This window comes from Dromiciops gliroides, chromosome 2 (assembly GCF_019393635.1).
Source record: "Dromiciops gliroides isolate mDroGli1 chromosome 2, mDroGli1.pri, whole genome shotgun sequence".
NCBI lineage: Eukaryota > Metazoa > Chordata > Mammalia > Microbiotheria > Microbiotheriidae > Dromiciops > Dromiciops gliroides.
This window is the reverse complement of record NC_057862.1, coordinates 433,548,176-433,611,366: the sequence shown is the minus strand read 5'-3', so window position 1 is coordinate 433,611,366 and position 63,191 is coordinate 433,548,176. Positions and strand designations below refer to the sequence as shown.

Sequence of the window (63,191 nt, the reverse complement as noted above, 5' to 3'; positions counted from 1 at the left end):
ATAAAAAGTAAATTTTATTCATTTATTTGGCAGTTATGTCACTGTTTTGTCTTATATCACATTATATTTTATTTCATATGCTAATTTACTCATTTATATTGCCACCTAATCAGATATGTCTTCTACTTGTATAATTGATTATTTAAATCTCAATATGGGACTTCACATTTGTAACTGTTGTTCACATTATTTAGTTTGAGTTTAGCATTATACCCTCTTGGGATCTTTTGAATTTTGATTTTTTTTATCAGCTGGTGCCTAGGAAAGGGATTTGGGAATAATAATAGACTGGTCCCTGAAGCCAATGGCCCAGGACAAGATGGCAACCAAAAAAGAGCAGCAGCATTGGTGGGGTTTGATAAGGTCAAAAAAATGTCATGCCAAGACCACAGTTTATATTCAAATTTGAGCTTCTAATGGCCATACATGGCATATACACAAGAATTCCAATTCAACAAATATACATATTAAATACCTATAGTGTGCAGAACCTAATTCCAATATTCTTGCCTTCACTACTAGGAGCTACTAAAAGTACTACCCTACTAGGATCTTACACTTTAATATCAGAATAAGATATATACATAGACAATTTGTTTACTTGATTCACTTCTGGGTCCCCCAAGGCCAGATAAGAATAGACCAAATAAACAAAAACACACTCAGGTTGAAGGTCACTCTGTTGACCCACAGCTATTCAAAAACCAAATGATTCACGAGACCCAGGCAATTTTTCCTCCTTTCCCTTCAAGCTGGTTACTTTTTTTTTTTAAGAATGTAAGGCTATATTTGTTCAACCTAAAGTCTGACCATGGTCAGTCAGGATGCACACATGGAAGTGTATACATAAAAGGAATACATGGAACTTGGGTACATTTCTGAAGAATAAATTGTTCCTCTGCCCTGACAAAGTCCTTTTGTCCTCTGGAAATGTCAATGCCCTGCTTCCTGTTTTAGTGTTCTTTTTATTTTTCTGAATGAATCAGGGTTATCCATGTAAGTAATGGAAGATAAGGAATGGTCAAATTCTCCCATTCCCTTTACTTTCTCCATTTAACAATGATAGCTCTCTTGAAAAACTAACTGCCACTTGCAGAGGAGGAAGAAACACATAGTGAAAGGAATGGAAAGGAACAAGCATTTATTAAATATCTATGGTGTGATTTACAGATATTATCTCATTTGATCCTCACAATAACCCAGGGAGGGAAGTGCTATTATGATCTCTATTTATAGTCGAGGAAACTGAGACAAAAGTTCAGTGACTTGCTGAAGCACAGAGACAGTAGGTGTCTGAGACCCAATTTCAATTCAGAGTTTTCTGATTCTAGGCCCAGCACTGCTCTTACTTACCTGTCTTTGCCCCACTTTAAAGCTATGAATCTAAGAGGCTTATTGAAGAAATATTCTTTGTAGCCACCATAGGTCTCAAGACGAGTGGAGATTAGATGAGATTTTTTCTCAGAATCCAAACTATATGAGGTTTCCCTATTTTTGAGATCTTAGATCTACCAGTGAAGAGAGGATGGGGGGAAGGAAAGAGCAATAATTAGCTCCCCAAGTTGAGGAGGCATAGATAGTAGCTCCCAGGATCTCAGGGAGGATTGCAGTCCCCAAAGATGGCTTTCTCCTGGCTACAGTTTCAGTTGAGTAGTTGGGATGAGGATGGGTGGGTAAGGGAATATTTTTTAAAAGGTCACTATCACTGACCTTGACTTTTAAAATATTTCATTTGTTTTCTTGTTCCCAAGGAGTCTAGGGATGAGGAATAGCTGAATGGGCTAGAAAGAGGGGCTTGGAACCTGGTGTTTCTTATTTCTGTTAGAATGAAAAGCTTGTCATCTATAAGAACTAGGGTCCTATAAAATCTACTTCCTTTGGACTGAGCTGACCATCGTCTCAATTTTGGAAATAGGAAAAGCTCTTCTCAACACTTTAGAAATGTAAGGTAAAATGGTCAATCCATAGGAAAAAGAAAACTTAAGTACCCTTAGGATATTTTCTTTTTATCTCTAACTCTAACTAGTTTGATTAAGGCCAAGGGGAACTGCCTGGGGCTTGCTTCTTATTGGAGAACAAAGTAATCTTTGTTTTAAGAAGGTGCTGTTTTTCTCCTTGGATACTACACATAAATGTTGATCTAGATAGGAAGGGGTGAGGGGGAAGGTTGAGGGAGAACACTTTTAGTGGCTTCCTCCATTTAAAGTAGAAAAGGCCTTATTGTAGTACATATGCATGCAGATGTTCTCTATAAAGTAATATCAGTTCACTTACTACCTCTTGGAGGAAAGTCAGCACATGAAGTTAGAGAATACTTAAATCACAAACATATCCCAATTGTATAAATTATTAATATAATTATAGGACAATGGAGGCCATGGCCAGGTGCATCTCTAATTGAGAGGACTGAAAGAATGTAGAATTGGAAAGCATTGTAACGATTGGAATAACGCCACCTGCTGGAGATTTACTGTAGAAGAGTTCCGCCCATGAAGCGAAGGTCTTTGAGGGCCAGACCAGGAGTCTTTTCTTTGGCGTCAGGAAGTGACGCGGGCTAGTGGGAGGAGGAAGGAAGAGACTGGTGCTCGGTCTCAGGCTCTTTCCTTTGGACTCTAGTGGAGAGAAGAGCTAGAAACTGTGCTCTCCCTTTAATAGATAGGAATCCTAGGCCTTTCTCTCTCTTTACCAAATTCTTATTCTCCTTAATAAATGCTTAAAAGTCTAACTCTTGCTAAAGCTTATAATTTATTGGCGACCACTCATTAGATATTTAGACAGTTTAGCCTAGAATTTTATCCCTGAACAGCATTATATATTGTACAAAACACTGTAGAAGTTAAAGTTCTATTGGCTTTTCCACAACTTCACACCCTACAATTTTCTGTTGATTTTTTTTCAGACATATCTGACTATTTCAGAACCCATTTGGGGTTTTCTTGGCAAAGATATTGGAAGTGGGTTTGCCATAAGCTTCTTCAGCTGATTTTACACTATGAATAAACTGAGGCAAACAGTATTAAGTTACTTGCCCAAAGTCACAAAGCTAGTAAGTTTCTGAGACCAAATTTGAACTAAGGAAGGAAGATAAAGTCTTCTTGACTCCAGGCTTGGCACTCCATCCACTGTGCCATCTAGCTGACTTTAGACGACATCAAATTTGGTTGTCATTGGACATGTGGGGAAGAGTCTGAGCTGAGGCTACTAGTACATGTTATAATAAAGTAACAAAATTAGTTGGAAGGGCTTTTTATATTCCTCCAAGTCAATTAATTCAGTGACCAAAGCTTGATGCAGTCTTCTTTATTTTCTATCAACAAATGTTAACACAAAGAATTACTTAAATATTTGGATGTACAAAAATTTAGGGAAATGGCTAAGTTTTAAAGAAATAGTTTTTTCCACCCATTGATTGCCATCACTGTAGATTTAAAAGTAATCAGTACCACTTAGACTCATCACAAGACTTTAGGTTGTTTTTCCTACAATAATTAGATGATTTTACTACAAGGAGTTAGGGGAAGTAGGAAATTATGATTATAACACAAAATGCATTCCATCTGGTCTGAATGTGAAAATTACACATTGTCTTATAAGCATGCTGGAACATAAATTCCTTTGGTTTTATCTGATCCAAAATAAAGGTCAAATGGATTGCCAGATTGCACCCATTTAGCATCATTTTAGATTTGGTCCTTCCAACAAAGTGTCAAGGACTATCTGGGCCTGAGGCTGCCTGGCATTTTCAACCCCAAGAATCTTTTTGGTCTCTTACAAATATGAGTGAGGTGTGGTAGAAATCAGAGGAACAAAAGATAAGCCCAGGTAATGTTTTTCCTTTTGCCTTATACGGTTTCTGATTTGTTTTTGCACATATGACCACTAGCATATATATTATACTTTTCAGATGAGCTGAACCTTTACCCTGAACCCAATAATATATAGTCAATGCATCAGAGAGAGATTTGATTTACAAATCATTATCCTTACAACTGTATAAGGTAGATCATACATTATTCTTATTTTAGAGAAAAGAAAATTGAAATTTAAGACAGAGATTGCTCAATCTCCTTTATTCTATATTAGTCTGCCAACTTTCCCAAGGTCAGGATCTTAATTTTCCACTTTCTACTATGACTAAAGATAGAAAAATGTCTTAAGATCCAGGGTTATGTTGATAATTCCCATTTATCTTTATTTCTTTAATGTTTACATAACATTTTATCATAGCAAGACCATAATGAAAATATTGTCTGACCCTGTAAAAAGCAGTGTTGTGTTCTAGAGAGAAAGTTGGCTTTTAAATTTCAAAGCTTGGGTTCAAATCTTCTCTGATACATACTAGCTAAGTGACAATTGGCAAGTTACTTAATCTCTCCTTTAATCTGTTATATTAAACCACAAAAGAGTTGCTGATCTGCTTCAGTAAGTTATATTGCTAAAAAAATACACTTGCTAAAATTCATTGATTTGCCAAAAAATAATTTCCAACAATTTTGCAATTATAGCCTATAGCTATAGTTATAGAAATTCTACAAATTGGTAATTACAGGATATAATGGAGAGATTGTATATGGAAAATCTATATCCATAAAATAAGAATAATACAGTTTATACTACCTACCTCAACAAGGCTGTGTGAGAAAAGTGTTTTGTAAATATAAACCCTAATGGTTAGTTAATCTTATTGAATACTCTTTTCTCCATGCATTGCAGGTCTCTCATTAACAAACTCAGCTGATCAGCCATCACTTTGAAGTCCATAAGAGTGGGAGACCATGCTTCTTCAGGTACAGAATCACTTTAAAGGTGAAGTCTAGGCTCTAGGAATATGGATCTGCTTCATGCGAAAAAGCGACCAACACACACAATAGCTAAGTAAACTAATCAGGAACATTTTTTATTGTAAAAGTATTTTATAGTCTACATTTAGAGATAGTTTTCATCATTGTTTTTATAAGATTTCTAGTTCCAAAATTTTCTTCCTCCCTCCCCTCCCTTAACCCTCCCCAAGACAGCAAGCAATCTGATATAGGTTTATATATGTACAATTCACATTAAAATTTCTTCATTAGTCATGTTGTGAAAGAAGAATTAGAACAAATGGGTAAAACCCTCAAAAAGTAGAAATAGTATGGTTTCAATCTGCATTCAGATTCTACAGTTCTTTTTTTCTGGATGTACGAGAACATTCTCCATCATGAGTCCTTTGGAATTATCTTGGATCATTGTATTGCTGAGAAGAGTTAAATCTATCATGTTGATCATCACACAATGTTGTGATACCTGTGCACAGTGTTCTCCTAGTTCTTTCTCATTTCATTCAGCATTAATTCATGTAAATCTTTCCAGATTTTTTTGTGCAAATCCACCTGCTTATCATTTCATATACCACAATAGTATTTCATTACATTCATATACACAACTTGTTTAGCCATTTTCCAATTGATGGGCATCCCCTCAATTTCCAATCTTTGCCACCACTAAAAGAGCAGTTATAAACATAGTAACTAATCATGAAATTTAAAAGAGGTAGGGTGTAGGTAGAAGGGAGAAAGAGTTCCTAAATAAGACCTGTTTTCTTCCCACTTTTTTGATTCATTTGACCTACTAGACATAAGTATTATGGTGTCATAAGTAAAAGCTTTAAAGGCTTAAAAAGGCTAAAAAACACAAGATTTTGGGACTTACTATAATTGATCAGTGGTCAGTACCTTTGAAACCTCTCTAGCATTGCTTCTCTTCATCAATGCAGATTATCCAATACTGATGAAAGTAAAGATAAACAAATATTAAAGGGAGTCTTCACTTTGGAACACCTTTGTCCATATGGAGGCTCAAGGATACTAGGAGGTAATTTTTGCTAGAGTAGAACTTGGAAAGGGAGTAGGAGTTCCCAAGACCCCCCTCTAAATAACTTTAAAATAATACCTTAAATTAAATTTTGGAATGGCAGAGGCAACAGAAAGTCCAAAGTGAAATATTTTCCTCACTTAAGAAAATTTAAGAGGTAGGTAGAAGTCTATAACACTGGGATGAAACTCTAGTGGAGGTCTGTCTGGAACTACTCCCCTACCCTCCAGTGTGGATGTAGCAACATTAGCCACAGAAGCAGCAGCAGCCTTAGGAACTCTCAGTCAGGGATGGTAAGGGAGTCAGACTTCTCAGAAAAGATTATAGAGGACCCATTCACAAGCATTGGGTACAACTGGTGACCTGATTGGGAACTCCATTGCCTATATGCAATACTGGGTTGAGGTTCCAGGTCAAAGAGAAAGCTCAGGGTTTCTCAAAAGGGAATCAGGGGCCCTGGTCACAGTATCAAAACAGAGAAGATTGATAACACATGTAGGTGCAGGGAAGCAGGGGCCTTTCTGGTAAAGACCAGAAAGCAGACTCTGAAGGCAATGACCTCTCCAGGAAAATAACACTTTTGGAAGCACCAAAACCTTTCAGACGCTAGAACTTGCTTTGAAAATAGCAGCATGAAAAGGCCCTGAAGCTTGGGACAGTGCCTCCCTACCTCTGGGTGAGAACAGACCACTTTAACATAAAGTTCAAAGTAAAGAAATAGGCAGGAAAAATTAGTGATCAACAACAACAAAAAAATAATTTGACAGTAAAAAGCTACTACAGTTGTAGAGAATGCCACAATATAAACCAAGAAGATAAAAAATGTGGGAAAGCAGCTATAGGGCAGCTAGGAGGCGCAGTGGATAGAGCACTAGCCCCTGGATTCAGGAGGACCTGAGTTCAAATCCAGCCTCAGACACTTAATACTTACTAGCTGTGTGACCCTGGGCAAGTCACTTAACCCAATTGCCTCAACACAACACAAAAAAAGCAGCTATAAACACAGCTTCAAGAAAAATATTGATTGAACCCAAGCCCAACAATAATTTCCTAGAAGAGTTAAATAAAGCAGTAAGAGTGTAGAGGAAAAAAAATCAAGAAAAGAACATGAGTGATACAAGAAAATTAAGCAAAGAGAATTAAGAGCTTGGTAAAAAAGGTACAAAAACACTGAAGAAAATAACTTAAAATAGAATAGGTCAAATGGAAAAGAGGTACAAAAATTCACTGAACAAAGGAACTCCTTAAAAAGCAGACCTGGTCAAATGAAAAAGTATAAGAGCTCACTGAAGAAAATAATTCCTTAAAAATTATAATTCTGCAAGTGGAAGCGAATGACTCTACCAGTTACTCAGGAAATAAAACAACGTAAAAAGAATGAAAAAAATAGAAGGAAAATATGAAATAGCTCAATGAAAAAATGATCTGGAAATTAAATTTCAAAGAGATAATTGAAGAATTATTGGACTACTTCAAAATCATGATAAAAAAGAGAGCCTTGATATCATCTTTCAGAAATTATCAAGTAAACCTGCCTATTATATTATATTCATAGGGTAAAATAGAAATGTAAAAAAACCAGTGATTACCCTGAAAGAGATCCTAAAATGAAAACTCCCCAAGAATATCATAGTGATCATTTATGGTGTACAGTCTTTGCTGTGTGTGTGTGTGTGTGTTGTGTGTGTGATGTGTGTGTGCAGATGAGGGATGTACTCTCTAAAACTCTAGGAAATAGGTCCATATTGACCTGAGTGTCCACAGCTGTACAGTACTCTTTGGGTCCTGGGTTGTGCTTGTTGCTCTCAGCTTGGTTCTGATAGGCATAAAATAGTGAAGCCTCATTCAGATTTCTAGCTTCTGTCTTCATCAGATTTCCCCATCCAGGAAGATACCACCTTTTCAAGTAGCAGTAATCCCACCAAGGAGTCAAAGATATTTTTGCACCCAGAGCAGTCATCCATCTAAGTATAACATCCAAACAGAAGTCTTTTTTGTTTAATTTCTACTCACCTATGTCCCCTTCTCACTTTCTGATTTAGGATCAAAAATTCCTTGAACTTTCTATTTACTATCTGATTGCAAATTGCACCCCTTAAAAAATCATTTTAGGAACTTCACCTGTTGACAAACTGCTAAGGTTTATAAGGGATGTGGTTTTTCAACACTAGAATTATTTTTTGTTCTTTCATACAAATAAGTAGGAGGAGAAAAGGAAAAAGAACAGAAAGCCTTAGGAGTGATCATCTTGATATATTGAAATCTAACTAATTATCTATTTCAAATTCCTGTATTTATTATGTTGTGACTAGCGACCATATTTTTGGCTGTCAGGAAACATCTATTAAGGGCTTATTATGCTCAGGCATTGTGTCAGAAGCGAGGATAAAAAAATGAACAAATTAATCATTCTCTGCCTTCAAAGTTATATATGCTCTGATTACATTCTGCTGACAGATAAACGATTCTACATATAAATCAAAGCAGGATAATTCAAAATGCAGAGTTTGTACAAAACAACTTAAGGGTCAGAGAAATTTTGTAATTAGCAACTGAATTAAATCTTGAAAAAGATTCATCCCTAACTGAGAAATGGTCTAAAGTATATGAACAGGCAGTTTTCAGATGAAGAAAGTAAAGCTATCTATTGCCAATATGAAAAATGATATAAATCACTATTGATTAGAGAAATTCAATTTAAACAAACTCTGAGACTACCACCTCACACCTATAAGACTTGACTAATATGACAAAAAAGTAAAATAATAAATGTTGGAGAATCTGTGGGAAAATTGGAACACTAATGCATTGTTGGTGGAGTTGTGAACTGATCCAACCATTCTGGGGAGCAATTTGGAACTATGTCCAAAGGGCTAAAAAACTGTACATACCCTTTGACCCAGTAATACCACTACTAGGTATGTATCCCAAAGTGTTCATAAAAAAGAGAAAGGATCTACATGTACAAAAATATAGCAGCTCTCTTTGTGGTGTCAAAGAATTGGAAATTGAGGGGATGCCCATCAATTAAGGGATGGCTGAACAAGCTGTGGTATGTGAATGTAATGGAATTCAATTGTACTATAAGAAATGATGAGCAGGCAGAAAGACTGATGCTCAGTGAAGTGAGCAGAACCAGAACATTGTACACAGTAACAGCAACATTGCATGTTGGTGTACTGTGATAGACTTAGCTATTCTCAGCAATACAATTATCCAAGACAGTTCTAAAGGATTCATGATGGAAAATGTTCTCCATATCCAGAAAAAAGAACTGTGGATTCTGAAAACAGATTGAACCACATTGTTTTTACTTTTTTTGTTTTTTTTTTCCCTTTTGTGAGGTTTTTCCCTTTTGTTCTGAGTCTTCTTATACAACATGACTAATGCAGAAATATATTCAATGTGATTGTACATAAATAAATTATATCAGATTGTTTTCTGTTTTAGGGATGGGGGAAGGAAGGAGGAAAATTTGGAACTAAAAATCTTATGAAACAAATGTTGAAAACTATCTTTACATGTAACCAGAAAATAATAAAATACTTTTATGATAAAAAAAAGGACAGTCTTTATCCACTGTGTCACCTAGCTGCCCCCTCCATTGGCTTCTATGATATTAATCTCCCTTATTTCTCCTCCTAACTGACTGCTCTTTCTCATTCTCCTTTGTCAGATTATCATCCCCTCCAACTTATTAAATTTAGATATCCTCCAAGGCTCAGTTCTGGTTCCTCTATGCTTCTTTCTCTACAATTTCTCCCTTAGTGGTTTAATTATTTCCATTAAATTCAAATATTAGTTATGTAGATGTCTCTCAAATCTATAGAAGCAGAATATGAAATATCTTGTGAAAATAGTATTGACAAAATTTGTTTTGTTTGTTTTTGCTTTTTATTTTATTTTTTAAAACTTAATAGTATTTTTTTCCAGTTACATGTAATGATGTTTTCAGCATTTGTTTTTATATGATTTTGAGTTCCAAATTTTTCTTGCTCCTTCCCCAAGATGGAAAACAATCTGATATAGGTTATATATGTACAATCACATGACATATATTTCTACATTAGACATGTTGTGAAAGAAGAATTGGAACAAAAGGGAAAAACCTCAAGAAAGTGTGAGAAAATAATTATTAATAAGGGATTTCGAGGGCAGCTAGGTGGCGCAGTGGATAGAGCACCAGCCCTGGATTCAGGAGGACCTGAATTCAAATCTGGCCTCAGACACTTGACACTTACTAGCTGTGTAGCCCTGGGCAAATCATTTAACCCTCATTGCCCCACATTAAAAAATAATAATAATAATGGATTTCTTTGGGGTACCAATGATCAGCTTCTCAGTCTTCCCCCCTCCTCATTCCAGAAAGTTCAGATCTAGTTTGGGATAAACCCAAGGGGACAAAAAAAGTTGAGATAGACAATTTTGTCTAGCTCAGAGAAGGACTGATGGGATCAAACCAAGCCTGGACTTTGCCATGAGCAACTTTGGTGGAGGTCTTTTACATTCTTCTCCCTGATGTCATCTGTAGAGTTCACTTTAATGCAGACCACCCTCAAGTCATGTCAACCAATGGACTTGAGTGATGCTAACCAATTATCTTTGATCAATATATAATGACCTGCCTATATCAAAAGGGGATTAAAAATTCTTGGAAAAGGCCAGAGCTCTCTCTCAGGTTCACAACCCAGAAAAAAAGAACTGTGAATTATGAATACAGATTGAACCATACTATTTCTACTTTTGGACTGTTTTTTCTCTTCTTTTCTGAGGTTCTTCCCTTGTGCTCTGATTCTTCTTTCACAAGATGACTAATGTAGAAATATGCTTAATGTGATTATACATAGTCAACCTATATCAGACTGCTTTCCATCTTGGGGAGGAGGGAGGGAAGGCAGGGTGGGAGAAAAAAATTGGAACTAAAAAATCCTGTGAAAACAAACGTTGAAAACTATCCTTATATGTAACTGAAAAATAATAAAATACTTAAAAAAAGAAATAGAGGAACAAGGGAAATAAAAGACCTTTCTGTCCTGAAAAAAAGCATGCACAGTCCCATAGTCCTTTGGGCATAGTTCCAAATTGCTCTCCAGAATGGTTGGATCAGTTCACAATTCCACCAATAATGCATTAGTGTTCTAATTTTAGTATGGACAAAATTTGGCAATGGATTCTTTATGAGTGGTGAACAAAAGGGAAAAAAAATCAGGGATAATTTCAGGGTTGTGAACCTGGGTGACTTGAAAAATGGTGGTGTCACCTGTAGCAAAAAAGAAGTTTGAAGGATGGATGTATTAGGGGAAAGGAGAAATAAAATATAATGAATTTTATCATTAATATGTTGAGTTCAATATGTTTTCAAGGCATCTAATGGGTGTTATCTGGCAGGACCTGCTTGGTTGAGGAGAATTCAGGAGATAGATTATAGCTGGAAATACAGATTTAGGCATCATTTGAAGTTAATAGTTGAAGTGAAGGGAACTAATGAGATGATCAAAGGAGAGTGTGTAGTGAAAAAACAGCAGAGGGATCCATTATCTCCATTAAATAGCATTTATACTAGTACAGGACCTTATCATCTCCTGTTTAAACTAATTTCATAAAACAGCATCACAAAATCTCCATTTCAGACAAATTGGTCTGTTAGCTGTTCCCTATATAAAATACTTTCCAACTACCTTGACTTTGTGTAGGATGTGTATATGTGAATCTTGCCCATGTAGGTTCTGTGTATATTCACATGGGTGCCTCGTAATGTGGCTCACAGGGAAGCAGGAGTAGTTATCTCTAGAATCTTACTCTCATTTTTCAAAGAGAGTCTTCCTGGAAGGAAGCAGAAGGTTAGGATCATGAGGCTGCTTTATTCTGCTTTCTTCAAACAGTAGACATTGGACTAGAATTATGTCTATCTACTCCCCTAATATTTCTAGTTTAGCAGATATGATTGTTCTTAGGTTGGAGCCACTTTTCTGGTGGCTGGGGGAGTGCTACAAGTTCTATCTGAAGGCTTAACTCCCTTCTCATCAAATGCTAGTTACACAAAGACCAGCACAAATATTGAATAGCAGATAAGCTCATTTATCCAAGCTTATATTAAAAAAAAAAATAGAGGGGCAGCTAGGTGGCGCAGTAGATAGAGCACTGGCCCTGGATTCAGGAGGACCTGAGTTTAAATCTGGCCTCAGACACTTAACAATTACTAGCTGTGTGACCCTGGGCAAGTCCCTTAACCCCAAGTGCCTTAAAAAAATTAGAGAAGTTATACAGATTACAATACACAAAGAAAAAGTGTTTGAAATGCGAACAAGATTTCTCATCTCAGCTGAGAAAGAGACCTTGATCTCACCCAAGGAGAAATTCACCAGATTCTCTAATGTGGGGGGCAGCTAGGTGTTGAAATGGACAAAGCACTGACCCTGAATTCAGGAGGACCTGAGTTCAAATCTGGCATCAGACAATTACTAGCTGTGTGACCCTGGGCAAGTCCCTTAACCCCAAGTGCCTTAAAAAAATTAGAGAAGTTATACAGATTACAATACACAGAAAGAAAAAGTGTTTGAAATGTGAACAAGATTTCTCATCTCAGCTGAGAAAGAGACCCTTATCTCACCCAAGGAGAAATTCACCAGATTCTCTAATGTGGGGGGCAGCTAGGTGTTGAAATGGACAAAGCACTGACCCTGAATTCAGGAGGACCTGAGTTCAAATCCAGCCTCAGACACATGATACTAGCTGTTACTTTATATAATGTTCTCTTGATTCTGCTCATTTTGCTCTTCATTATTTTGTGCAAATCTTTTCATGTTTTAAACAAATATACCAGGCTTGAATCCCTGGTTACATTTCTATAAGTGGTCCTCTATATCAGGAATGCTTTCCCTTCTAATTTCAACCTTGTAGAAAACCTAGTTTTCTTTAAAGCATACACTAATCACTACATGAGGCATTTGTTCATAGTTCTAGTTATAAGCACTCTATTCCTCTCTTTAAATTACTTTGTATAACTGTGTCTACACAAGTACATACATACAAAAATATACATATATAATACATTTGCCACAAGATAGAAAAAATGGGAGCAAGGATTTCAGGGGTAGCAGACATCATATAGTTGAACTGGCTAAGCACAGGGTCAAGACTATGATGGGAGAAAATTAAAACTAGAATAGGGTGATAAGAGAGCTAGACAACCTGGGACAGAAAGAAGAGTAAGGGAGAAAGGAGAGAAGCATATTTCAATCTAATTTATTGGTCATGTTACAAGCACATCAATAACAAGGGATTAATCTCTTTTCAATGGGACAAGAAATCCTTGACAGGTTTAATACACTTCAAAAAGGAAGATGTCAGTCAGGTCAGTGTCCTTGAATTTCTTTCCAGGTATAGAATCATAGAGAAAGCTCTGGACTCGGCTCTAGTCTTTATCTTCTCAGATATTGTCTATATGGCTATGATCAAATCACTTATCGCCTTTCTCTTAGTTATGCTTATTAATTTTGGACGGTAGTATCTGTTCTTTTCATCTTCCTTGTATGCTGTGAGGACAAAATGGATTAATAATAATAGTTCATATTTAAATAGTGCTTTCAGGTTTACAGAGCCCTTTCTTTTCAATGACTTTGTGAGGCAGCTAGTAAGTGTCCATGCCCCTTGAGCTAGAGATGAAATTACTTATAGAAGGTACTATAGGGATATAGGAATGAGAGAGAAAGAGAGAGTACTGGGCAAACAGTACTTAGCCCCAGGGCATTGACTTACCAGAAGGAGCATGGACTTACTGGGAGGTGCACTTCCTGATTGGGAGGAGGGGTGTGTGTGTGTGTGTGTGTGTGTGTGTGTGTGTGTGTGTGTGTGTGTGTGTGTGTGTATGTGAATGAGTTTCTTCCCCCAGTAAGTTAATGTTCTGACTTCCTTGTTTGAGTAATGCACCCCAGGTTACCACATTTGTTCTACTAAACCATGCTTGAAGAAGAATCAGACCACCTCCTCTGGTCGTGACTACTCACTTTTCCCTAGTCAAAATATGCCTACTTATGCCTGTGATGTATTGAGTGGTTAGGCAGGGATACACTATAGGGAGAGCTAGGTTTTCTTGCCTAGGAGAAGATGGATAGAGTGTGATAACAAAGTGGGTTGGGTTCATGAGTGTGTGTACATGTGCATGTGCATGTGCGTGTGTGTGTGTGTAGGTTGCAAAGGGCACAGTGGAATAGCAGAGAACAAGAGGATTGGGACTAAGGAGATGCTGGGATAAATTGATAGGGTTGAGAGTAGGAAGAAATTATTAGAGAATTTATGTTCATCTCTGGAGGTGGTGACTGTGGAGCATGGAAATTAGGGGAGCAGGAAAGTTTGCTAGTGACTTACAGAAGTATTATCTACCTGCTCTCTAATATCCTGTGATTATAGAAGGTTATAATCAGTGTGGGGTATTAGAAGGGGAGGTGGAAGATATGGAAGCTCTTTGGTATACACTATGAAATTTCTCTCCAAAGTCTGGTAAGAATTGGTGGGAATTAGACATGTCAAGGTCAAACATCATGTTGGATTCTTATCATTGACCCTGTTACCTACTATAGTTTTACTATATCTAGTTATCTATCTATTATATATATATATATATATATATATAAATATATATTTGTAGTTATTTATAAAATTCTTGTGTGTGTGTGTGTGTATGTGTGTGTATTCTACTATAGAGGGCAATAGGGCCCAGAGTCCAGACACATTCTCATAGGTTTCAAGGTTCAGCATTGGGCATGCTACCCTGGCACTAATTCCCTCTAATAATCTATTATTTCACCCTGTATTAAACTCTTCCTGCTCAGTCTCTTACATCTCAGTGGGGCTCCTAAGATCCTAGATTCTTTCATGATACATGCAGTAAAATTGACACTATTCTGTCTCTTGATGCCTATTCACAAAGTTTGTCCATATTTTTTAGAAGTAGCCAGTAACTCAGTCAATAGATCACTGGGACTTTTGTCAGGAAGACCTGAGTTTAAATCTGGCTTTGGATGTTTTCTAGCTGTGTGATCCTGGGCCAGTCTTTTTTTTTTTTTTAAAGTGAGGCAATTGGGGTTAAGTGACTTGCCCAGGGTCACACAGCTAGTAAGTGTTAAGTGTCTGAGGCTGGATTTGAACTCAGGGACTCCTGACTCCAGGGCCGGTGCTCTATCCACTGCGCCACCTAGCTGCCCCCTGTCCTGGGCCAGTCTTAACCTCTGTTTGCCTCAGTTTCCTCAACTATATCATCAGGATAATAATACCTACCTTCCAGGGTTTTTTTGAGGATCAAGTGAAATATTTAATTTTTAAAAATGTATTTATTTATAATCTCTGTAATAAAACAAGCATTTATAAAAGCATTTAGTATAGTGTGTGCTAAATATAGTAGGTGCTATGTTGTTCTGTTGTGTCTGACTCTTTGTGACCCTATTTGGGTTTTTTTTGCACATATATTAGAATTATTTGCTATTTCCTTCTCCAGTTTATTTTACAGATGAGGAAACTGAGGCAAACAGGGTTAAGTAATATACCCAGGGTCACACAATTAGTAAGCATCTAGGGCCATATTTGAACTCAGGTCTTCCTGATTTCAGGTATGGCACTATATCCACTTGGCTACCTAGTTGTCCAGGTGCAATATAAATGCTTATTTATTTTTCCTTCTCACCCTCTTGCTATAAAATAGTAAGTAGAGCATTGCTATTCTCTCAGTGGCCCCTGAATTATTCCACAAATACAAACAATCCTGTATTTGCTCCACCAGACTTTCTATTCCTCCTTGACACACGTCTTAATTTCCCTAGCTGTTTCTTAGCTCATCAACATCAATGAACTAGGCTGACACTGAAACCAGCCCTGGGAATTATGGACAGCTAGGAGCAGCTGGTGCTGCTGTGGTTTCAGAAGAACTCAGATCTTCCCCATTTGCCAGAATTTTCAGGGTCTAGCAATTGTTTGTGATTATAAAATGCAAAATATTTGCCTTAGTAGAGAACGTTTCATCCCTGACTGTTCTCTGCACCCTTGAAATTGTAGCTCCAGACAGAAAAAAAAAAATTGACTTAGAGTGCATGATTATACTCTAGACTGTAAACTCAATCAGGGCATGGATCAAGGGTTATCCAAACTTTGCATGTTACCAAGTACTATGTACACAGTAGGCATTTAATAATGTTTAATGAAATCATACAAATAGACTATCAACTCCCTCACAGAGGGAACTATGCCTTCTTTGAATAGTCCTCTCAACATTTACTAAGGCTTACTATTCTTGGGCACTCTGCTGACCTAGGAGGGAGAAAATCCCTGCCCTCAAGGAGCTCATATATTTATGGGGAAATTGAGGAAATGATTTATAAGTCACTGTACTTCATGAGGACAAAACAGAGAAAATGGACTTTCTGGGCTCACTTGAGGAGCTCTGGAGCCTATTCCAGGAAGTTAGCCCTATGCGACACTAGTTGTTCTTAGAAATTCACATTTCAGAAATGAAAAATTTCTGGTACGTTCTTGGGATAATTGGGTGGTGTTAATTATTGGCTAAAGACTCTGAATGAAGTATTATTTAGGGTAGTGCCACCGTGTCACAGGTACCAGGGCCTAGGAAGGGGAATAAAAGCAGGTGACCTAGGAAATCAGAACACTCACCAGAATCATTCTCACATTTGCTGCTGCCACAGGCACAGAGACATCCTCAGAAAGATGAAGCTTCTGCTGCTGAGTATGGGCTTGGCCCTGGTCTGTGGCCTCCAACCTGAGTATAGGAGATCAGAGGAAGACCTGTCAGATGAAAAGGAACAAAAATGGGAACAGGTGGGTGGGGTGGAATGGGTTGGGAGAGGAAGGGGGTTGGGAATACCAGACAAGGAGAACACAACCTCTTTTTTCCCAAAAGGACTGGTGGGAGTAGGAATTAGGACAAGATGGAAAAGATATGTGAATGTGTGTTTTTTAATAGCTCTAGAAGTTATATGACATTTTAGGACTGGCTAGGTAGCACAGTGTGGGACTTGGAGTCAGGAAGGCTTATCTTCCTGAGTTCAAATCTGGCCTCAGACACTGACTGGCTATGTGACTCTAGGCAAATCACTTAACCTTGTTTGCCTCAGTTTCTTCATCTGTAAAATGAGCTGGAGAAGGAAGTGGTAAGCCACTCCAGTATTTTTACCAAGAAAACCCCAAACAGGGTTACAAAGAGTCAGACATGACCGAAGAACAAAAATAACAAATATGGTATTTTAAGATTTACAAAAGGCTTTACAGATATCATCTCATTTGACTCTCACAACAGCCCTGCAAAGTCTTCTGACTCAAAGCTGTGCTTCCCAATAGTTGTACTGTCTGAAAATGAAAATCCGAAATGATGCATGATTGTATGTATTTTTGCCTATGACTTGTAGAGTATTCAAAAAAAAGAATAAGGAGAAATGCTTCAAATTCTCATTCCTGGCCACATAATTCCATAGGAGAACTTTCTGCACTTGTGAAATCAAGGGGATGGACCAGGCAACCTCTAAGGAACCTCTAGTTCTAAATTTCTATGATTCCATTATGCCATTTTTTTTCAAAAGGCAAAATTAATCTCAGGGACCATGATTGACATCTATCCTCTCAGCTTCTTACTGTAATAGAAAATGATGTTATAGATCCCAGAAAATCTCATAGAAGAACCTGTCACTCTAAGGCATGGACCCTGGAGGTTCTCTTTTTTGGCAGCTGCCATTTAAAATGATTTTGTTAATAGGATGCTAATGATAACTTATGTCTTTGTTTCTGCATTTGAGCTGCTTTTGATGCTACATGGTTTCTTCCATGGTTTGGGGAGTGATCTCAGACTCAGTCAGAGAAGAGGAGAAGAGCATTCCTCCAGGAGGCTCTACTGATTAGAGTCAGAGAAGGGACTCAGGATTAGCTCAAATCTTTCATAAGTGATTGTCACTGTTAAGACCCCAGTAAAGATGCTTCCTACTCCTTATGGAAATTTTACATTTCTCCTTCAAAATTTTTTTAAAGAAAACTAATCAGTTAGTTGCATCTTAAGACAAGATATACAGCAACTGGCAGTGAAAAATCAAATAACTTGCCAAAGGTCACATGCTAAGTACTATTCTAGCCAAGACTGGAAGCCAAATCTACTAACACTGATTCTCACACTTTTTCTGCTTTTCAGTGATGAAAATATACACACAAAGGCAGAATTGGGGTAGGGGGCCTCAATTTCTTCATTTGTAAAATGAAGGGTTTGGGGTATGGTCTCTTCCAGGTCTCAAATCCCATGATCTTGTGATCAGGGTGTTTTCCTTCCTTCCATTCTCACCCAGACCTTTTCCCATAGCTTTCTGGACACTGGCACACTGTTGGATTGGCCTCAAGTGACAGATCTCTGATTGAGGAGGAAGGTCCCTTTAGGAATTTTGTCCAAAATATCACTGTAGAGAATGGAAACCTAAATGGACTTTTTTTGACAAGGTAAGTACTACTCATGTTAGCTGCAAAAAGTAACAGAAATCTGAGCCACAGCTCCGGACTTTCTCCCCCAACACAAGCTGAGCCTGTCTGTCCTAGGTATCAGTCACTTATGAAGTTTCCATGGTAAAGTTGATCTTGAAAATATAAAGGGCAACTCTGAAATGGAAACAATACTAATGTAAGCTCTTTGTAAAAAGAAATTGTTTCATTTTTATTTGTATTCCTAGTATCACAGTGCTTTGTATATAATAGGAACTCAGTAAGTTTATTGAGGGATCCACTGATAAATGGCAACATAAAGACTTCAAGTGTGTGTGTGTGTGTGTGTGTGTGTGTGTGTGTGTGTGTGCAAGGGAGAGGCAATATTGATTGCAAAAGAGGCTTAGGTCATAAGCTGGGGAGACCTTTCTATCCCCTGCAACCTTCCATAAAATACTGCTCAGTCATTGGTCATTCTTCAGAGGCAGGATAGGTTCATAAAAAAACTCTGCTAAGACAACAGAGAACAGAGAAATAGGAGAGAAGCAAATGTCCCTAGGACACATTGATGTCTTAGCAGACAATATCAAAAGAATCATCTTTGATCCATAAGTTCTGAAATGTTTGGCATGATTTATCCTCTTCATAAAGGATTTTGTGATTAAATCAATCATCCCAGATAACTTAATTTTAGATTTTCTGCCAGAAAAAAAATCAAAGAAGAGAAAACCCTGGACTGAGTTCTAGACTTTATTCACTCCCTGACTGTTAGTGCTTAAATGACTATCTCTTTTCAAGTCTGTGTTTCAATTATATCCTTTAAATGGGGTCTTTGTTATATGTACTCTACTCATCTTTTCTAGATGTTGTGGAGATAATGATACCATTTCATATTTACATAGTGCTTTCAAGTTTATAGAAAATTATTTCCACAATTACACATGCAATTATTATTTCCATTTTATTAGTGAGAACACTGAATCTCAGAGGAATAAAGTGACTTGTCCAAGGTCACATTTTGGGGGGAAGGGAGAGACAGTTTTCTTTGAATCCCAAGTGCTTAGCAAATGCCTGGAATATAGAGTGTTCTTAATTAATACTTGTTGATTGACTGACAATGAGGTTCAAACACAAATCTTCTGACTTCTGGCACTATTCTTTCATAAAAAGTCAACACCCCAAAGTCTGCTTATGCAGACTTTCTGCATGAATATTCTATTTAACTGACATCACATATTCCATATACTGATCACAGATTTTCAAAAAGTAAGAATAAAAATTTTCTTGCCAATTTTTAAAAATAAAATTTTTAATTCTTTTGAGGAGTTAGAAATCACTCAGGAGACTTCATTATTTATAATATTATAGTAAGGACTGAAGGCAGGTAGGTGGTACAGTCAATAGAGTGACAGGCCTGGAGTTAGGAAAACCTGAGTTCTAATCTGGTCTCAGACACTAGCTGTGTGACACTGTACAAGTTACTTAACTTTGTTTGCCTCAGTTTCCTTATCTGTAAAATGAGGTGAAGGAAATAGTAAACTACTCCAGTATTTTTTCCAAGAACACTCCCAAATGGGTCAAAAAGAGTTGGATATGATTGAAATGACTAAATAATTATAAAAAAGGACTAATAAGAATTTTTGTAAATTTTGTAGACAAAATTGAAGTTCTGGAATAGATTTTGAAAGCAAAATTCACTATGTGAAGATGAAGTGTTATTATAATCCTAATCTTTATTTCCAGGAAAAATGGCCAATGCACTCTATTATTTCTTAATGCTCTCAAGACTAATGAAGCAGGTCATTTTAAGTTGAACTGTAAGTATAAATGAGAATACCACTGCCATACAGTCATTCACCAAAATGAGTTAATGGACTAATTGATTAACCAGAATAGACGAATATGCCTTTTTTGTCAGGGGAGAGGCAACTGCAGCCTCGCTCTGGACAGCCACAATTCTTACCTGACTATAGTATGCCAAGCCCAAAATCAGGACCTCTAACCTGTTCACTTTCTCCACCCCCCGCTCCTGGCCACCGTCCATAGCTATAGAGGTCAGATAAGCCTTGACAGGACTAAAATGGCAACTAAATCATTGGGTGACCTTGCACAAGTCCCTTCCCCTCTCCAAGGCTGTTTCCCAACCTGTAAAGTGATATAGCTGGATTACAGGACCTTCCAATGTCCCTTTCATCTCTACTATTCTGTGACACTAGAGGGCTTGGGGAGGGGAGGGGATACCCTTAAAAAGTTTTGTGAGTGGGGCGGCTAGGTGGCGCAGTGGATAAAGCACCGGCCCCGGATTCAGGAGTACCTGAGTTCAAATCTGGTCTCTGACACTTGACACTTGCTAGCTGTGTGACCCTGGGCAAGTCACTTAACCCCCATTGCCCCACAAAAAAAAGTGTTGTGAACAAAATCATAGTTTGTCTGGGATTTCAGAGAATGCTAAGAAATGCCTTTACCTAGAATACAACTATAGACAGATATCAAGTTTTTTCACTAGTTCCTGCAGCATCAGAAAATTTCATCTCTACTGTCTCTTGATTTCACAGATTATGGAACTACTGATATCTACTATGAAAGCTCTAAGCCAAATGAATATGTCATATTCATTTTGTATAACCACCACAATGGGAAAGTAAATGTTGTGGCAAACCTCTTTGGTATGTATCTTATGACCCTTCCTTAACACTTGTTTTCTTCTTCATTCCTTGAAAAAGGATGAGCAGTGAAAGAAAAGAAAAAGTGACTAAAACTGACTCCAACAATGATGTACAGTGTCTAAGATGAAGAAAGCATTTCCCAGAATAGCAAATTGATCATTCTGAGACCTCCTGGAGGCAGACAGTCCAAGAATTTAATAGAATGTAAGCTCCTTGAAAGCAGGAGGTCACTTTTGTTTTTTGTCATTATATCTCAGGCACTTAGCGCCAAAATTTGATATATAGTAAGTTAATTAAATAAATTCTTGTGAAATGAATGAATAACAAACCTTCTTTAGGAAATCCTCACACTGCTCTGGCAAAGAATATAGAGCAGAGAGACCATTTAATAGAGACTTTACTTTATAATAGAAGAAAACTGTTGATTCATTTACTCATTAATAAATGAAATGAACATAAAAAAGTGATAAGGTAAAATGAGAAATTACCAAGTGTCATGGTAGTTTATGGGAAGGAGAGATCATTTTTGGTGGGGGATAAGATAGACTTCAAAGAGATAAATCATTTAAAGTGAACCTTGAAGGGCAGAATGGAAGTGAATAGAGCTGGCTGGAAGGTTATTCCAGAGAAGAGCACCAGGTAAACAATTATGGTGATCAGATGCGGAGGAAGGTGTCAGTTACTGGGAAGAATCATGTTCATATACTCATATTCACAACTTGTTATTCACACCTTTACCACTTGAATTTCTAAGTAGCTTGAGGTTCTATCAAAGAGGATTGGCCAAATATTCCCTATCTTACTCCTCCCCACTCATTATATCATCTGAAAAAAATCACTGCTTCCTTCCTCTATAAAATCAGGTACTTAGTCTAGATGATCTCTGTCTTCCTGATGTCTTATGGTTTTCATATTGTAGTGAGATACAATGCAGTGATTATCTTCTAAGTGACAGGGAGAGTGAGGAAGGACCAGGGTAGGTACAAGTATTTCTCTGAAAGAGATTTTCATAGTCACTCAATCACAGCTATACTCATGAAAAATGGGTTGAACCCCCAGACTCTCCTGCACCAAGCATACCATATTGTTCTATATGCCCCTTTCTTTTTCATAGCCAAACTCCTGGAAAAAAATTTATCGTCTCTGTTTTCTCACTTCCCACTCCTTTCTCAACCACTTTTGCAGGATAATTTATCTGTATTCCATTCCAATAGTGCACGTATATACCCCAAGGCTACCATCACTCTAGCTCTTGCTCTTGCTCTCGCTCTCTCCTTTGCTCTCGCTCTCGCTCTCTCCTTTGCCCTCGCCCTCGCTCTCTCCTTTGCTCTCGCTCTCTCCTTTGCTCTCGCTCTTGCTCTCTCCTTTGCTCTCGCTCTCGCTCTCACTCTCTCCTTTGCTCTCACTCTCATTCTCTTGTTCTTGCTCTCACTCTCTCTCACCTACCCATGTATCCACACATCCAATCTGCAATCACAGTTTCTCTGCAGATGACTCTCAAATCAATATATTCAGTCATCATCTTTTGTCCTTGAGTTGCCAGGGATCTCTACCTAGATTTCCCATTGGTATTTATCAAACTTGATAAGTATATTCGCTATATCTCCTCTTTATAACTTCTCTTTTTCTTTCTAGGAAATCACCACTCCTCTATTCATCTAGTGTCACAAACTAGAAGTCAGTCTTGACTTCATTCACTCCAACTCATATACAATCAGCTGCCTCCAAAATTTTCTACCTCTAAATTCTCTCTTCCATTCTGTTCTGTCTACTCAAAGTATGGCTACTTTAATTTTTGTACTCTTTACCTATGGCCTAGAGTATTGCAAAAACCTACCAACCTAACTGGTCTCTGAATCCTGCATCTCCCATATCCAACCCATTTTCTTCAGAGCCACCAAATAGAATTCCCTAAAACTCAGGACTAACCAAGGCACTATCTTACTCAAAATGCCTCCAGCACAAAACAGAAACTCCTCTTTTTGACATTTAAGGTGGTTGATTAGCTAGCTCTAGTTTATTTTTTCTAGGCTGATTACATTTGGAATATTCTATGTTGTGAAGATGTAAAATCCTTTCCATGCTCTCTAGACTTTGCCCTTTCCTCTCCAATTTCACCTTCCCTTTTATCAGTGTGCCCACCTTTTCCTCTTACCCTTCTACCTCCCTATAGGATAAGCTAAATTTCTTTATCTAAATGAGTGTATATGTCATTCCCTCTTTGAACCAAATCTGATGAGAGTAAGGTTGAAACAATGCTCACCTCTCCATTCTTTCCTTCTATTGTAATAAGTTTTTTGCACCTCTTCATGTGACATAATTTACCCCATTCTACCTCTTCTCCCCATATAGTCCTTTTTTCACCACTTAATTTTTTATATCATTACAATAGTCAATTTATATCTATACCCTCTATATATATTCCTTCTATCTGTCCAAACAGGGATGCAGTTCTCAAGAGTTACAAGTATTATCTTCCCGTGTAGGGATGTAAACAGTTTAACCTTATCAAATAACTTTTTTTTACCTGTTAACCTTTTTATATTCTTGAGTGTTGTATTTAAAGATCAAAGTTTGTGTTCAGTTCTGGTATTTTAATCAGGAAAGCTTGAAAGTCCCCTATTTCATTGAATGTCCATCTTTTCCCCTGAAAAATAATGCTCAATTTTTCTGGTAGTTGATTCTTCATTGCAATCCAAACTCCTTTGCCTTCTGTAATATCATATTCCAAGCCCTCCAATCCTTTAATGTTGAAATTGCTAGGTACTATATAATCCTGACTGTGGCTCCATGATATTTAAATTGTTTTTTTCTGACAGCTTGCAATATTTTCTTATTCACCTAATAATTCTGGAATTTGGCTCCAATATACCTTGGGTTTCTCTTTGGGGGTCTCTTTCAGGAGGTAATCGGTGGATTATTTCAATGACTATTTTATCCTCTGGTTCTAGGATATCAAGACAGTTCTCCTTGATAATTTCTTGGAATATGGTGTCTAGACTCTTTTTTTTTTCTTTGATCAAAGCTTTCAAGTAGTCTAGTAATGCTTAAATTATCTCTCCTGGATCTATTTTCCAGGTCAGTTGTCTTTCTGATAAGGTATTTTACATTTTATTCTATTTTTCATTCTTTTCACTATGTTTGACTGATTCCTGGTGTCTCATGGAGTCATTAGCTTCCCTCTGCCCAATTCTAAATTTTAAGGCATTATTTTCTTCAGTAAGCTTTTGCAGTTCCTTTTCTATTTGACCAATTGTATTTTTTTTTAGTGAGGCAATTGGGGTTAAGTGACTTGCCCAGGGTCACACACGCTAATAAGTGTTAAGTGTCTGAGGCCAGGATTTGAACTCAGGATATTTCCTGACTTCAGGGCTAGTGCTCTATCCACTGCGCCACCTAGTGCCCATCAATTGTATTTTTTAAGGGTTTGTTTTCTTCAGTCAATTTTTGTGTTTCCCTTTCCTAGCTGTTAATCTTTTTTTGTAATAGTTTTCTTTCATACCTCTCATTTCTCTCATTTCTTTTTCCATTTTTCTTCTTACCTCTCTTTTTGATTTTTAAAATCCTTTTTGAGCTCTTCCAGAAGACCTTTTGGTCTTGAGGACCAATTATCTTCCCCCTTGAGCTTCATACATAGGCATTTTGACAGTGTTGTCCTCATATGAGTTTGTGTTTTGGTCTTCCTTGTGGCCATAGAAGCTCTCTATGGTAAGGGTCCTTTTCTGTGTCTTACTCTTACTCTGTTTCTTACTTGCTATTTTTTTACTTTTAAAGTTGAGGTCTGCTTCTGGGGCATAGGGGCCACTGTTGCAAGCTTCTTGTACTGGGGGATAGGGTCTTTACCTGGTCTGGCTTTCTGCTCTACGGCCTCTGGGGCTTGTAGATTCCTCACTGCTCTGGGCTTGCTCCTTACACTGGGATGGCTTGGCCTAGTTGCACTTGTCCTGGGCATAGTTATCTTTTTTGTGGGTGATTCTCTACCTGGCTAGTTTGCCCTCTCAGCTGGGGCTGGGGAAGTCTCACAACTGGTTTGCTGTGCCACCAGCCTGCTGAGCCAGAACCAAGGGGCCTCAGCTGCTGATCTGTGCTGTGGACAAAAGCCTCCTGCTGACTTCCCCAGACACCCTCTTCACTGTGCTGAGCTCTGATGTGCTCCCCTTTCATTCAAGTGAGAGGGAACTTTTCTGAAGTCTTCTAAGTTATCTCAAGTTGGAAGATTGTGTCTTTCTGTCTTTTTGTATATCTGGGAGCTCTAGAATCCATTTAGAGGCTTAATTGAATGTTTCTGAGGAAAACTGGGGAGAGCTCAGTCAACTTCCTGGCTTCTCTGCCATCTGGGCTCTACCTTGCATACTTTCTAGGCTTTAAACCCTATGGGATATCTTTTTTTAATCCATAAATTGCAGCACAATTCCTGTATGTAAAGTATAGTAGGTACTTTATAAATACTTGTTGATTGATTTACTAGGTGATTGGGGATCCTCTTCCCTCCTTTCTTCAGGGTATGAATTGTCATACCTCATACCAGGCAACATGGCAACTCCAATCCCCAAAATTGCACAAAGGGTATGAACTCCTTCCCCATGTCTCTCCATCCTTCTCTCCTGTAGCCATTTCTCCCCTTGATATTTGTAAATGATCAGTTAGAGACTCACTAACCACTCTCACTCTCACCCTGACTACAGGCCGGACTCCAAATCTGAGCAATGAAATCAAAAAGAAATTTGAGGAATATTTTACAAGCAGAGGATTTAGGAAGGAAAACATTTTAGATGTATCTGAAGTTGGTAAGTCCTGCTTATTCCTGGCTCTTTATTCTCAATTTCTCTGGATGACATTAAGGAGGATTCTACAGCATAGAAACACTCTCAGATTCGTTTCCCTATCCTTACCCAAGAAAGTCCTATTCCTTTTCCATTTGGCATGGTGACAAACAAAATCTAAGTAGGTCTTGGTGTCTTCCTTTCTCTCTGCAGATCATTGCTAGGAGTTTGACCAACAAAGAAGCTGATTTTGTCCTTCAGGTCTGTAATATTTAATTTTGGTATTATTCTTTGGGAATCATGCTTCTTTAGGAAACCAGAACAGGGTGCCTTAGGGGATAGGCACAAAAAGTGGGACAAATATAGATCAGGTTGGTGAGACTCTCCTTTTTTGGGAGTCCCTAATGTTTATTTCCTCTTGGCCATCCTGAAATATTCCTTTAAATAAAGTGCTTAAAATGGGGAAATGAGGGTGGCTAATATTACCTTTCTGATTACAGTTATTTAAATTATGCTATATTTACATACCACACTGCTCAATATTCCTTTTTTCTCCCTGTTCTTTCCTTGCCCTTTGTCTTTTTTTCTTTCTTTTTTTTTTTTTTGCTAGGGGCAATAAGGGTTAAGTGACTTGCCCAGGGTCACACAGCTAGTGTGTCAAGTGTCTGAGGCTGGATTTGAACTCAGGTCCTCCTGAATCCAGGGTTGGTGCTTTATCCACTGTGCTACCTAGCTGCCCCTGCCATTTGTCTTCTATTCTTTCCCCCTTCCCTGAAATCAATGTGTGTGAATTTAAGGAGAGAGTATGGAAGAGGATCAGTGCTGGAGATTGGAGTGAGGGTAAAAGTGGTGCTAACACCCTGTGATTGGGAAACATTCTTCACTTTAGTGTTTAGTTAGAATTCAATTCTATTTCCCCACCTCCAATTCTTCTAAAAGATATCTGTCCCCATTTCCTAGAGAGGGTTAATGGAACAGGAAACTCTATTTCCTGGGGGTTTTTTTCTGGCCTTATCTTCACAATTCATCTTCCATGGATCTTTCAGTCATATATAAATATAAACATAAATTTACATATTGTCTTCCCCCCACCCCCATTAGAATATAAACTTCTTAAGGGAAGTGATTGTCTTTTGCCTTTTTTTGTTTTTGGTATCTCTAACAGTTAGCACAGTACTACCCTGCCCATAGTAGAAACTTAATAAATATTTATTGAATTGAATTGTTCCCACTCCCAATTCAATCTGTGGCTATTTTATAATCAGATTCCTATCTTTTTCCTTTAGGGTTTCTTAGGAGACTGAATCCTTTCCTTGCTGGGCTCCCCACCTACTTTCTCCAAAGAATTATCAGCATGATGATCACATTTTCTGGAGGCCTCTTTGCCTCATCTCCAAGCTTCAAGGGGATTCTGTCCTTCAAGCTCTGCCTCTTTATAGGCAGGACTCTTGGGTGAGGCCATTCCTACAAAGTCCAATAAATGATTTACCCTGTGTACCAGGTGTCTAAGTCTGTTTGAGAAGCTTAGGGGATGGGGAGAGGGTGGATAATGCTGTCTGAGCAATGGTAGCAGGAGTCTTCACATCTAGTTCACCCAAATACCTAAATTGACTTTTTACATTTAAGCTGATTAATTCATCTAAAAAATAAAGACATATACAGAAGCCAGAATTCAGTCCCTCTGCTGGATTATTTCAATAAGTTAGGGCTTGAGAAAGGGAAAGGGAAAGGCTGATATCCTATGAAACTTCTAAGTATCTTAGAGAGTCATCTATCTGTCTTTGCTTCTTCTAGTACCGTTGACTGTAATTGTTGTGATCTCTCTAACTCTCTCTTTGTCTTTCTTCAGAGAGATTTTTCAAAGTACCATGGTAGTGGAAACTCTGACCTCCAATTCTGATGTCTCCTCTTCTCATACTTAGAAGATATACCATTGCTAGGAACCATAATGACTTAGGCCTCCTCAGAGGTAGTCCTGTCAGAAGGGTTGTTGCACACAGTAAAAGACTTAGAAATCAACAAGTAAACTCAAAATATGCACTTAAGAGGAAATGTGGAAAATGTATTTTCTTTAATTTATTTAATTTCTCATTTTTTTGCTGGTTAATAATTGTGCATTTCAGGTCCTGCTAGTTATTTATAAGTTTTTATCTTTGTTGTGACTTCTTCACATTCACTTTAAATTTTGTTTACTTGATTTTCCTCCCTTTTCTTTTTAATCCAATTGGCTAAAGATCTATCAATTTTGTTAGTTTTTTTTTCAAAAAAGAAGCTTTTAATTTTATCAGATATACTTGTTTTCCAAGTCATCTATTGCTTCTTAAATTCTAAAATAAAATCTTATAAAAAGACTCCAGCAATGCATGCTTATTAATGTATTTTATATCCTATCTCCATATCACATCTAATATAATTCTCCTCTCATACTTCAAACTTGCCCTTGTAACAAAGAAAAACAGTTAAAATTAATTAACATAAGCTACACAGCTTTAATTACCCAGATGCCTGCTTTTCAAAGAGAAGGTGGGAGAGGGTTACACTTACTCATCTCTTCTCAAGGGCCATAACTGTTCACTATGACTACAGAGTTTAGCTTAGTTTGGGCAGTCTTTGTATTTCTTTCATTATATGCATTGTGTATATTGTTATTTTGGTTTTGCTTAACTTATTTTGAATCATTCATACACATCATCTCATGTTCTCTTATATCCTTTTCTATTTCTGAATATGTTGTTACTATTTGGTACATATTCCATGAGTGTCTCATTTCATGCCAATATTGAGCCTCAGCTGCTAGGCTTCCTGAATCAGGTCTGGACTACAATACTACAGGGGGGCAATTTTGTTACTAATGTGTTAAATATTATACATAAAAACCCCAAGTTCCAAGTGTTCATAGTTTCATGAACAATCTTTTGTTTATTAAACATTGAAACATTCATGTTTATTGATTTACTAAAGAAGAAACTTTAATTTTTAAAATGAGGATAAAAAGACCCAGGAATAACAACAACTCACATGGACATTGTATAGGTTTATAAAATGCTTTCCTTATAGAAACCTTTAGTATATTTAAATAATAATTAACATTTACATAGTAATTTAAAGTTTGCAAAATGCTTTACAAATATAATTTCTTTTGATTCTCACAATGACCCTGGCAGGGAGGTGCTTTATCCCCATTTTATAGATGAGGAAAAACTGAGGCTCAGAGAAGTTAAATGACTTGTCCCAGGACATAGAGCTAATGTATGACTAGTGTGTGAGACCTGATTTGGAGTCAGGAAGACCTGACTTCAGGTTCAGTTCTTTGATCACTGCACCACCTAACTTTTCATACATAGACCTTCTTTCCTACATAGCTACCCCATGACCACCAACATTGTCATTGCCATCCCAACTACTACCACCATCATTGGTTTCTTTTTGAAGGAGCACTCTTTCACTAAAGTCCTGTTCTGTTGTTTCACCATCATATGGAAGATACTCTAGGTCCTCACAGTCTCTGCCATGTAAGCCCAAGTTCTGGCAGGTCCTACCCAGAAGCTACATCTTGGAGTAAAGGTTGAAGTTACTCAAGGCCCAAGCTTAGCTTATTTCAGAGAGACCCATCAGTAGACTGTCTACAAGGTGAAAAAAATTTCCAGTCACACCAAGTCTCAAATATCTGATTAGTTAGAGATTAATTGTTGGAATGAGGACATGAAGTAGTAGTGCCTATATAAGGCACTGTAGTAAGCTTTTAAAAAAATGAACACAGTCCTTTTTCTCTGGAGTTTTCTGTTTAATAGAGAGGGTAGTAACATGGATGCATACACTAACAGATATACACCTCTTTATAAGTTGTGACACAGTGATATATCACCCAACACTGAGAAATATACTGCAAATGGAGTCTTGAAATCTGAGAGGATACAATGGAAAGAAGTGATCAGATCAGAGAAATTCAAGAAAGACTTCCCACTCTTTCCTTCCTTTAGCTCAAAATGGCTTAGGAATAGATCAGAGGTTCAATCTAACCTCCTCAACTGTGACATGCGATCATAGCACAAATAGTTATTTGGAAGGCAGCCTGTTACAATATGTTCTTATAAATGAACTTTGGAGAAAAGGAACAGTAGGTTCCTCAGGGGACGGAACATTGCTGTCCTTGGAATTATTGAAGAATAGCTAATGATTGGCAAATTTTCAATGAAGGAAAAGCCATTATGGGGAATAAGAGGTCTTGCTGGGTCAATTTAGTGGGGGAACTCAAGTCTCAGAGGGGATATAAAAGCAGAACAGAGAAACAGTTGGGATCATTCATAGGAACCATATATCCTTTCTTGGCTGCTGGAGATAAAGAATTAAGGGCTGTGAGGATGAGACTTCTGCTATTGACTATGAGCTTGGCCCTGGTCTGTACCCTACAGGTTAAGGCCACCAAAGGTTCAGTAAATGACATCAATTTCAACAAGGTACAAGAGGGTGTAGAGAGTTGTATGGATTGACATGGGATTGAAGAGGGGATTTAGAGACATGAAACAAAGAAAGACAGTACTAGAGTTAGTATTGAAAGCATCACTGGGGCTTTGGTTAGCATTTCAAAAATTATGAAACGTTTAAAGTCTGAACTGGTGTGTGACTATGTGTGTGTGTGTGTATGTGTATTTTTCTGTGATTGTGACTTAACTTTCTGAGGTTCAAATGGATTCTTTCTCATTGGAAAGGATGATTCACAATTCTCTTGTATTTACTTCCAACTAATCCATCCTAAATCCAAGTCTCTCCAAGACACTGAATGTCAAGTTCTCTTTGACTTTGTTTAGTCATTTAAACCAGTCCCTATGAGTATGCAATATATGGCATATGTGTATGTGATCATAGCAAAATTACAAACTTTGGGAATAATTTCTAATATCGGCAGGCCAGTCTCGGAGAATTGGCTGGAAGTTACAGTGACATAAATTAAAACAGAGAAATCCATTTTTAGGTTTTTTCTTTTTTCTTTTTTTAATTTTTGTGGGGACGGGAAAGGAGGAAAGGGTTGTGAAAGTGACATATGGGTAAGAGAAGATGTTGGTCACTGTTAAAGCCCATTTGTGGATTATGTGGTTTGCAAATTTTTAATTCCCTGGGCAGTCCCTGTGGATATGTTCCTGCCTGTTCTGCTCAAAGACTTGAGAGTGAATGTGCAAAATAATAGCAGTATCGTGAGAGATAAAAGCAACTGTTAGAGATGAGCAGTAGCTTATAGAATGGATAGAGAATGGAAGTCCAGAAGACTTGGGTTCAGAATTTGACTATAAGGCACGTATCAGCATTAAGGAACATGGGGTACTTCACTTCATCCCTGGGTCTCCATTTCCCTCACTTTTGCCTCTTGGTTGATGTTTCTTTGAAAATATTAGTGCAATAATAGTTGCTACTTTTAGAGAGTCCAGGAAAAAACTAACTTTGCTCCTTTCAGATGGACACAGGGGAAATGTTGAGGGTTTGAAAGGGATATCAAAGACCATGTGGACCAATCCTCTCAATTTATAGCTAAACAACATGCCAAATTGAGGTAATCGACTCACACAGTTAGGTATAATGACAGACCTAAGACTTGGCCTAATGTCTTTTGGTGTCCAGATAAATGTTCTTTCTACCCCAGTACAGTAGCTAGGAGTTTTTAAAAGATAAGGAAATTGAAAACATAGGCAGGGACTTTTTTGCTCCTAGAACCATGGATCACACATTCATAGCTGAATGATGATAATGCCCCTTGGAAGTGACCTGGTACAGCACTCTTGTTTATAGCTGCTACAGTGCATACAACATTGAACTTAAAATCAGGGTAAACTAGGTTCAACTCCAGACTCAGACACATGCCAACTGTTGGACGTAGGCAAGGTGCATTACTGTAAGCCTCAGTTCCTCGTCTGTAAAATGTGATAATAACTGGAATGTATAACACAGAATTGTGAATCAATTCAGTAAAATATGTTAAGTAATTGGTAAAATTTTAAGTAATATAGAAATATCAGTTATGATTATCATCATTATTATTGTAGTTATTGTTTTTGTTATTATTATGCATTATTATAGAGGCTACACACTATGGTAGATAGAAAGCTGAGCTTCTAGGTAGAAGTTCAGCCTTTGAAATATATTTATTCTTGATGCTAATGAAGTCACTATCCTCTTCAATACCCAATATAAGCAAGGTGCTGGTCTCCCTATTGAAAGAAGTTGCTTTACATGAAATCCACCAATAAAATTATTCCTTCATGACCCTAATGGGAGACCCTGCCACCTCAAAAAAGCATCAGTTAGTTACACCCTCATTAATAATTCTGTTCATTGTGGGATTCTTTTTATATTTTAACTATTTTCCACTCAGGTATGTATAAGGATAAATCCCTCTCTGACACACAAAACATTTCCCTGGCCCCTGTACATCCACAGGGCATAGCTACTTCAGAGTGAGCAGAATCACTTAATGGTTAAATAAGGTTTCAGCTCCCAAGCTTGTATGAGCCCCTGCTTGTCTACAATGTCAAGGGACCTAAAGAAAAACATTCTAGGAAATCTAGCCCTATCTCTCTTTATCAGAATAAGAATGTAGCTTCTCTTGTACTCAGCATACCATGTGTCCCTTTGGGGCTATAAAGGCAGTAGATATATCTGCCCCAGAGATCACAAAGGGTAGAACTTTTTATCTCTTCTCTTCAGACTCCTGTCACATTAGGACAAGGCCACACAAGACCTTCTCACCTACCTCCAGCCCAGTGACTTTCCCTCTCCTTTTTTCTTCTCTGCTCATCCTTTCCTTCCACTCATTTTACTAAAACATTTCTCTGAAGCTTCTAGGAAGGTGGTATCCTTTATTTTTGGCCTCCAGTGATGTGGGAAGCAACTCTGCAGCTTTTATCCACAGTATTGATGTGAAAGCAGACAATCTGATATTTTACTTCACCCTCAGGTAAGTCTAGTGAGAGAATGATGACAGATTGCTGGGTCTTAGTTCTAGGCTTCCTTACACAAAGGCTAGTTCAGGGCTCAGGACTGGAAATCCCTTATCAACATTCCCACAGCTATAATGGGGCTGGAATACAAAGAGAAAATGCTACTCTGGTACCTGGCATTGACTTATAACTATAGTAACTGTAAAGAAGAGTTACCAGAATAAATGGTAGCAATCGATCTATAGCACATTGGTCAGCAAGGTATCCCCAAGACCACTGCTTATTTTTGAGTTCAAGGTGTGTTTTTTCATTTTTATAGGAGAAATGGTGAATGTAGACAAGTTCCAGTATTGGCTTACAAATTGGAAAACAATAAATACAAACTCCGATGTACGTATCAATAATTCATTTTAGGCTCATAAATGTGTTCATTTACTAAGTTCTAATCTTGTTCTGGAATCAGATGAGGTAACAGACTAAAAGTATTTTGTGTTTGAAAATGTGAGCTATTATTATTGTCAAAGAGAATTAAAAGTAACACCAATACCATTTTATAGTTTACAAAATGCTTTATAAAATTAATTTATTTAATCCTCAAAACCATTTTGTGAGGTAGGTAGTATATTATTATATATTTTCAGATTCACTTTTTCAGATAAGAAAACAGGTTTAGAGAAAGATGGTGACTTGCTTAAGGTCTTGTCTTCAAATCTAGTACCTCTTTTCAACTAGATACCATGTTGTTCTCTTTGAATAGGCACATTTTATTAATGTTAATCTTGAAAAATTAATATCAACAGAAGAGAGAAACAGAAGACAGAACAATCTTTTATTAACCAAGTAGACACAAACACAAATTGTACAACCAGTAGAGAGTGATGGGGAAAACCTCTACCTTCCGAAGGAAGATATTTCCATTTTTGTATGGTTCTGGTTGTTAGAATGCTTTCTTACATAAACCCTAAATACGTCCTTCTGCAATTTTTGCCCATTTTTCTCAGTTCTACCATTTTGAGGCAAGCAGATTAATCTAATCCTTTTTCTTGAAAAGCCTCAAAATTCTTTGAGCTATTAACATCCTTAAGTGCATCAACCAATTCTTGATTGATACAGACTTGAGTTCCCTCACTATCTTATCCACTCTAATTGTCAATGTACTTTTTAAAATATTTCACTCATAAGTGATCATAATAACTCTGAATGTAAGGTCTCACCAGGGTGTAAGACAGTGGTAATTATCTTCTCCATTGATGAGAAGAGTCAGGCCAGATCCTAGTGAAGGGGCCAGTGATTGAATGTAGAATTTCTGTCTGTTCTCACTCCCTATATTATCAAGGGGAATTTTGATCTCATCCCATTACAGATCCAGGCAACAATGTACTCTACCTGGAAGATTCTGACCCAAATGATTATCTCCTGATTTATACAACTAATGAGATTCATGGGATGGAAACTAAAGGGGTAGAGCTCTACAGTAAGTGCCCTCTAGTTTTTCTTCCTGAATTCTGTCCACAGCAGCAAGTCCAGGTTTGTTTTCTCCTTAATCCCACAAATTCTCATCCTTGCCCTTTTCCAATCCTTTTGGGAGATGATTTTGTCTCCAGCTTTACTGAGAATAAAAGTATCATTCAGTGCAAGACCCTATATTTTCATTATCTTTCTGAGATGTAAGGCAAGTCTCTTCTATAGTCATCCTTCCTCCCTTGCTTTCTCTCGTCATTCCTTCCTCTATCCTATCTAAACAGAAAATTAAAGAGGAGTGGGCCAAATTGTTCCTAAATTCTTAGGCAAAAAGCAATGGAAAATCTGGAATTTCTGCTGGGTATTCTTTGTTTAAGGGAGAGAAATGTCCACTGTTGTGCTTTACTAGTCCTTGAATGAGATGAGAAACAGAAACTGTATTCCCTCTAGTAGCATGGAGGAACACTTAGGTTTTTTACCATGCAACTTGTCTTTGCATCTTAAAACTTTCCTAGCCCCTAACATTGATCTTTTTCTCTATTCCTTGCAGACTTTCTAGAATTCTTATCTTTTCTTCTGATATAACCTTGGGGCCTTGACATCTAATCATATGTTATATCCTAAGGATTTCTGGGCTTTTCTATCTTCTCTGCTATGAACTTTCTTTTTATGTTCTGTCTTTCCCAACTAGAGCCTAAAGAGTTCTTTGAAAAGCAAAAGATTATGTAATTATTTTTTCTATTTGTGTCCAAATCACTCAGAGGACTGGTTAAAAAATATTAAGTCCTGAATTTATGTTTTTTTCATTCATTTATTATTTCATGATCTGCAATAACAGATAATACTTTCCAAATGCAGGCCGACAGAAAGGAGGGGCTTTAAATCAAATCATAAAAAGTAAAATTTGAAGAAATTTATATATCACATGGACTTAAAAAAGAAAATGTTATTGACTTGATTAAAACTGGTAAGTCTTTCTAATATTTGTCCCCCATTGTTTCTAATTTTCCTCTAACAGAGAAAAGAAATTAACTGAAAATAAATATCCATACCTCAAAATCTCATCCTAACAGAGAGATCCCTTTTTCTTTTTCATGTAGAATGTTGGCATAATGAATATTTGTGGGAAGTTTATGTCAGAGAATCATTTATGTTTTGCTTTTTCTCTACAGATCCATGTAACCGCATTTTAGAATAGGAAAGTTGGCATCAGCATGCAGGTTTGTGACATCTGATTTTAGGGTTTTGCACTATAAGTAGTGGTTTGTGCTCGGAAACCCAGCTGTGGAATTGGATGACATTGAATCATGAAAGACCTTGTTTAGTTCCAAGGCCATTGTTGGGCTTGCTTCTCTATCCTTCATTCCTCCCCACAAACTAGAACTGAAAGTAAGAATGATAGTCATTTTAGTATCTTTAATTCAGCTCTATGTTTTTTTTGTTATTTAGCATTTATTTTCCCCAATTTCATGTAAAAACAATTTTCAAAACATCAATTTTTAAAATTTTGAGTTCCAAATTCTCTCCTTTTCTTACTCTGCACTCCCCCCTTTGAGAAGGCAAGAAATTCAGTAGGTTATACATGTGTAGTCATGCAAAATGTTTTTGTATTGGTCATGTTGTGAAAGAAAAAAAAATTTAAATCAAGAAAAATAGGCAGCTAGGTGGAACAGTGATAGAGCACCTACCCTGGATTCAGGAGGACCTGAGTTCAAATATTCCTCTGACACTTGACCACTTACTAACTGTGTGACCCTGGGCAAGTCACTTAACCCAATTACCTCACACACAAAAAAAATCAAGAAAAAAATTTTTAAACGCTTCATCTGTATTTAGGCATCATCTATTCTTTCTCTGGGGATGGATAACTTCAACTCTGTTTCTTCTGAGAATCCTTTTGTTCTTCCCTTCTTTTTCTCATGCTTCCCACTCAACTGGTTCACTCCTGTCCCTGATTCTCTAGGCCTTCTCCCCTCCCTTCTCTCTTATCTTCTACCAGATGCCAAGAAGCAGCTGCCTTGGGGAAGGAATACTATTGTCTGTGTTTGCTCAGGAATCCTTTATTGTTTGTTTGATATTCCCATTAAAATCTGAATAAAATGTCAGTTTAAGGATGAAAGTTTTTATTTTGCTATTTTTCAAGATATTACCATTGTGTTTCTCTCCCCTACAATTTGCATTATTGTTTTGTTATTATCTTGAAGAGCCAGGTTAATCATCTATCACAAATTCTTCCTCACTGAAAGTATTGGATGGGAGATTGAACCCGATGAAAGTCACCTTCTAAAGTCCCTTCCAATTTTAATTCTCAGACATGATTTCTTTTCTCTCCAGGTCAAACAGCTGAAGGCTTTTCAACATTCTTCATAGAGCATGACTTCGGACTCCTCACAAATAAGCCATCATCTTCTTTTTAAAGAGCGTCCTTTTAATGAACACCCCCTTTAGAAGGTAGTGCACAGAACTGGAAAAGTTATACAAATGTAGTATGATCAGAGAACCAAATGGAATGACTAACACCAATGATCTATATAAACATCACTCCCTTAGTGTACCAAAATTGTATATATTTGTGTATATACATAATGTATATACATATACACAAAAATAAGTTATATATATATATGTATATATACTTATGTATATGTACTTATATATATGTACATATACAAGTTACATTACACTATTGGTTTTATATTGATTTCTGATGAACAAAGACTAGAATTTGAAGTTATATATATTGTGCCCCCTCTCCTCATATATGTTTCTACTATGCTGGATTTCCCTTGTACGCATGTAATTGGTTCTTTAAATCTTAATGTAAGGAATAAAAATGCATAATGCAAGATTTCAGATTTGCATCTATATAAATTCTTCAAAAATGAATTCCTATTGACATCTTTTATTTTAAATCACTCACATTAAAGCACATAATCAGCTCATTGTTTTCCTGTTTTGAAATATTATTTTTCTGCTTTTTCTTATTTAAACTCTAAATCAGTTCAGATGTCTTCTAATACTTCTTTCTATCCACCATATTCATAATTTGTTATAGAGCAATAATATTACATTTTATACACGTGCAATTCCTTCAGCCATTCCCAAATCAGTAATGTGAGATTCAAATTGGATTATGGAGCATTAATCTCCCTCTTTAACTTTCCTTAAGAAAAAGGAGCCACTGAGCTTTAATCAGTTTTTTTTATTATTTATTGCTTGGGAACTGAATTAGACAACTAGAGTTGAAATTATTAGGGGAAATAAGGAAGGAGAAATACAAATGAGTAACCTTAGATCTATCTTAGTCTATTCCTTGATAAAACTCACCAAATCCCAAACTGCCCACCAGACCGTGAATCTCTGAAAAGACCAAACACCAAACCACATGCACTCCTTTCAATCCTGCTCTGTTACTGTTCACTGCCAGAGTGAGAGAGAGCTTCCCGTTCCTGCCCTCACTTTTAAGTCAGACCTACCCAGAAGGTCCTCGAGTTCTCCTCCCCCAAAAAGGAGGTCCTTCCAAAGTCGCTTCAGTAGCATGTGCAATCTCTCAAAGGATTCAGCTAAAACTTCCAATATATATCTTACCACAAATAATTTTTTCCACATTCCCCCCTTTTGTTTCATTTGAAAAAACAAATGAGTTTACTCAATGAAACAGCCAAAAATAATATCAATGCGAACAATAATATGTTAATATCAATATAAAAAGGGAGAGATAAAAGTTTTGTCCAGAGGGGTAGTCCCTCATTGAACAACGATGCTTTGACATTGATCTTGCAGAGGGAGGGCCTCTGCAGAGAATACATGTACATATGGTATATAATAACAGAAGGAGATAACAAAAACTAACAAAACTAAAACGGTTCATATATGTCTCTGAGTTCTCTTGTCGTTCTTGAAGTGGTATGATGTCATTAGGAGGAAGATGGATTCTGGTCTGGAAAACTGGCGTATTGCTGGATTTTTAACTAAACCTTAGCATAGTGTTGTCAATGATCAAATTAATACATTCAATTACATTCCCTCCTTTATATAATAGAGGGTTGAGGTAGTTATGCAACTATAACACTTCTTACCACCATGTGCCGGATCAAAGCCAAATTTAGTATATGTTCATGACAACTGAAAAAGTTTATGGAAAGATTATTATATGGGGGTGAATTACATCATATGAAGAGTTGAAAATAAACCTATTACAATAGAGGGAAAGAAGTGGAAGGTGAACATTTTTTCAACCTTACTCTCACTAGATTTGATTCAAGGAGGAAATAACATATACATTCATTTGGATAAAGAAACTTAGCTTATTCTTTAGGGAAGTAAAGGGTAACGGGGAAAAGGCAGGCTGATAGAAGGGAGGGCAGAAGCAGGGGAAAAACAAAAGGGACAGGGGCTAATAAAAGAGAGGGCAGATTGGGGGAGGCAGGGGTAAGAAGCAAAACGTTGGTGAGGAGAAATAGGGGGAAAAGAAAGGGGGAAAAGCACAAAGGGGGGTAAATAATATGAGGGAAATAGTAATAATAACTGTGAATGTGAATGGGATGAACTCTGCCATAAAACAGAAGTGAATAGCAGAGAGGATTAAAAAATAGATTCCTACAATATTTTGTTTAGAAGAAACACATTTAAAGCAGAGATAAACAAAGAGTAAAGGTAAAAGGTTGGAGCAGAATATATTATGCTTCAACTGAAGAAAAAAAAAGCAGGGGTAGTAATCCTTATCTCAGACAAAGTAAAGGCAAAAATAGATCTAATTAAAAGAGATAAGGAAGGAAACTACATCTTGCTAAAAGGTACCATAGATAATGAAGTAATATCAATACTAAACCTCTATGCGCCAAGTGTAAAGCATCAAAAGTTCTTAGAGAAGTTAAATGAGCTTCAAGAAGAAATAGACAGCACAACTATACTAATGGGGATCTGAATTTTCCCCTTTCAGAATTAGATAAATCTAGCCACAAAATAAATAAGAAAGAAGTTAAAGAGGTGAATAGAAAGTTAGAAAAGTTAGATATGATAGATGTCTGGAGAAAATTGAATGGGGATAGAAAGGAATATACCATTGTCTCAGCGGTATGTGGCATATATTCAAAAAATTGACCATGTATTAGGGGACAGAAAACTCATGGTCAAATGTAGAAAGGCAGAAATAGTAAATGCATCTTTCCCAGATCATGAGGCAATAAAATTTACATGTAATCAGGAGCCATGGAAAGGTAGACTGAAAATTAATTGGAAACTAAATAATCTCATTCTAAAGAAGGAGTGGGTCAAACAACAAATCATAGAAAAAATCAATAATTTAATCCATGAGAATGACAATAAGGAGACAACATACCAAAACTTATGGGATGGAACCAAAGCAGTGCTTAGAGGAAATTTTACATCTCTAAATACTTACATCAATAAAAAAGAGAAAGAGGAGATCAATGAATTCGGCATGAAAGGTAAAAAAGCTAGAAAAAGAACAAATTAAAAATCCCCAACTAAATACTAAATTAGAAATCCTGAAATCAAAGGAGAAAATTAATAAAATTGAAAGCAAGAAAAGTGTAGAATTAATCATTAAAACTAAAAGCTGGCTATATGAAGAAAACCAATAAAATAGATAAACCTTTGTTTAATTTGATTTTTTAAAAAAGAAGAAAACCAAATTACCAGTATCAAAAATTAAAGGGGTGATTTCACCACCAAAGAAATGGAAATTAGAGCAATAATTAGAAACTATTTTGCCCAATAGTATGCCAATAAATTTGACAATCTAAATTAAATGGATAGGGGGCAGCTAGGTGGCACAATGGATAAAGCACTGGCCTTGGATTCAGGAGGACCTAAGTTCAAATCCAGCCTCAGACACTTGACCCTTAACTAGCTATGTGACCGTGGGCAAGTCACTTAACCCTCACTGCCCTGCAAAAGACAAAAACAAAAACAATAAATGAAATGGATAAGTATTTACAAAAATACAAATTGCCCAGGTTAACTGAAGAGGAAATAAATCCTTAAATAAGCCCAGATTGGAAAAAGAAATTGAACAAGCCATCAATGACTCCTAAGAAAAATATCTCCAGGGCCAGATGGGTTTACAAGTGAATTCCTAACAAACATTTAAAGAATAATTAATTCTAATGTTATCCAAATTATTTGGAAAAATAGGTGAAGAAGGAATGCTATACCGAATTCCTTTTATGACACAAATAGGGTGTTGATACCAAAACCAAGAAAGGCCAAAACAGAGAAAGAAAAATTATGGACCAATTTCTCTAATGAATATTGATGCAAAAATTTTAAGATATTAGCAAGGAGATTACAGCCAATTGATCACCAGGATAATACACTATGACCAGGGTAGGATTTTATACCAGGAATGCAGGGCTGGTTCAACATTAAGAAAACTATCAACATAACCAGACACATCAATAAGAAAACTAACCAAAATCATGACTTTCTCAATAAATGCAGAGAAATCTTTTGAACATTCTTTTTTTTTTTTTTTTTTTTTTTTTTTGGTGAGGCAATTGGGTTAAGTGATTTGCCCAGGGTCACACAGCTATAAGTGTTAAGTGTCTGAGGCCGGATTTGAACTCAGACATTCCTAACAAAAACACTAGAAAGCTTAGAAATAGGTGGAGTTTTCCTAAAATAATAAGCAGTGTCTACCTAAAACCACCAGCAACCATTATATGTAATGGGATAAGTTAGAGGTCTTCCCAATAAGATCAGGGGAGAAAAGAAGGGATGTCCATTATCACCTCTATTATTAATATTGTACTAGAAATGTTAGCTTTAGCAATCAGAGAAAAAAAAGAAATTAAAGGAATTAGAATAGTCAAGAAGGAAACAAAACTATCACATTTTACAGATGATATGGTGGTATACTTAGAGAATCCTAGAGAGTCAAATAAAAAATTACTTGAAATAATTAACAAGTTTAGCAAAGTTGGAAGATATAAAATAAACTCACATAAGTCATGAGCATTTCTATACATGACCAACAAAGCTTAGCAAGCAAGAGATAAAAGAGAAATTCCATTTAAAGTAATGGTAGATAATATAAATACTTGGGAGTCAACTTGCCAAAAAAAAAAAAACAACCCAGGAACTATATGAACACAATTACAAAACACTTTTCACATAAATCAAATCAGATCTAATAATTGGGAAAAATATTAATTGCTCATGGATAGGCTAAGCTAAGATAATAAAATGACAATTCTACCTAAATTAATTTATTTATTCAGTGCCATGCCAATCAGACTACCTAAAAATTATTCTATAGAGCTAGAAAAAATAATAACAAATTCATCTGGAAAAACAAAAGGTCAAGAATATCAAGGGAAAAAATGCACAGGAAGGTGGGCTAGCCATACCAAATTTGAAGCTTTACTGTAAAGCTGCAGTCATCTAAACTATTTGGTACTGGCTAAGAAATAGAGTGGAGGATCAATGGAATAGGTTAGGCACAGGAGAGACAGTAGTAAATGTACTGTTTGATAAACCCAAAGACTCTAGCTTCTGGGATAGGAACTCAGTATTTGACAAAAACTGCTGGGAAAACTGGAAGATAGTATGACAGAAACTAGGCATAGACCAACATCTTACACCTTACACTAAAATAAGGTTAAAATGGGTACATGATTTAGACAGAAAAGAAAATTAAATGGGGATAGAAAGGAATACACCTTTTTCTCAGTCGTACATGGCACATACTCAAAAATTGACCATGTATTAGGGCACAAAAACCTCATAGTCAAATGTAAAAAGGGAAAAATGGTAAATGCATCCTTCTCAGATCATGAGGCAATAAAAATTACATGTAATAAAGAGCCATGGAAAGGTAGACTAAAAAATCAATTGGAAACTAAACAATCTCATCCTAAAGAATGAGTAGTCAAACAACAAATCATAGAAACAATCAATAATTTCACCAAGACAATGACAATTATGAGAAAACACACGAAAACCATATGGGATGCAGCCAAAGCAGTCCTAAGGGGAGATTTTATATCTCTAAATGCTTACATGAATAAAAAGGAGAAAGCCAAGATCAATGAATTGGGCATGCAACTAAAAAAGCTAGAAAAATAACAAATAAAACATCCTCAACTAAATACTAAATTAGAAATCCTGAAAATCAAAGGAAAAATTAATAAAATTGAAAGAAAGAAAACTATACAATTAATCAATAAAACTAAGAGCTGGTTTTATGAAAAAAAAACACAATGAAATAGATAAACCTTTGTTTAATTTGATTTTAAAAAAGAAAGAAGAAAACCAAATTACCAGTATCAAAAATGAAAGGGGTGATTTCACCACCAATGAAGTAGAAATTAAAGAAATAATGAGGAGCTATTTTGCCCAATAGTATGCCAATAAAGTTGACAATGTAAATGAAGTGAATGAATATTTACAAAAATACAAATTGCCCAGGATAACTGAAGAGGAAATAAAATCCTTGAATAGGCCCATTTTAGAATAAGAAATTGAACAAGTCATTAATGAATTCCCCAAGAAAAAACTAGAAGTACAAGAAAGAAGATCAAATTCAAACACTATAGTTTTGCCAGTGCCTAGTATCATGGTAAGCATTTAATAAATGGTTATTGAATTTTTATAACTAGACAGAAAGCTCCCAGGTAGTAATTAGAGATATTTCTTGTTTGGTTACTCTTTCTATATTGCTTAAGAGGAGACTCCATGAATCTTGATATTTTGTAAACAAGTGTTAATTGCTTGACTGCCACAACTATAAAGAACATAGGAATTACATCTTCTGGTCTTAGGATAGATACACAGTTGATTCCAGGAAGTTGATCCAACTTAACACTGGCCATTTGTCTTGGAAATTTGCATTTGGAAATTGTCAAATCTTTGTTGTCAAAAAGTACTTTACTAATCTGTCTTTGGGATCTTTGGCTAACAGTTACTTACAGGCCTGTAACTGAATAAATTATACTTTGATGGATTACTGTTCCTTTAGTACCACATCATCAGGAACCTCACCCCAAAATGAAGTATAAAGGCAACTGACCAGAGAGCCAAGAGCATTCATCAGAATCCTTCTCACATATTCAGCTGCTGCTGAAGCATCAGAGAAAAACCCTCAGAAGATGAAGATGCTAATGCTGACTGTGGGGCTGGCCTTGATCTGTGGCCTCCAATCCCTGAATAACAATTTGGGAGATCTATCAAAAGTAAGTGATCAAGAATGGAATTAAGATGGTAGCTTGGGGGCTTTGTTTCTGCCTTTGTACTGGTTTAGATGCTGCATGAATTCTGCCATGAAGTGTTATTTCAGACCTAAGTAGAGAAGAGGGAAAGAGAATCCCCCAGGACAATGAATGATTACAGTTAGAGAATGGATGCAACTTTTTAGAAGGACTAAGTACCCTAGTAGAGTTTTTTCCACTTCCTGAGACAATTTCATACCCTCCTCCCTAAATAATTGCAAAATTACCAGTCATAGTCCAAGGTACATAGAAAGAACAGGGGGAAATGATATTATTTCTAGGATAATGCCATGAAACACACAGTACAAATATAATTAATTCTATTGGACAGATGAGCAAACAAGGATACTGAATGGTTAAATAATTTGCAAAAAATTTCAGAGAGATTGGTTATGGGAGTTGAGTCCGGAAGTCAACTTTCCTAAGTCCTTGTCTCATGAACTTTCTGCTGTACTATGAAGACAATGTATGAAACAGGTAGAATTGGTTAAGGATAGGCTTCAGTTTTGAGGCCTCAGTCTTCACTTGTAATATGAGTGATTAGACTATGGTCCTTCCCAGTTCTAAGATATTATGGATCTATGTGACCAGGGATGTCTTTTTTAAAATTCTCATCCAAACTCTGTCTCACAGGTTACTGGAGAGTGGTTCACTGTTGCTTTGGCCTCCAATGTGACATCTAAGATTGAAAAAGGAGGGAGTTTGGAGATTTTTATCAAAAATGTCAGTGAAAACAATGGCGATCTTACTGGAGTCTTCTTCAGAAGGTAAGGGCTACCTGTTTTAACTAGTAGATATGGGAGAAGGGACAAAAGTCTGAGGTTAGGAATAGTTCTGGTATACCTTAACCCATACAGGCACCAGTTAGTGTTGCAATTCTGGATGTGGTTGGTTTTAAGAACATTAAGGGAAACCACCAAATAAAATATATTCAAAAGGGTGTTTTACAGTAAAATTTCCTGTGCAAATATGAGGTTATTGTCATCTTAATCTTTATTTCCAGGGAAAATGGCAAATGCATTCAATTTTCATTGACTTCTTTCAGAGGAGATGATGGTCAATTGTATGTACAATGTAAGTAGAAATGAGGTACTCAGTGTCTTTCAGTATTATTCTAAAATGAATTAATGGCCCTATTACCTAAGAAGAAGTGGTTAATGGTCAGAGACTATACAAAAAATGACTTTGGAGGGACAGGTGTTAAAGATGTCCCTTCACTACCCTGTCTTAATTTCATTACAATTGAACTGTGCCAGGCCAAAATTGACCCTTTGATCTTCTCATTTCCTCTTTACTTATCTCTACAGATCTCCTTAGCCCTTTATGATTGAAATGGAAACTAAATCTTTGTGTAATCTATACAAAGCCTTTTGTTCTCTCTCTTGGACTCAGTTTTCCCATCTGTTAAAGGAGATGGTTGGACTAGATGGCTTCCAAAATTCCTTCCATTTCTAACATGGTAGGACTCTAGAGGTATATAGGAGGGATGTTGACAAAAGTATAGGTTTGTCAACAAAATAGCATTTTATTTGAAATGTTAAATGTTATAATAGAATTGAGACATTTGCATGAAGTTCAACTACCAATAAGGCACAAGTCTTTGAGCTTCTTCCTGCAGTGTTAAAAGTCTGATTTGTAATTTTAATGTTGTCATAGATGATGGACTTAATGATTTCTCAGTGCAAAGTGTGGACACTAAACATATCACGTATATCTGTCATAATTTCAACAATAAGAAGGTGACCACTTGGGCACAACTCTTTGGTATGTATCCTATGATTCTCTCCTAATACTCCCATTTTCATCATATGAAATAGATAATACGAGGAGGGGGGATATGTTGTATTGAGGGTATCCCCAAACTCTGTTTGACTGTAATGTACAATGCCTGAGGTCAGGGAAAAAGCTGTCCAGGATGGCAAACTTTCCATGCTGAGCTTCCTTCAATAACCTCTTTTTAAAATTATTTTATCCACTTAATAGTATTTTCCCAATTACATGTAAAGATAGTTTTCAACATCTATTTGTATAAGATTTTAAGTTTCCAATTTTTCTCCCTCTCTCCCCTCACACCACCCTAAGACAGAAAGCTATCTGATATAGGTTATTCATGAATAATCATGTTACACATATTTCCACATGTCATGTTGTGAAAGAAGAATCAGCACAAAAGGAGTAACCAAGAAAAAAATAAACAAAAAGTTAAAATAGTATCTTCTGAGCTGCATTCATACTCCATAGTTATTTCTCTGCATGTGCTTAGCATTTTCCATCATGAGTCTTTTGGAATTGTCTTTGATCATTTTATTGAATAGAAGGGCTAAGTGATCCATAGTTGATCATCATGCAATGTTGCTGTGTACAATGTTCTCTTGGTTCTGCTCACTTCACTCAACATCAGGTCGTGCATGTCTCTTCAGGTGTTTTTTTTTTTTTTTCTAAAATCTGTCTGCTCATCATTTCTTATGACACAATCATATTCCATTACATTTATATACCACAATTTGTTCAGCCATTCCCCAATCATTTGCCACTACAAGTAGAGCTGATATAAATATTATTGTACACACGGGTCCTTTCCCTTTTTTAATGATCTCTTTGGAATACAGACCTAGTAGTGGTATTTCTGGGTCAAAGGGTATGCACAGTTTTATAGTTCTTTTGACCTAGTTGAAAACTGCTTTCCAGAATGATTAGGTCAAGTCACAACTCCACAAGCAACGCATTAGTGTTCCAATTTTACCACATTCTCTCCAACATCCAACATTTTTATTTTTTGTCATTTTAGTCTCTCTTGATAGGTGTGAGGTGGTACCTAAAAAGTGTGTTAATTTCTATTTCTCTAATCAGTAGTGATGTAGAGTTTGATTTATTTTCTGAAAACTACTTGTTCATATCCTTTTAGCATTTATCAATTGGGGAATGACTTATATTCTTATAAATTTAAATCAGTTCTCTATATGTTTGAGAAAAGAGACCTTTATCAGAAATACATTTTATCAGCTATAAAAATGCTTTCCTTCTAAATTTTTGTTGCATTAGATTTGTTTGTAGAAAAACTTTTTTATTTAATGTAATCAAAATCATCCATTTTGCATTTCATAATGTTCTCTATCTCTTGTTTGGTCTCAAGTGCTTCTCTTCTCCGTAGATCTGACAAGTAAACTATTCCTTTCTCTCCTGTTTTGTCTATGGTATCAACCTTTATTTCTAAATCATGTACCCATTTTGATCTAATTCTGTCATATGGTGAAAGATGTTGGTCTCTACCTAGCTTCTACCATACTATTTTCAAGTTTCCCCAGCAGGTTTTTGGCAAATAATGAATTTTTGTTCCAAAAGCTTGGATCTTTGGGTTAATCATATACTAGATTACTCCAGTCATCTACTACAGTGTAATTTGTACCTGTTCTATTCCCCTGATCCTCCTCTCTATTTCTTAGTCAGTATCAGATTGTTTTGATAATTACTACTTTATAATAGAATTCAAGATCTGGTATTGCTAGACCACCTCCTTTCACATTGATTTTCATTGATTCCCTTGATATCCTCGAGTTTTTGTTTTTCCAGATCAATTATATTATTATTTTTTCTAGATCTATAAAATATTTTGACAGTTTGATTGGTATGACACTAAATAAATTAAGTAGGATTATCCTTTTTATTATATTGACTTGGCCTACTCATGAGCAATGAATTTTTTTTCCAGTTATTTAGGTCTGACTTTATTTGTGTCAAAAGTGTTTTATACGGGGCAGCTAGGCGGCACAGTAGGTAGAGCACCGGCCCTGGATTCAGGAGTACCTGAGTTCAAATCCGGCCTCAGACACTTAACACTTACTAGCTGTGTGACCCTGGGCAAGTCACTTAACCCCAATTGCCTCACTAAAAAAAAAAAAGTGTTTTATATTTCTGCTCATATAGTTTCTAGGTTTGTCTTTGAAGGTAGACTACCAAGTATTTAAATTATTGACAGCTATTTTAAATAGAATTTCTCTGTCTCTTGATGTTAGGTTTTGTTGGTAATGTATAGAAATGTTGTTGGTTTATGTGAGTTTATTTTATATCCTGTAACTTTGCTAAAGTTGCATCAGGGCAGCTAGATGGCACAATGGATAGAGCACTGGCCCTGGATTCAGGAGTACCTGAGTGCAAATCTGGCCTCAGACACTTAATACTTACTAGCTATGTGACCCTGGTCAAGTTGCTTAACCCCAATTGCCTCACTAAAAAAAAAAAAATTAAAAAAAAATTAAAAAATTTGCATTAATATTCATTAGCGAAATTGGTCTATTATTTTCTTTCTGCCTTTTGGCTTTTCTTGGTTTGTGTATCAACACCATATTTTTTTTCATAAAAGTTATTTGATAGAACTCCTTCACTGATTTTCCCAAATAGTTTATATAGTATTGGGAATAATTGTTCTTTAAATGATTAGTAGAATTCACTTGTGAACCCATGTGGTCCTGGGGATTTTTTCTTAGGAAGTTCACTGATGGCTTGTTCAATTTCTTTTTCTGACATTGGGTTATTTAAGTTTCTTTTTCTTCTGTTAATCTGGGTTATTTATATTTTTGTAGATATTTATCCATTTCATTTAGATTGTCAGGTTTCTTGGCATAGAATTGGGTAAAATTGTTTTAATTTCTTTTTCATTGGTGGTGAGTTCACCCCTTTCATTTTTGATACTAGTTATTTGGTTTTCTTCTTTCCTTTTTTTGATCAAATTTACCAAAAATATTTTTTTCATATAACAAGCTTCTGGTTTTATTTATTACTTCAATGGTTTTCTTCCTCACAATTTAATTAATTTCTCCTTTGATTTTCAGGATTTCAAATTTGGTGTTTAATTGGAGATTTTTACTTTGTTCATTTTTTAGTATTTTTTTAGTTGCATGACCAATTCATTGATCTGCTTTTTCTCTATTGTACTGATGTAAGCAGTCAGGGATACAAATTGTCCTATAATTACTTCTTTGTCTGCATCCCATAAATGTTGACATATTGCCACATTATTGCCATTTCCTTTAATGAAATCATTGATTGTTCTATTATTTGTTCTTTTACTCAGTTGTTTTTAGGATGAGATTATTTCATTTCCAATTAGTTTTCAATCTCTCTTTCAGCTGTCCATTATTGAATGTATTTTATTGCATTACAATCTGAAAAGGATGTCTGCTTTTCTGCATTTGTTTTTGAGATTTTTATGGCTTAACATGTGGTCAGTTTTTATGTAGGTCCCATATACTCAGAAAAGAAGGTATAATCCTTTTTATTCTCATTCAGTTTTCTCCAGAGATCAATTATATCTAACTTTTCAAGAATTCTATTCATTTCCTTAATTTTTTTTCTTTTTTTGTGGGACAATGAGGGTTAAGTGACTTTCCGAGTGTCATACAGCTAGTACATGTCAAATGTCTGAGGTCAGATTTGAACTCAGGTCCTCCTGAATCCAGGGCTGGTGCTTTATCCACTCTACCACCTAGCTACCTCTCTTAACTTCTTTCTTACTTATTTTTTATTAGATCTATCCAGTTCTGAGAGGGGAAGGTTACAGTCCCCATTAGTATAGTTTTACTATCTATTTCCTCAGGTACCTTATTCAACTTCTCCTTCAAAAATTTAGATGCTATATAATTTGTCTATGGTACCTTTCTTTTTTTTATTTTTATTTTTTTTTTAGTGAGGCAATTGGGGTTAAGTGGTTTTCCCAGGGTCACACAGCTAGTAAGTATTAAGTGTCTGAGGCTGGATTTGAACTCAGGTACTCCTGACTCCAGGGCCAGTGCTCTATCCACTGCACCACCTAGCTGCCCCTATGGTACCTTTCAACAAGATATAGTTTCCTTGTTTATCTTTTAATCAGATCTATTTTTGCTTTTGCTTTGTCTAAAACCATGATTGCTACCCCTGCTTTCATGTCTTCAGCTGAAGCATGATAGATTCTCTTCTCACCCCTTTCCTTTACCTTGTGTATCTCTGCTTCTAATGTGTTTCTTGTAAACAACATATTATAGGATTTTGGTTTTTAATCCATTCTGTATCTGCTTCTGTTTAATCAGTGAGTTCCTCACATTTACATTTATAGTTATGATTTCTAACTTTATTTCCCTCCATGCTATTTTTCAATTGTTTATTACCCCTACTCTTAGCAAGCACCCTTTCCCTCCTCACAAGTGTCTTGCTTCTGATCACCACCTTCCCCAATATCACCTTCCTTTTATTAGTCCCCCCTACCCCTTCTATTATCCCCATCCTTTTATAAAACTTCCTTTTGGGTAAGCTGTATTTTTATATCCAACTGACTGTGTATATTATTCCATCTTTAAGCCAATTTAATGAGAGTAAGGTTTGAGTTTTGTCCACTCCCCCCAACCCCTCCATTATGATAGTTCTTTCATAGTTCTTTTATGTTGGACATTTTACCTCCATTCATTCTCCCCCCTCCTTCTTTCATCCAGTTCCTTTCTCACCCCTTTATTGAGCTTTCCTTATCTTGGTGTTGTTTTTTTTTGGCGGGGGGTGGGGGGTGGGTATCATCCCATCAATGTCACCATATAACCATAACCTGAGTCTACATATACTTCTTCTAATTGCTTTTCTACATAATAACATTGTAAAGACTTACAAATATCTTGTTATATAGAATGTGCTGGGAGCAGCACATCGACATCACAAAAGAACATAAAAGCCTTACTATGTCAGAGGCATGAATTACTCTTTTTTGCACATATAGACTGGCCTCATGTGATTCCTACATAATTGTCCTCATCACATACGCTAACAATAATAGCTAGTATTTATATAGCATTTTATGTGACAGGTAGATGGTGCCTCAGTTGCTGATCTGTTCTGTGGCTAAGAGCCTCCTGCTGGCTTGGCCAGACACCATCTGCACTGAGCTGCACTCCCCTTTTACCCAGGTGAGACAGACCTTTCCTACATCCTTCTAGGTTATCTTAAATGGGATGATTGCTTCAATCTGTCTTTTTGTAGGTTCTGTAGCAAAGAAGGCATTTAGAAGCTTAATTTAACATTGTTTCAAGGGAAATTTGGGAGACCTATTTTCTAGTTCAGTTCTTTTTCTAATGAATTATTTTACATTTTCTTCCTTTTTTATTCTTTTGATTATGTTTGACTGATTCTTGATATCTCACATAGTCATTAGCTTCCTCTTTTCCCATTCTAATTTTAAAGAAATTATTTCCTTCAGGAAGCTTTTGTACCACTTTTTCCACTTGGCCAATTTTATTTTTTATAGAATTGTTTTATTCTGTCAATTTTTGACCTTCCTTTTCCAAGCTATTAACCTTTTCTTCATAACTCTTGTTTCTTTTCTCAATTTTTCTTCCACCTCTCTAATTTGATTTTTTAAATCCTTTTTGAGGTCAGCCAAGAAGTCTTTTTGGTCTCAATTAGCAATTCAAGTTCCCCTCTGAGACTTTGCATGTAGGCATTTTGAAAGTGCTGTCCTCCTCTAAGTCTGTGTTTTGGTTTTCCCTGTCATCATCAGATCACCTGCTCTCTTGGGGAGGGGGAAGGGAGAAAAATTTGAAACTAGAACTCTTATAAATGCAGGCTTGTTGTTTGATTTATTGAAAATCAACAGGGAATCTTTTTTCCTATTTATTACTGATCACATTCCGGGCAGCTAAGTGTAACAGAGGAAAAAGCACTGGCTTTTCAGTCATCAGGACCTGAGTTCAATTCTCACCTCAGACACTTCCCAGGTATGTATGATGCTGGGCAAGTCACTTAACCTCAATTGCCTTAAACATCCAGGGCCATATCCAGTGGTGCTGAAAAATAGCTTGCCAGTGCAGCCAGGTGACTCTGGAGGAAAGAGTTAGCATGGTGACCTTGCACAGTCCTCCCTCACTTAAATCCAATTCAGTACAAGTGATGACATCATCCTCATGTCATGGTCCTCTTTGAGAACAAAGGACAAATAACAACTGTTCACATTAAATCCTAGGGCATATGATATTTCCAATTCCCAAAGTTATTAGCTCAGTTACCCAGATCAATGGTATACTCACCTTTCCCTTGATCCTCCAGCCCAAATCACCCAGACACCATCCTTCTCTGTATTTTGTTGCAAATGATGAGTGAAAAAGACTCAGCAGCTCTTCTCATTCTCACCCTAACCACAGGCCGGACTCCAGACCTGTCAGATGAAATAAAGAAGAAATTTGAGGAAATGTGTAAAAGATTTGGAATTAGGAAGGATCAAATTAGATATTTTTCTAATGATGGTAAGTTCTGTCTCTTATTCCCCATTTTCCCTGTGAGACTAGGAGGAAAGAATCTGATAGAATGGAAATACTCCCAGCTCTTCTCCCCTTTTCCTTACCCAATCTTATTTCCTTTTCCTCAGGGAAAGTGACAAAAAGCTCTGAGGATTCATGTCTGAGTATCATTGGTATGTTGCTTTGTCTCCACAGATCGATGTGAGGAGCTTAGATAAGGAAATCCATCCTGGCATGCAGGTCTGTTATCTTCAACCATGGGCTTATTGTCTGAAAGCCATATTTCTTTAGGAATCCAGAGTAGTGTTCTCAGGGGTTTATTTACACAAAGAGAGGTGGATATAGATCAGCTTGTGGAGACTCTCCTTGTTTTCAGGTGCTCTTAGAGTCCTCAGAAGTCCTTGAATTCTCCTTGGGCATCCTGATGTTTTCTTGGAAAACAAATGCTTAATGTGGGAGAGTGAAGACGATTTACATTCCCTTTCTCTGGAGGGCTATTTTAATTCTCTTCCTTCCCTTTTTCTCTATGTTCTAAAAGTTGGTATAAAGGAAATTTATGTGAGGAAGAGCCATAGTGTTTGAAGGGGAAGGTATGCAAATGGATCAACTAAGAAATTAGGATAAGGATGTGGAGGGTTATCAGCATTAGGAAGTGGGGTGAAGGTGCAGGCGAAGTTTGGGGTGGGGATTGGAATGATAATCTGGATTTGTAATACATTCAATCTAATATGTTAAAGGAACCCATCAAATTCAAGAAGGATTTTTGGGCTTTTCAAGCTCCTAAAGATGGCTGTCCCTGTTTCCTAGCCTGAGAGTTATAGGAATAAGGATGTTTATCCTGCTGCTTTTTATCCTTCTTATCAAATTCCATTCACAGTGGGCTCCCCACTCACCTCAGACAATATTACTGAATCTCCCGAGGGCTATGCTTCCCTGGCTACCTTCTCATGGGTCAAAATTACCTCTGGATGTGAATTTTTCACCTTTGTTCCAAGTTCTATTCTTCACTCCTGGTTCCTAAGGTACTTTATGGTATTATGTAATCAGGATCCTTTCATTATCTCACAGGAATTGTTATGATGAAATAGCCTTGTGTTTCAGGAATGGCTCCTATTTCCTCCAAAGACCTGCTAATATGGATGATGAAATTTTCTACTGGCTTTCTGTTCTCTCCAAACTCCTGGAGGATTTTATCTCCTTCCCTGCTCTGCATCCTCACATGCAGAACTATTGCTTGTAAATGTCCAATAAATAATTATTCCAGCATATTTTGTCACAAATATTTTGAGGAATCTGGGGGAAGTGGGAAGGAATTTTAGAGCAGCAGAAAGAGAAGGTCTTCTCAGTTTTGTAGAAATTCATCCAAACACCTCAACTGACTTTTATCTGTAGATGCTATTGATACCTTTTGTTTTTACATAATATTTATTAATGGTTTTGTTAAGGGCTAAAATTCTAGCTAAACTGTCTAAAATATCTAATGAGTGGTCACCAATAAATTATAAGCTTTAGCAAGAGTTAGACTTTTAAGCATTTATTAAGGAGAATAAGAATTTGGTAAAGAGAGAGAGAAAGGCCTAGGTTCCTATCTATTAAAGGGAGAGCACATTTCTAGCTCCACTCTCCACCGGAGTCCAGAGGAAATAGAGCCAGACCGAGAGCCAGTCTCTTCCTTCTTCCTCCCACTACCCAACGTCACTTCCTGATGCCAAAGAAAAGACTCCTGGTCTTGCCCTCAAAGACCTTTGCTTCATGGGCAGAACTCTTCTACAGTAAGTCTCCAGCAGGTGGCGTCATTCCAATTGTTACAGTTTACAGCATCCATCTACCCAGTGAATCCTTCCTTACAACAAAGGATAGTCCCTCTTCTAGACTATTCCACTTCCTTGTGTGATGAGTACAACGAAATGTGTGTGGTTACCCTATCTGTCCCCTTGTGGGGAAAGCTAACTAGGACAACAGTTTAACAGTTCAGGTATTAAACATTTATTAAAATATATGAGAAGTTAACAAAGAGAGAACAATTGTCTCTGAAAGAATAGGAAAACTAACTACCTCAACCATTCCTGGTTCAATTGCCAATCCCATGAGGTTCCAACCACCAACTGACAAAACCAACTGCTTCACACACTGCTTTAAGCTGATTGGTTGAGAGTGGCTTCATAATGATGTGAGGTAACTTTGAACACTGAACCTCATAAAAGTCAACTCATGCTCTCAGAGCAGGGGGCCTCTGGTAATAATAATATTCTCTCACTTGGCACTAGCAGAACTTCAGGTTTGATGAGACAAAAGTAGTGATGCACACATCTAGGGAACATATGTGGCCAAATCAAATACCACCTTTAATCCTGCAGAGCTTTGATGTTCTTTCTCCTTTTGTTGTATTTTTATGCTATTCACCTAAGTTTAAAGCATCACTTGCTGGTCATGTCACTGAGCTGGGCTTCATGAGACTTCTCTTCCATGAACATAAGCTGCCAGCTGTCAGTAGTGATTCTGCCTTGAAATACATAGGTCTCTCTTCCTTGTTGCCAGAGGTCATCCACCTTAAAGTTCCTTTCTGCTCTGAGCTGTTCAACTTGACTTATTCCTTGACTGGTAAGCGTAGCTCTTCAGTAGCCACCAGGGACATGGCCAATCTTCAGCCAGCTAGTGCAATCTCATTTTCCAGTTGAATCAGAAAAACTTCCAAACAGGCCATAAATACAAATTCATACTTCATTAATTATTTAATATCTTGTTATCTCTATTGTCTAATACTACTTTCTGTCTATTGAGTCCTAGGGGGAAAGCCAAACCAACTAGAATACAAAAGAAAAGTAATTAAGCAAACCACATTTATCATCATTCTGCTCCTATATTCTCCTAACCCTCTAGGGAAATGAAGGAAGTACACATGCTCATATCTTCTTTGAAAAATGTATAATGGACACAATCCCAAGAATTCCTTGGAGAGTTAAAAAAAGAGAATATTTTCTTTTCTTTTTATTTCTTTTATTTTTTTCCATTACATTCACATTCCACAACTTGTTCAGCCATTCCCAATTGATGGGCATCCCCTCAATTTCCATTTCTTTTCTATCACCAAAAGAGCAGTTACAAATATTTTTGTATGTGTGGGTCTTTTCCCCTTTTTTATCATCTCTTTGGGATACAGATCTAGTAGTAGTATTACTGGGTCAAAGGGTATGCACAGTTTTATAGCTTTTTGAGCATGGTGCCAAATTGCTTTCAAGAATGGTTGGATCAGTTCACAACTCCACCAACAATACATTAGTGTTCCAATTTTTCCACATTTCCAACATTTAATTTTTTCATGTTAGCCAATCTGATAGGTGTGATGTGGTGCCTCTAATCAATAGTGATTTAGAGCATTTTTTCATATGGCAATAGATAGCTTTTGTTTCTTTATCTGAAAACTGCCTGTTCCTATCCTTTGACCATTTCTCAATTGGGGTAATGAGTTGTATTCTTATAAATTCGATTTAGTTCTCTATATATTTTAGAAATGAGGCCTTTATCTGAAACACTGGCTAAAAAATTTGTTTCCCAGCTTTCTGCTTTCTTTCTAACCTTGGCTGCATTGCTTCTGTTTGTATAAAATCTTTTAAATTTCACGTAATCAGGGGTACCTAGGTGGTGCAGTGGATAAAGCACTGGCCCTGGATTCAGGAGGTACTGAGTTCAAATCTGCCCTCAGACACTTGACACTTACTTCCTGTGTGACCTTGGGAAAGTCATTGCCCTGCAAAAAAATTAATGCAATCAAAATCTTTGGATTTATCAAACACTAGATTACTATAGTCATTTACTACTGTGTCTCCTGTGCTTAACCTATTCCACTGATCCACCATTCTATGGAAAAAGATTTTTAAAAGAGCAAAATATGATTTTTAAAAATTAAATAAAAGAAGTAAAAGAGAAATGGGAAATAATGAGAAAAGAAATGAGAGGTATGCAAGAAAGTAATGAAATGGAAATTAATCAATTAGTTCAATAAAATGGGTTAAAAAACCATACTTAACTAACTTCTGAAATAATTCCTTAAAATGAGAATTGAGCAAATGCAAGCTAAGGGCTCTAGGAGACATCAAGAAATAATAAAAAAATGAAAATACTTAAAAATAGAAGAAAGTATGAAATACCAGGTAGGAAAAACAACTCTCCTTGAATATAAATCAAGGAGAGAGAATTTAAGAATCAAAGGAATACTTAAAATCCATGAACAGAAAGTGAAGCAATCAGAACCTGGAAAAATAATTTATATAAAGAGTAAAACTACGTGAATAGAAAGGATAATAACAACAACAAAAGGAAATTAAATGTTTCCAAATTATAATAATCAAATTTGGCTGCAAAGAAGAGATATAAAAATGGATCTCCTCAGGGGCAGCTAGGTGGTGCAGTGGATAAAGCACTGGCCTTGGATTCAGGAGGACCTGAGTTCAAACCCAGCCTCAGACACTTCACACTAGCTGTGTGACCCTGGGCAAGTCACTTAACCCTCATTGCCCAGCCCCCCACCCCAAAATGGATCTCCTGATTTCTTTTACAAAAGTGGACTTCTATGAGGGTGTAACATCCCATTTATGAGGGATGGCTCTCATGCTGGGAATGGGATGGGAAGGGGAAGGACAGGGTTACATTGGGAAGTGATTGGGATGAAAAACCAAAGCATGTTAATTAAATTTTGTTTTGAAAAACTGAAAACTGAATGGCAAACCATTCCTCTATGTTTGCCAAGAAAACTCAAAATGAAAAACTGAAAATTGCAATCATATATTTTCCCATGAACTTGAAATTTGCTATTCCCTAATGATATATTGAATTAGTGAAGAGAGTAGACGATCCCTAGGCATATATTTAGAAGAGGAGATACACTGGGAATATGAGTCAATTAAGTGGCAGAGTAGAGTGCTGGATATAGAGTCAGTAATACTTAAGTTGAGATGTAGTCTCATATACTCATAAACTATGTGACCCCTAGCAAGTCAATTAACCTCTCTCAGCTTCAGTTTCTTATAAAATGAAGATAATGATGATACCTACTTCCAGGATTGTTGTAAGGATCAAATGAGATAACATGGACAGTGCTTTGAAAACCTCAAAGTGCCATATGTTGTTTTTGAGTATTTCAGTTATGTTCAAGTCTGTGATGCCATGGACCAGCTGTCCATGAGATTTTCTTGGCAAAGATATTGGAGTGGTTTTCCATTTCCTTCTCCAATATATCACTTTTTTGGTGGGGGGTGGGGTTTGGTGGGGGTGGGGAATCAGTGATCCATGAGGCAAATAGATATTAAGTGACTCTCCTAGCTAGGAAGTGTCCGAGGCTGGATTTGAACTCAGGTCCAGATTTAGCTCTCTATACACTGCACCACCTACCTGTCCCTTAAAATGCTATATAAATACTATCTATTATTTTTAGCCTATGTGCCAAGGACATTTATGCAGGAATTACATGAGGCCAGTCTATATGTGGCTCTGGTATGGTAAGGCTTTTATGTTCTTTGGTGATGTCAATGTGTTGCTCCCACAGGGCTTCTCATTTCTGGTCTCACATAGAGTTCATTCTCTATCAGTTATGTATGGTTAAAACATAGTCTTAGTTGAACATTGCTCCCTACAATTCTGGCAATATAGCCTCTGGGCAATATTCTTCCCCCAACTGGTGTCATCTGCCAAATTTTGGACCTGTTTGCTACTTCTAATTTCTGGCTTTAGCTGCAGTTCTCAGAAAAGGTAATATCTCTTCCTCAGAAGAGGATTCATGGTCTCTTCTACCTCCTTTTTGATGGAGGTGGCCAGAAGGTTTAACAGATAAACTGAGGCTTGATTTATTATCAACAGTAAGGGTTAACAGAGAAACTAAACACCTGTGTTCTTAGAAACCAGAGGGTTCTAGTCCTTATCAACAAACACTGTTAACAGAAGCCTAAGGAAAAAGTAGTTGGGGACCATAAACCATTAATATCCATTAATATTTCTAGATGACAGGAAACAGAAACTGTACCTAGAAAACAGATCTTAGAGGAAAGAGGTATCATAAAGAGAGAGACCCTTGGGGTCTGACAAGTTTAAACATGTTTTAGGAACATGCACAGAAAGACCAAACGTATCTTTAATTTCAACTTATAACATTTTTTTTTTGCAGGACAGTGAGGGTCAAGCAACTTGCCCAGGGTCACACAGCTAGTAAGTGTCAAGTGTCTGATACTGGATTTGAACTCAGGTCCTTCTGAATCCAGGGCCAGTGCTCTATCCACTATGCCACCTAGCTGCCCCCACCTTATGACATTTTAACCCCCAAAACACACCCCCAGTGAGAAAGGTACCCACTTTGGGGGATGTCTTAGGACCCTAGCAATTCCAAAATAGTATGTGAAAGATTATGAAGAAGTAACCTACATTTTTCACCATAAATATGACCATTTCCATCTCCCTAATCAAGACACTTTCCTCCTTGGTGTCCTCCCTGTGGTCATCACAGTCTTTTAATAAAACTGAAAACTGAGTCACTGAGTCTTGTAATTCTTTGGGACACCTCACTATCAATTTGATCAAATAAATCCATCCCCACATCACTTTCAGCTTAAAGCCCAGAAATTTAATCTACATCTCTTTTAAAAAGACAAGACTCTCATATATACTTGGAATTGATAGGTAAAAAACCATTACTATTCCAATACTCAGATTTACTTGGATAGCCAGGGTGTAGCACTGACCCCCTCCTCCCCAACTCTCTGATTCTCTATTCCTGGGCTGAGGTTAGCTTGCTCACCCCACCTGTACTCCCTCTGGCAAATGATGTCACCAGAGAAGTGGCTAAGCTGCTACCACTCAATTCTTAGAGTATTATCAAAATGCTGATCTGGATTGGTTGATGATGATGATTTATTGATTGATTGATGATGATAAAACATATGGTACTTTTCTGGGCTCTTGTGAAGAGAAATCTTTGTGTGGTATAAGGTACCATATAAATGCTATCTATTATTGTTGTTGCAATCATGAACCTCATGGTTTCATTGTAAGGAAATCTCTCTTTAAAGTACTATATAAATGTAGCTTACTATAAAAAATGATGAGCAGGATATTATCAGAAAAATGTAGAAAGACTTACATGAGTTGATGCAAAGTGAAATGTACTGTATACAAAATAACAGCAACATTGTAAGATGATCTGCTCAGAAATGAAAAATGCAGTCCATCTACAGAGAGAGAACTGATGGAATCTGAATACAGATTGAAGCATAATTTTTTTGTTAGTTCCTTTTTCCAAAGTTTTTTTGTCTGTTTTCTTTCATAACTTGACTAATGTGAAAATGTTTTGCATGACTACACATGTATAACTTATACTGAATAATTGCTTGAGTTCTTGGGGGGGAGTGAGGAAGAAGGGAGGAAGAGAATTTGGAACACAAAGTTTTCAAACTGGATGTTAAAATTTATCTTTACATGTAATTTGGGAAAATAAAACTAAATCAAGATAAAAAATGCTAATCTGGAGGGTGGGGAGGATATACATTCCAACAATTTTCCATTATAGCTCCTGAGTACCCACCCATGTATCCCCCATATAAAATAATCAGGGATGGCAGAGAGTAGCCAGGAAGTTGCCTGAGCTCTCTCAAGTTTTCCTATTAAATCAAGCCTCTGTGAGAAAATAATTATTTAAAATGGATTTCTTGGGGGACCCAGAGATCAGCTTCTCAGTGCTTTCTCCCACATACTCCTGTTCTCCTTGATCTGGGGAAACCCAAGGGAACAAAAGAAATGGAGATAGACTCTTTTGTCTAACTCAGTGAAGGACTGATGGGATCAAACCAACCTTGGATAATGGACTTTGCCTTGAGCAACTTTGGTGGGGGTCTTTTACATTTTTCTCTTTGATGTCATCTGTAGAATTCATTTTAATGTAGAGCACCCTCAAGTCTAGTCAACCAAAGGAATTGAATAATGCTAACCAATTAGTTTTAATCAATGTATAGTGACCCACCTCCTGGACACCCCCAGCTTAGCTACAGAGATATATGCAGGTGAGACTTGATGGCTCTGGGAATAGACATCAGCAGCTGAGAGGAGATGGCCAAGGACTGTGCCCGATGGAGTTCAGTACTCAGGAGCAGCTTGCACACAGCTGAGATGGGCCTTCAAGCTCGGGAGGAAGAAAAATGAATGAGACGCAGGAACCAACGGGCAACAGAGAGGGCAGTTTTCTGATGTCCTCGTTGTGGCAGGAGCTATGGCTCCTGTATCGGACTGCTCAGATTATTATACAAAAAACTTTTTGCTGCCAGAATGAGGAAAAATCTAATAATGTTATGAAGGACCATTGAGTAAACTACTCCTCTAAGTCGGCATGTTATGCTGTGCCAATATATTCCAATGAGAATATATTGGGATTGTTACCAATCTCCTTTTTTTCTAGTTCTTTGCCACTACAAAAAGTTCTACTGTACATATTTTGATACACTTGGAATTTTTCTTTTAATCAGTGACCTCTTTTTGTCCTATGCATCATAATGAGATCTTAAGGACACAAAATATCTTAGTCCCCTTCTTATTTTAATTTCAAATGATTCTGCAGAATAATTACATCAATTCATAACTTCATCAACAACAAAATAGTGTTCCACAAATTTTACAATATTGAGTAATCCCAGCATTCAGTTAATTTTAAACATTTTTTAATATTTTATTTTTCCCCAATTGCATGTAAAAACAATTTTTAACATTTGCAGGTTTTTGAGTTCCAAATGCTATCCCTTCTTCCCTTCCCTTTACCCTCCATGAGATGCTAGTTAATTTGATATAGGTTATACATGTGCAATCATGTACAACATTTCCATATTAGGTACTTTGTTGAAGAAAACCTGGAACAACAAAAAAGTGAAAAATAGTATGCTTTAGTCTGCATTCAGATGCCATCAGTTCTTTCTCTGGAGGCAGATAACATTTTTCATTAAAAGTCCTTTGGGATTGTGTTTGTACAATATTGCTGTTACTATGTACACAGTTCTCCTGGTTCTGCTGACTTCACTCTGTATTAATCCATATAAGTCTTTCCAGGTTTTGCTGAAATAATCCTGCTCATCATTTATTTTAGCACAATAACATTCCATTACAATTATATACCAAAACTTGTTCAGCCATTCCCCTATTTCCAATTCTTAGCCAATACAAAAAGAGTTGCTATATATACTTTTGTATAAATAGATTTCCTCCCCCCCTTTTTAATTTCTTTGGGATATAGACCTAGTAGTGATACTGCTGGATCAAAAGGCATGCCTGTGGCATAGTTCCAAATTGCTCTCCAGAACAGTTGGATCAACTTACAACTCAACTCCATCAACAATGGACTGGTGTAATAAACACACACACACACACACACACACACACACACACACGAAACAAAAAAACAATAACACCCCCCCAAAAAAAAAACAAAAAACAACAACAATGCACTGGTGTCTAAGTTTTCCGACATCCTCTCCAACATTTAATTTGCTTTTCTGTGATATTAACCAATACCAGCATTCAGTTATGAAGGGAAACTTCAGAGTTCTTTTGATTTATACTTCCCTTATTGTTATGATTTAGAATATTCTCTTATAAGGGTATTAAAGGTTTGCTATTATCCTCTCGCAAGCAATTTGTTCATATCTTCAATTTCATATCTGTTGGGAAATAGCTATTGTTCTTTTATGTTTCCATTAATTGTCTATCTATCTTGGTTATTATACCTGTGTCAAGGATATAATACAATTATTTTTCTCTAATTAATTGATTCTCTTTATTTCTATTTGTGTTCATTTTATTCATGTAAAAGTCATTCACAGGTGATCATTGTACTATATTGCTGTCACTATATATAAAATGATCTGGAAAAAGAAGTGACAATTATCAAAGTAACTTTGCCAAGAAAACCCCAAATGTGTTCATGAAGAGATGGACACAACTGAAAAAAACACAACTGAACAACAAAAATTTCTTTAATAAATCCTTTGAAAGAATATTACTACAGATCTTGAAGATGATTTAGTCAGTTGGCTGCCAGATGTTTTATACCTTTTGAAATCATTTGTAATGCAACCTCTTTTACCCTCCTCCCCCCACAGCAAGTATTGTTATAGCTTTATAGAGATGCCATTGATTCATACTGGGTTTATAGTGTGTTCTGCCACTTTATTTATCTTTTGATTTTCTCAATTAGTTTTGTTGCTTATTCTGTAGAATTTTCTAAGTAAACATCATGTTTTCAGAAAATAGTGATGGTTTTATGTTCTCTTTCTCTATCTTAATTTTTCTTATTTCTTTCTCTTGTATTATTCCTATTGTTGGTGTTTCTAATTCAGCAACATTGGGGAAAAGAAGACATTTTTATATAGGTTTTGTTTTTACTTCTGGCACCTTTTGAGTATCATATGGTTAGTTTGAGCCCACAATTCCAGCCTCTTGAAACCATTTCAAATCTTGATTCTTTTAATATCAACCAGTGTCAAGGAATGCTTTCTGGGAGACATACTTAGCATATGCCATCATAACTTGTATATGGATCCTCTTAGACTTACAATTGCAGGCTCTAGGATCAAAAATAAAATCCAATGTTTGATATTCAAAGTCTTTCATATCCAGATTCCTACCCCACAACTTTCTTGTTCTTTTAAGTTTTACTCACTGCTATATATACTCCCTAATCCAGTGATAATCACTTTCTTCCTATTACATGAAACATTTCATCTTGTGACATTGCATTTTCACTGGCTATTCCACTTACCTGGAATATTTTCCATGTTCATTTATGGCTCCTGATTTCCTTTAAATTCCAGCTAAAATTTCACCTTTTATAAGAAACTTTTTCTTTAATCCTAACACCTTTTTTGATTATTCCTAATTTATCCTATATGAATTTTATTTGTGAATAGTTGTTTGCATTCCTAAAGTAGACTGTGTAGTCCTTAGGTAGCTCTTTTTTGGCATTCCTAGAATGCCTGCTACATGATAGGTGCTTAATTAATATTTATTATTGATTGATAAATGACTTGGAAGAATAGTGCAATATGAATATCAGTTAAAAAATGAGGGTAGGAGCGAGCTCTTAGAATGATATGTTGAGAATAAAACATTTCCATAGTTTTTCTCAATTTTTAAAGGAATGATCATCATGCAGCATCAGCTAGGGAATTTAGATGAAGATCACATGTATATTGAGTCCTTAGTGAAGAAACTCATACCACAAGATTCATATGGGGACCCAATGGTCCATTGAGATAGATCCCTTGACTTCATTGTCATTTCTTCAGATTCTACTAATTAATCCTCTACTGGAACTGCTGTCACCAGTTGCCAAACAATCATTCTTAATAGTCTTCTTGTTTTCTATGATAGGGAAAAACACTTGCATCTCTTGCAGACACAGAATTTCTCTGTTCGTGGCAAAAAAACCAAAAACCAAAACCAAACCTTTAGTGTCCAAACCAAACTACAAACTTCCTTTTGGCCAGATGTCTTTGCCACATGACATCTTCCATACTAAAAACAATATTTTACCTCACACCCAGTAAATTGCCAAAGA

General features: G+C 36.6%; 3 protein-coding genes across 3 annotated transcripts; all 3 read left to right on the top strand.

Annotated features, from left to right (window-relative positions):
• The first annotated feature begins 16,563 nt into the window (after window positions 1-16,563).
• On the top strand, window positions 16,564-29,912 carry LOC122739050 (trichosurin-like). The gene is made up of 6 exons (XM_043980906.1): window positions 16,564-16,674; window positions 18,197-18,330; window positions 20,053-20,126; window positions 20,865-20,975; window positions 25,661-25,762; window positions 29,719-29,912. The coding sequence occupies exons 1-6, from the start codon at window positions 16,564-16,566 to the stop codon at window positions 29,910-29,912; spliced, it is 726 nt and encodes a 241-aa protein (XP_043836841.1).
• A 187-nt stretch (window positions 29,913-30,099) lies between these two features.
• LOC122740276 (minor allergen Can f 2-like) lies at window positions 30,100-35,036 on the top strand. Its single transcript, XM_043982255.1, has 5 exons — window positions 30,100-30,195; window positions 32,566-32,684; window positions 32,987-33,057; window positions 34,031-34,141; window positions 34,987-35,036. Exons 1-5 carry the CDS (start codon window positions 30,100-30,102, stop codon window positions 35,034-35,036), a joined length of 447 nt encoding a protein of 148 aa, XP_043838190.1.
• An 8,205-nt stretch (window positions 35,037-43,241) lies between these two features.
• On the top strand, window positions 43,242-62,885 carry LOC122739049 (trichosurin-like). The gene is made up of 6 exons (XM_043980905.1): window positions 43,242-43,325; window positions 43,995-44,128; window positions 44,365-44,435; window positions 45,018-45,125; window positions 51,515-51,616; window positions 62,770-62,885. The coding sequence occupies exons 1-6, from the start codon at window positions 43,242-43,244 to the stop codon at window positions 62,883-62,885; spliced, it is 615 nt and encodes a 204-aa protein (XP_043836840.1).
• The last annotated feature ends 306 nt before the right edge of the window (window positions 62,886-63,191 follow it).

Coding starts and splice junctions, on each gene's coding strand:
- LOC122739050 (XM_043980906.1), top strand. CDS start 16,564: ATGAAGCTTCTGCTGCTGAGTATGGGCTTGGCCCTGGTCTGTGGCCTC. Junction 16,675..18,196: donor AGGAACAAAAATGGGAACAG/GTGGGTGGGGTG, acceptor CTTTTCCCATAG/CTTTCTGGACACTGGCACAC. Junction 25,763..29,718: donor TTTAGATGTATCTGAAGTTG/GTAAGTCCTGCT, acceptor TCCTTCCTTTAG/CTCAAAATGGCTTAGGAATA.
- LOC122740276 (XM_043982255.1), top strand. CDS start 30,100: ATGAGACTTCTGCTATTGACTATGAGCTTGGCCCTGGTCTGTACCCTA. Junction 30,196..32,565: donor ATGACATCAATTTCAACAAG/GTACAAGAGGGT, acceptor ATTTCTCTGAAG/CTTCTAGGAAGGTGGTATCC. Junction 32,685..32,986: donor ATATTTTACTTCACCCTCAG/GTAAGTCTAGTG, acceptor TCATTTTTATAG/GAGAAATGGTGAATGTAGAC.
- LOC122739049 (XM_043980905.1), top strand. CDS start 43,242: ATGAAGATGCTAATGCTGACTGTGGGGCTGGCCTTGATCTGTGGCCTC. Junction 45,126..51,514: donor CACTTGGGCACAACTCTTTG/GTATGTATCCTA, acceptor CCCTAACCACAG/GCCGGACTCCAGACCTGTCA. Junction 51,617..62,769: donor TAGATATTTTTCTAATGATG/GTAAGTTCTGTC, acceptor CAATTTTTAAAG/GAATGATCATCATGCAGCAT.